At 37.9% G+C, this 72,089-nt stretch overlaps 2 protein-coding genes across 3 annotated transcripts; both read right to left on the bottom strand.

Annotated features, from left to right (window-relative positions):
- Positions 1 to 40,748: 40,748 nt before the first annotated feature.
- LOC143584354 (uncharacterized) lies at positions 40,749 to 43,987 on the bottom strand. Of its 2 annotated transcripts, none has more exons than XM_077066429.1 (7): positions 43,894 to 43,987; positions 42,393 to 42,859; positions 42,115 to 42,298; positions 41,803 to 42,027; positions 41,583 to 41,699; positions 41,267 to 41,500; positions 40,749 to 41,178 (listed from the first exon to the last, which is right to left on the bottom strand). In XM_077066429.1, the coding sequence occupies exons 1-7, from the start codon at positions 43,969 to 43,971 to the stop codon at positions 40,963 to 40,965; spliced, it is 1,521 nt and encodes a 506-aa protein (XP_076922544.1). In that variant the 5' UTR covers positions 43,972 to 43,987; the 3' UTR covers positions 40,749 to 40,962. The 2 variants fall into 2 exon arrangements, with proteins under 2 accessions (XP_076922544.1, XP_076922545.1); XM_077066430.1 differs by having other exon boundaries at positions 41,107 to 41,168.
- A 1,518-nt stretch (positions 43,988 to 45,505) lies between these two features.
- Positions 45,506 to 49,713, bottom strand: LOC143584355 (mediator of RNA polymerase II transcription subunit 25-like). Its single transcript, XM_077066431.1, has 15 exons — positions 49,613 to 49,713; positions 49,317 to 49,341; positions 48,684 to 48,747; positions 48,470 to 48,600; positions 48,200 to 48,385; positions 48,057 to 48,122; positions 47,779 to 47,989; positions 47,635 to 47,711; positions 47,051 to 47,566; positions 46,418 to 46,471; positions 46,277 to 46,305; positions 46,139 to 46,204; positions 45,961 to 46,045; positions 45,784 to 45,870; positions 45,506 to 45,685 (listed from the first exon to the last, which is right to left on the bottom strand). Exons 1-15 carry the CDS (start codon positions 49,711 to 49,713, stop codon positions 45,506 to 45,508), a joined length of 1,878 nt encoding a protein of 625 aa, XP_076922546.1.
- Between the last annotated feature and the right edge of the window lie 22,376 nt (positions 49,714 to 72,089).

The raw sequence follows: 72,089 nt of genomic DNA, 5'->3' as shown, positions 1-72,089 counted from the left end.
ATACTATCAACAACAATAAAGAAACATCAGAAGTAGTATGTGAGATCACCAAATGTAATGAAAAATGAAAACCATCAATCGAAGAACCACCAGCCTTAGAGTTAAAAGAACTTCCGAACCATCTCGAATACGCCTTTCTAGAAAAAGACATTCAACTCCTAGTAATTATTTCATCTCACCCTTCTAAAGAAGAGATAGACGAAATTCTTAAGGTTCGTAAAAACCATAAAAGGCTATCGCATGGAAGATCATGGATATCAAGGGCATCAGTCCTTCATTTTGTACTCACAAAATCCTCATTGAGAAGGAATACAAGCCTGTGGTCCAACATCAAAGACGACTCAATCCCAACATCCAAGATGTGGTGAAGAAGGAAGTAATCAAACTCCTTGATGCCGGATTAATCTACCCAATCTCAGATTCACCTTGGGTTAGCCCAATATAAGTAGTACCTAAGAAGGGAGGAATTACAGTTGTAATGAACGAAAAGGACGAGCTAATCCCAATGAGGACCATCACATGCTGACGAGTTTGCATTGACTACCAGAAGCTTAATGACGCCACAAGATAATATCATTTTCCACTTCCGTTAATCGATCAAATGCTCGAACGTTTATCAGGAAAAATGTTTTACTGTTTTCTTAATGGATTCTCTGGATATTTTCAAATCCCAATTGCTCATGAAGATCAGGAGAAAACCACCTTTACATGTCCGTATGGTACCTTCACCTACCGAAGAATGCCATTTGGACTACGTAATGCTCCAGCCACTTTCCAACGTTGCATGGTGGCCATCTTTCATGAAATGATCGAACACTCTATGGAAGTTTTCATGCATGACTTCTCAGTCTTTGGAGACTCCCTCGATCATTGCTTGAAAAACCTAGACAAAATGTTAGCTAGGTGTGAAGAAGTAAATTTAGTACTCAACTGGGAAAAATGCCACTTTATGGTCAAAGAAGGCATCGTTCTCGGTCATAAGATATCCCAAGCAGCACTAGAATTTGATAGGGCAAAAATCGAAACCATAACCAAACTTCCACCACCAACTTCAGTCAAAGCCATTAGAAGTTTTCTAGGTCACGCAGGATTCTATCGCCGTTTCATAAAAGACTTCTCCAAAATTGCTAGACCTATTACCAAACTTCTGGAAAAAGACGCATCGTTCGGCTTCTTTGAAGAGTGTGTTGAATCATTCAACATATTAAAAGACAAACTTGTCAACGCACCAATCATGACTACACCCGATTGGACCATTCCATTCAAGATATGTGCTATGCAAGTGACTTTGTAGTTGGAGCCGTACTCGGACAACGCAAAGAAAAACATGTTCACCCAATTTACTATGCTAGTAAAACTCTTAATGTTGCACAAGAAAATTACACAACAACAGAAAAAGAGTTATTAGCAGTAGTTTTTGCTTTTGAAAAATTTAGATTCTACCTAGTTCTTTCCAAAACCATAGTTTACCCCGACCATGCCACAATACGATACCTCTTCAACAAGCAAGATGCCAAAACCAGACTTATCTGCTGGATTCTATTACTACAAGAGTTTGACATAGAAGTCAAGGACAAGAAAGGAGCAGAGAATGTAGCCGCAGACTATTCTCGCGCTTAGAATGCCCAGCTTCAAAAGAACGTCATGAGGAAATTATCAATGATAATTTTCCACATGAAGTTCTCATGCATATCCAAGCAGTCATGCAGGAGGAGGATGAAAGTCCTTGGTTTGCCAATTTCGCGAACTATTTAGCATGTAGAATTCTAAAAAAATGACTAACTCTTCAACAACGGAAGAAATTCTTCTATGACCTTAAGTTTTATTTCTGGGAAGATCCATAATTATTTAGAATAGGTGCTGATCAGGTTGTACATAGGTGTGTATCAGGAAAAGAAGCCTTGGATATCCTCAAACACTGCCATGAAGGACCTACAGGAGGACACCACAGTATCGCCACCATGGTCAGGAAAGTGTTTGATGCAGGATTTTTATGGCCTACCATATATAAGGACACACATGCTTTGATCCAAGCATGCGATGCTTGTCAAAGAGCCAGAAACATCTCAGCCATAAATGAGATGGCTTAAAAGGGCATTCAAATTTGTGAAGTCTTTGATGTATGGGGGATAGATTTCATGGGCCCGTTTCCTAACTCATTCGGAAATAAGTACATCCTTGTAGCAGTCGACTACATGTCTAAATGGGTAGAAGCACAAGCTCTTCCCTCAAATGATACTCGAGTAGTTGTATGTTTTCTAAAAACGTTATTTTCACGTTTCGGTACTCCGAAAGCCCTAATTAGCGACAAAGGTACTCACTTCTACAGCGCTCTAATGGACAAAGTATTATCAAGATATGGATTTCACCCGATTGGCAACACCATATCACCCTCAGACTAGTGGGCAAGTAGAGGTCTCGAATCGAGGAACAAAAAGGATCCTCAAAAGAACTATAGGAATGAATCGCAAAAATTAGGCAGAAAAGTTAGATGCTGCTTTGTCGGCCCTTAGGACAACTTACAAAACCCCCATGGGAACAAATCCTTTCAAACTCGTTTATGGGAAAACATGTCATCAACCCGTAAAACTAAAGCACAAAGCTTACTAGGCTCTTAGAGCAGTGAACTTTGATCTAATGTCTGCCGGTAAAACCGGGAAGATCAAATTCACGAGCTCGAAGAACTAAGAGCACTGGCCTATGAAAATCGTGGTCTTACAAAGAAAAGACTAAACGTTTACACGACGCCCATTTGAAGGGAAACAAAAAGTTTCAAGTTGGCGATCGAGTACTGTTATATAACACACATTTACGTCTTTTCCTAGGAAAGCTGAAATCTCGTTGGACGGGTATGATAGTCGAATCAGTTTTTGACTATGGGACAGTCGAGATCTCAAATTCTAACGACCACAGGTTCAAAGTCAATGGACACCGATTAAAACCATACATTGATGGGCCATCCGAATATGTTTCAGAGGTATTAATCCTCCGCCAAAACAAATGAACATACAAGAAGAAGGGTCTGGCAAAGACATTAAACTAGGCCTTGTAAATATTTTTCTTTGTTTAGGATTATATATATATATATATATATATATATATATATATATATAGATAATGTCTAAAAACACGGGAGCGTGCTCATAGAAGCACGGTCCCGTGCCATAAAGTGCGGGCCGAAATATTCGCTGCAAATATCTCAGTTGGACTGGTTTGTAACAGAATTGTCAGACCAAAAACACGGGACCGTGCTTCTACAAACACGGGGTCGTGCCAGACAATTGCTTGGCAATAAATTGAACCTCTTGCCAATGTATTTCTTGCACCAAACCAAACCCAAACACTCTCCCCTGAGATCACAAAATGCCTGCTGATATGAACGGAGAAATTTCCGTTCTTCGTCAACCGAGGAACGAAACCCGACACGTTTCCAAAACCGAGCTTCTAATGAAATTTCAAGAACTCGTCAAGGAACTAACTGATGTGAATCTCCTTGCGGAGATGCGTCTCATCCAACTCACCGAATCCGTGGAGAGCATGAAAATGGAGCTTCGAGACATCAACGAACAACTTCAATTTCAAGTGCTTCGCTTCACGTACTTTCCTCCGCCCGGACCATTCGATTAAGGAGAACCTTTCGGTGGGATGTAGAGACATTAGTTTTTCTGTTTTCATGTGTAAACAAGTGCAGTAGACACAATGTTTTTGGACCCTCGGGCTTAACCCAAGTAAAATTTGTGTTTTTAGGAAAACCGGGCTTATCCCGTATTTGTTTTTAGGATTCTTAATATATTGAAAAGTAATTTAGGATAATTAAACTATTCAATTAACATGTTAAACATCATTTCAAAAATTCCGACTCTCGCGTTTTGCTGAAAAATCAAAGAAACATTTGTTCCCCTAGAATCTTCAGCATGATACGCGCTAACTTCGTACAATTCTCTAAATCAGAAACATTTATTCCCCTACCAGCAGGGGGCCGTGTTCCAAGAAGCACGGGGTCGTGCTCGACGTTACAGTCCATATATAATGCATGCAAAGCTCACTATTCCATTCATACCAAACAAAACTTTACTGAAATGGAAAACAAAAGGATGGAATGGAAACCAGTGAGAAGGAGAATGAATCACGATTCTTCCTCAAATCTTGAGGAAGAAATCATGAGGCTTCAAATCATTGTGAGAGACCAAGTCGAAAGTAACATCCAAGCCGAAGCTCGCTTAATTGAGTTGAGCAACAAAGTCGAACTACTTAGGTTCGATAATTTCCACATAGTCGAAAGTTATAACAAAGATGTGGACTTCAAGCTCAATTATCTTAACCGTGAGATCGCAAATCTTGATAAAAAGCTTTCCGAGCACTTGGAAGCTAAACGAGCCCCTCCGCACATTCAAGACTTGTTCGGGAATGGTGGTCGTTAGTAGTTCGGACTTTGTCTTGCTAGGGTTTACTCTTGCTTATGTTTTTAGTATTCGGGATTGTTATTTTATCTTTCCTTTTATGATGTTTAATTATGTTAATGTTTAATGAAGATTAGGACTTTTAATTTCTATCTTAACCTTAATCCTCAAAGAAAACCAGTTAAAAAAAATGAACCAGCTCGACAAATAAACAACAAAACAAAGAAAACCTGACTGCTACCAGCAGCACGGTACCGTGCTTCAAAAAGCACGGGGTCGTGCCCAGTCTACAGTACAGTTACCTTTTTTTTTAATAAAAGAACATTTCCACTCACTTAACCCTAAAACCAACATCATCTACAACCGAAAACCGACGCTTCTTTGCTTACTATTCGATTCTTTGCTTCAAATCTTCAACTTCCAACCAAAGGTATGTTAATTTAGTGAATCTATTGTTCAAATCCATCATTCTAGGTCTAAAATAAACCCTAAATCTCACCAATTGATGAAATCGGGTCTAAACCCAGAAAATAGATGGGTTAATTGTTTAAATCTAGGATATTGATTTGTTAGATAGATTTGCACTTAAGTTTTGTTGAGAAAAAACCATTCGGATTCGGATCTTAGATGATTTTTTTAACAAATTAAACCCGAATGATATATTAAACCGCTTAGAATCGCAAGTTCGAGTCTTCACTATGGTTGAATTAGGATTAAAAACATGGGTTGTGCTTTGAAAAACACGACCCGTGGTCAATTTCTGGTCAACAAAAGTCAGAATCAGAAACTGGTAAAAACTGCCGAGGACCCGCAACATGGGCCTGTGCTTCTAAACGGTATCGTGCTTTACCAAAGAATGGGGCCGTGCTTCAAGAAGCAAGACACCGTGGTTTTGCACTATGTTCCAGGTTTTCAGCTATTTTCGATAAAATTAAACTAATCTTAGTATAAAATGCAGATGGCTGAATACGATGATGACGAGCACGCTTTTTTGATCTTCCACGAAGACACCTAACGAGATGAACGGGCCCGACAATGAATGGGCTACCTTAAAAACCGCCTCCGAGAACCACATTTCTATGCTTGCAAAGATACGTTAAAGCAAGTAAAACAATGTGGGAGGTACAAGAAATTCGTGAAAGGGCCATGGTTGCGTGTTTTGAATCAAAAGGGTAAAGTAGTGACCGAACTGACCAATGAGTTTTTAGCCTCGTTCTCTTTCAAGATGAGGAATTTGTCTATGTGGGACGAAGATGCTGTTGAGTTTAGGTGTCACACCCCGGTTTAGGGCGCCTAGACGCGTGATCACAAGTTGGTACCTGCTTTGTAAATACATCAGAGTTGCGGTTTATTTTAATGGAAGACTTTGGTTGAATAAAATATAAATTTATTTGAAAACTTCTTAGATAATAAATACCTGGTGTTTTATTTATAAAGCTTGTTGAAATACCGTTTGCAATATTTTAATAATTAAAAACTGAGCCATCATTACCTTGCGAGCATCTAACTCCATAAATGTCTATCATTCCTTGCTACATGTACTAATCTGTTTTCCTGAAAAGTGGGGAAAAATACGTCAGCTATATGCCGGTGAACACGTATGACTCTAAAAAATATTTGAATGACATTACAATACAATTATAGTTTTCTGTACAATCAGCAGAAGTAAGTCTACTTCTGGGATCCCACTAACCTACACACACACAAGTGTTCCCCCGAGCCATGGTAGCCCCTGCAAGGAGAACTAGTTATAACCGTTAGACCGCGGGCACCTAGCCTTTTACTGATTAGGCTGAACATTTATGTTTGGATCCAGACACATGTGTACTTGGTCTGAGTTGCTTTTATTTTATATATTGTATTATAACGTTTTAGAGATCACATGATCTCATGAAATCATTGACTGACTCGTTAAGACAAACACCCGTTCATCTTTGCTGAGTATAAATATGTTTTGATTGATTGATTGAAAATGTTAACGTATTCACCTGTGATTGTCTGTTCTGAGTGATATGGTAATCTCGTTTGAAACCTTGATTGTGAATGAATGATTGATTGACTGACTGATTGCTTGACCTATAATAAAATAGGTATATAAATATCCGGATCGTCTCTTGATCCGGCTATAGACCTTTAGTCTAGTTTTTATAGCTTTAAACCTCGATTGATCATTTGTTTGAATAAATATTTAGACCTGTAGTCTTTCTGTTTATTTACTAATCATATGCTGAGTTTCTTCTTCATGAAGAAACATCTATAATCTGTTTCTTCTTCAAGAAGAAACATTCATTGCTTGCTACCTTTGTATGTAAAATAATATGTTTCTTAATCATGAAGAAACAACATATTAACTATATTCCTTGTATATAAAATGTTACGTTTCTTAATTGCGAAGAAACTATATATCCTTATGAATGTAAAATTTGTGTCTCTTAATTGCGAAGAAACATTACTATAATCCTTTGTATGTTTATAGCTTATAATTATGAACAATGTTTGGGATATACCCTTGACTATGGTCTAAGCCATATAATATAAAATAATGACTTAGGCAGAACCCCTACCTTACGAGGGTATTTGAAGTTCTATTACTAAGATTGATCGAGTAGCATTTCTACTCTCTATCGCGTTCTAGAGCTTAGACTTTCGGAACCTCAGAGCTTGGTACGCACTACGATACTCTGCAAGAAAAACGAGGCGACACATGGTGGTTGTCGTGTTGTGCACGTACTTCGAGATAGACTGCCAGGTTATTTTCGGGTGGCACACACTTTGAGGTATCGTCGGTGTATGGCACGGATTACGAGGTGACGATTGTCGGGTCGGCACGGAAATCGAGGTAGAGAGAGTAAATTCTAGAGAGAGAAAGTTTTTGTGTGAGAGATGAGGGAGCTGTGAGCCCCCCTTTTATAGGCTGAACTTGTAACCCATCGAGATACGCGATGGGTCTTGGTAAGCCCGTCGTGTATCGCGACGCCGTATATTCTCCTCCGCCATACGACGTGTTGACATGTGTTCGCTGACTCATCAAGGTCCATCGCAATACGCGATGACCTTGGTTCTATGCTCATCGCGTATCGCGATGGCTTCCTGAACTCAAATTTTTTACTTTTGATCCCTTGTCTTTTGGTAGCTTGTCACTTCTAGGCCTAACTCCCATTGTTCAAAAATACTAAAGCGGCTCTCAAGCGGCTCGCTGTGATGCAAGCGTGCAAAGTGCGCCATCAAAGCGCCACATTTTGCCCATCGCCCTTCGCCCGAGCCCGTGCGCGTCAGATGCTTCGCACCCTCCGCTAGGACCACTGGGTGCATGCTAGGCCTAAATGAATATTACCATGGAATTTTATCTCTTTATAAAGAGCTTCCAAATCTTTACCACTTTACATGTGGGATGGATTTTAACTTCCTTATTTATACCCATGTAGAAATCTTTCATTTTCTTATATCTTTCAATCTGGGATGGAATTTGCTTATTCCATATCCTTAGCATGAAATGACTTTATTTATGGGATATTTTTATTTCCTTATAGATTGATCTTATTTTCTTTATTTAAATTTTTCTTCATTATTTATTTTAAAGAATAATATTGATCCTTCAAATTTACTAAGTTGTCAAATTTGGACTAAAGTTTTGGGGATGTCACATCCTCCCCACCTTAGAATGAATCTCGTCCTCGAGATTCGTAGTGAATGATTCCTTGTTTATTGATTATAATCAGATTCTATATAATCTGTTTCTTGAGTTTAACTAGAGTTGTTTGAATGATTGAAATTCCTGATTTGTTGTTAACTCACATCTTTGGATGATGTATTCAGTTAATAGTTCAAAATGTCATAAGTAATTGTAAATTGCTAAACATAGTGACCAGTTGTGTTTAACTATTTACCTTACGTTGTGTATTCTAAACATTTTACTGATGTTAACTAGATTATATCTTGAATTCAATTTACCGAATCCTTTTAATTTATCCATCTCAATAAGTTTTCAAGATAACCATTCTTGAAACATGTAATCCTTTACTTATTATCTTGACGGATTCCTTACATTTATTTTCATTAATATACCCTTGAACTTTCAAAGGTCTGCTAAGTGATCTTCCTTTGAGAAGACAGACTTTTATGTCTAGTTAAATTCATTATTTTCTTTATTTCATCTTTCTATAGATGATGATTAAATAACAAAGGTTCCTGTATTTCGAAAACTTTCGAAACTATCTCTTTTCCTTGTATAAAGATAGTATATATATATGCTAATATTTTTCTCAATATACATTAGGGATTTGAATACCCTTTTTCTATTACAAAACTTATCGTTTAGACACAAGATTACAAACGGTTACAAGAGTTGACTATCTATTTCTTATTCTCTTATTTTCTTTTATACTTGATTTCCAGATGCTCCTTGTGTTCCTTCTTTCTTCCTATTGTTGTTGATCCTTTTATTGTGTTTTTGAACATTCACCTTTGAAATGTCTTTTTTTTTTCTCCACATTTAAAGCATGCAACTGCTTTCCTTCTACAGTCTTCTTCAGAGTGTCCGGTTTTATTACAGAATGTACATATGATTGATGTATTGTTCTTGTTCTGTTTACGACATTTTTCTTAATGTTGTTTACCACAGTTCTGGCAGATTGGTCTTTTGAATTTAAACGTTTTATCCTTGATAATTTCTTTATTTGTTTGACTTTTCCTTTTTCTTTCTTTCTCATACTATTGAGCAAATTTTTGGCCGATTCCATGGCCGAGGAGGTTGTTTGTGGCATATGGGTTCTTACTATATCTCCTATCTCTTTGGGTAACCTATATATGTATTGAATAAATTTGTTGTATTCTGAGTCATCTAGATGCAGAGTTGATTTGTAATATTCAAGGAACTTAGTATCATAATCCATGAGATTTGTAGCATCCATCTTGTGGTTTAGAAACTTGGTTTGAATATGATTGACTTTATGTATGGGGCAAAACTTTTGTAATACAAGTTCTTTAAAAACTTCTCAATTCATTTAATACAAGGTTTCTATGCCTTTTCTCATGACTAGAATGTTTCACTATCCTAGAGCTTTACTTTTGAATTTCAAAGATGTGTACTAAATCTTTTGAATCTCAGTACATTGACTAACGATGAAGATGGACTCGATCTCTTCAAGCCATCGTAAAGTTGATATAACACCTTGGTTTCCATAAAATTCCTTTGGTTCATAGGTTTTGAAATTCTTAAAACTGCAACCTTGAGTTACCGAATGGTTCTTGGAGTTCTTGTTATCCATGTTGGAACTATGAAGGTTTTCCTCATGATGAGAAGGATTTCGGTATGGATGAGTTCTAACAACATTAACTGAATGTTTAATTTTGTATATTTCTCCTTTCATGGTATCGATAAGAGGAATCATTGTGTCATGAATTATCTCTCGTACTTTGACTAAGTATTGTTCATGAATTTCATGGTCAGGTTCTGTCGTGTTCTTGCTGCTTATTCGGTTGGAAACTTCATCATTATTTGCTTGACTGTTTAAGTTTGTCATTCTATAAATGGAATTGCATCAATATGAAAGAAACTTAGATACTGATGATATACTATGTGAACTTAATGCTACAAGTACTAGAAATCTTTTGATTATGAAACGTTTGCTAAATTTGTCGTATTCTTAAGAGGAATTTCTTTCTAACTTTGCTTCTTCTTTTTCTTGGACTTCAACTAATTTTTCCTTGAAGTTATCCGTTTTGTGTTGGGCACAATCCATATGTTTTGCTTTTTGACTTGTGTACAGACAACCCATGAGAATTTCCAATTCTCTTTCTAGGTTTGTATATGTCTCTTTTGCTAAATATTTCTTTGGCATTAAATTGGAGTTACTTATCCTTCGAATTTTTTCCACCTGGACTTTTCTCTTAAGCTGATATTTTCTTCCAGACTTGCTGGGAGAATTACTCTTTTGCTTTCTATTCAATTATTAAGATCTTATTGTCTACTTCTTCCAGCGAATGATCAATTTCTTGATTTTGTTTTCCTTCTTAATGTTTTTACTTGTCTCCTCTTCTCTTTGTCCTTTCTTATTTTCCATTCCTTCTTTAAGCATTGCTTCTGTGAATTCTATGACATTGACTTCGTAATGAATTGAATTATCTTTAATGTCATACATTCTCTCTAAGGAATTTTGATCCATATTCTAGTATTCTCCTTGAGAGTGAGCGAAGTAAGGATTTTGAAATGCCGGATACTCGAAATATTGTTGTTCCTGATGATTATATTCTGAATTAGTCAGTACTCTTTTTCCTTTTGACAATATTGTTTTCTGGAATCAACTAGATCCTTCTCCATGCTCCTTTGGATTTATCTGAGCTAATGGGATGTTAGAGTCGAATGAATTAAAATCTTCTTCCATTGTCGTTTGGTATGAATCTTCATCGCTAGATATAGGAATTGGGGGTAGAGACGTTCCAATGCATCCCTTTCCTTTACCGGTTCGAGGTCGACGGGTATAACTATTGTGATCGGGCATCTGCGCGAGGTTTGATTAGGAGTAAGATTATGTTCCTATCTTATCCATACAGTCGTAATATTTGGAATATTCTGTGATTGAAGTTTAGATATTTTTCAGTTAAATATCTAATTTTGCTGTTACTAATAGTTCTGTAATAAGATTGATTGCCAGGAAGATACTTCGATTGGCCTTCATATGGCAATTTAGAAACTTGCTGATTGTTTTGGACTGATAAAGCTTTTATATTAACTGTATTTACTAGCAATATCTGATGGCTCAGATTCAAGTGTAGTGATTGAATGTCTAGCTACTTGGCGTATATGCCTAAAGTAGTTTGTACAATTATCTTTAGAAACATGTAAATTTGCTTATCCCTACTTTATTCAACAGGTAGTTAAAGCTTAGATAGTAATACATTAATACCTAATTTGTTGAAACCGATGGCTCTTATTTATAAGATTGATATCTATCTCTGATCAAAGCCTAGGTATGATTAAATACCTAATTCGCAAATATCGATGGCTCTGATACAAACCCGTCACACCCCGGTTTAGGGCCTAGACGTGAGACCATAAGTTGGTACCTGTTTGGTAAATACATCATAGTTGCGGTTTATTTTAGCGGAAGACTTTGGTTGAATAAAATATTAATATATTTGAAAACTTCTTGGATAATAAATACTCGGTGTTTGATTTATAAATCCTGTTGAAATACCGTTTTCAATATTTTAATAATTAAAAACTGAGCCATCATTAACTTGCGAGCATCTAACTCCATAAATGTTTATCATTCCTTGCTACCTGTACTAAACTGTTTTCCTAAAAAGTGGGGAAAAATACGTCAGCTATATGCTGGTGAACATGTATGACTCTATAAAATATTTGAATGACATTACAATACAATTATAGTTTTCTGTACACTCAACAAAAGTAAGTCTACTTCTGGGATTTGTACCACTACCCTACACACAAGTGTTCCCCCGAGCCATGGTAGCCCCTGCAAGGAGAACTAGTTATGACCATTAGCTCGCGGCCACCTTACCTTTTACTGATTAGGCTGAACAATTATGTTTGAATCTAGACACATGTGTACTTGGTCTGAGTTTCTTTTATTTTCTCTATTGTATTATAACGTTTTAGAGATCACATGATCTCATGAAATCATTGACTGACTCGTTAAGACAAACACCCGTTCATCTTTGCCGAGTATAAATATGTTTTGATTGATTGATTGAAAATGTTAACGTATTCACCTGTGATTGTCGGTTCTGAGTGATATGGTGATCTCGTTTGAAACCTTAACTGTGAATGAATGATTGATTGACTGACTGATTGATTGCTTGACCTATAATAAAATAGGTATATAAATATCTGGATCGTCTCTTGATCCGGCTATAGTCCTTTAGTCTAGTTTTGATAGCTTTAAACCTTGATTGATCATTTGTTTGAATAAATATTTAGACCTGTAGTCTTTCTGTTTATTTACTAATCATATGCTGAGTTTCTTCTTCATGAAGAAACATCTATAATCTGTTTCTTCTTCAAGTAGAAACATTCATTGATTGCTACCTTTGTATATAAAATATTATGTTTCTTAATCATGAAGAAACAACATATTAACTATATTCCTTATATATAAAATGTTACGTTTCTTAATCGCGAAGAAACTATATATCCTTATGAATGTAAAATTTGTGTTTGTTAATTGTGAAGAAACATTACTATAATCCTTTGTATGTTTATAGCTTATAATTATGATCAAGGATTGGGCTATACCCTTGACTATGGTCTAAGCCATATAAGATAAAATAATGACTTAGGCAGAACTCCTACCTTACGCGGGTATTCGAAGTTCTATTACTAAGATTGATCTAGTAGCACTTCCACTCTCTATCGCGTTCTAGAGCTTAGACTTTCGGAACCTCAGATCTTGGTACACACTACGAGGCTCGACACACAAAACGAGGCGACATATGGTGATTGTCGTGTTGTGCACGTACTTCGAGATAGACTGCCAGGTTATTTTAGGGTGGCATGCACTTCGAGGTATCGTCAGGGTATGGCATGGATTACGAGGTGACGATTGTCGGGTCGGAACGGAAATCGAGGTAGTGAGAGAGTAAATCTATAGAGAGAGAAAGTTTTGGTGTGAGAGATGAAGGAGCCGTGAGCCTCCCTTTTATAGGTTGAACTTGTAACCCATCGCGATACGCGATGGGTCTTGGTAAGCCCGTTGCGTATCGCGGCGCCGTATATTCTCCGCCGCCATACGACGTGTTGACACGTGTCCTCTGACTCGTCAAGGTCCATCGCGATACGCGATGACCTTGTAGTTGTGCTCATCGTGTATCGCGATGGCTTCTTGAACTCAAATTTTCACTTTTGATCCATTGTCTTTTGGTAGCTTGTCACTTCTAGGCCTAATTCCCATTGTCCAAAAATACTAAATCGGCTCGCGGCGATGCGAGCGTGAAAAGTGCACCATCAAAGCGCCACATTGCGCCCATCGCCCTGCGCTCGAGCCCGTACGCTGTGCGCGTCGGGTGCTTCGCACCCTCCGCTAGGACTACTGGGTGCATGCTAGGCATAAAAGAATATTACTATGGAATTTTATCTCTTTATAAAGAGCTTCCAAATCTTTACCACTTTCCGTGTGGGATGGAACTTAACTTCCTTATTTATACCCATGTAGAAATCTTCCATTTTCTTGCATCTTTCAATGTGGGATGGAATTTCGTTATTCTATATCCTTAGCATGAGATGACTTTATTTATGGGATATTTTTATTTCCTTATAGATTGATCTTATTTTCTTTATTTAAATTTTTCTTCATTATTTAATTTAAAGAAAAATTTTGATCCTTCAATTTTACTAAGTTGTCAAATTTGGACCAAAATTTTGGGGATGCTACATTAGGTGTGGGGGAGAGTGGTACACGACATCGGTTACCCAGCTGGGAATCGATCTGGGTATCTACACTAGTGATGAACTGACAATCCCATCTGGTACGACTCCATGACTACATTCGCAAATAAGGATGCTGACGAGTCAGTAGAAGCGGACGATACTAGGAAACAAGCATGGGAACAATTGAGCTTTGGGGATGAAGACTACTATGCCAGCAAAACAAAGAGCACCGCCTTACGTGAGCCACTCGTGAAATACATTCACCGAATGTTGAGCCACACATTCACAACATATGGTCAGAGTGAGAGAGTCGTGAACTTGAGGGATTTATGGGCCCTGTATTGCATCAAGAATGACATAGCTTGCAACATCACTTATCTGTTCTGTCAACCGTTCAGAACAAATGCAAATGTAAAGAGTACGAATACCCCGATCTTTGGTGGTCCATGAATCTACAAGCTTTAAAAAGATTAACGTGCAGACACATAGGGTACCTGAAGCCCAAAACCGATCGCACTCGACTTCGTATTCTGTATCAGCATGCAAATGGTCCAACAAATTAGCCGAAATCCGGAGTTATGGAGGTTTCAGGATGCCCTGAACCAGATTTGGGATCATGAGGACCCGAATGAGATGACGATACATGACATACCTGAGAGGATAGGAGGATCACCACCACGACAGACCCGCCGCCGCACTTACCACCAGCAGGGCGGCCCATAATCATCAGGAACCGGCCCCATCTCGTCATACCACAGCCAGTACTCGTTTGAGGGCCTATACGGGCTCATTGCTCAATTCCAGAGTCACACTACCACCTCTTTTGACATGTTATCAGGACATATTGCATACTCAAACACACAGAGCCGTAGATTATGCAGAAATGAAGCGAGAGATCAACTAGTTGAGTGATCGCATGGACAGGTAGTGAGGAACCTTCGACCCGGACATGGGTAACTGACGAGCAGCGACAATGGTATGTCTGGTATGGGCATGGGTTTGGGTGGAAGTTCGTTATTGACATTGTTATCATATTTGTTAAAACAATTTACATTCTGTCGTTTGTTTGTTTTGTTGGATACTTTATATGGCCGAGGGTGCCTAGAAATTTTAGTAGGTACTTATTTAGCCCGTCCAGGCAGGGTATGGATGATTCCGTACCAGATTTTCAATAGTATTATGCTTGGTTGTTTGTGGTTGTTTGCAGTTTTTATCATTCAGGTACAAAACAGGAAAACAGACGAAAAACAGGGGACGCTTTGTCGAAATTTTGTTAACCCTTCGGAAAGTACCTTTCCATTTTACCCACCAATACTTCATTTGAATTTGATTATAAATCTTTTATGAATCTTTTCAAATTAAGGACAATGTGAGATTCAAGTGTGGGGAGGCGAATTACTTGACCAATTGCTTGCTCAACTAATTTTAAAATTCTGTATTAAACAAAATTTTTGTAGCAAACAAACACTATTTTTCGTAATCAAACCAAAAGAAAGGCTAAGAATTCTTTTTTTGCAAATAACCAACTAAAAATCTATTATAACCAAAAAAGTGAAAAAGTAAAAAGAAGTTTTGTAATATTGAGAATAAATTTATGCAAAATATGGCGTTTTATACCCAATTTATCAGTTACTGTGAGATAAAACTCATGCCACATTACGTGTGATTTATAACTTGTTGTAGTTATTCATTTCAAGACCGCACGAAGCGTTTCTAAGGAAGAAGGTAACATTTACACCATTCCCTCATAACCATTCTCCAAATCGCAAAACCCAAAAATCCTAAACCAAAAACTTACCACTTTATCCCTCTAACCGGTAAAATACAACACTGGTCTTTTACCGACAGACCCTAAAGAACTAGAAATGCATTCTTTCGATTTCAATTACCTTGGTTGCATACATTTTGCAAAACCTAGGTTGCCTCCAGAACTTAGGGAGAGAATTTTTCTCTTTAACAATGAGGTGAGGAAAAATTGGCGTCAAGACGAACAAAGGAAACCATTTTGTGGAGTTTCCAAAAACGCAATGAAAAGAAGAGCAAAAAGATACGAACGATGCTTAGGATGTGGATGCTGGTCCCACGAAGGAAGATGTAGAAAAAGTCAAATGCAGTCTCAACATGAATATACCGAACTAATGAGGGTGGGGGCTATTAGGCTCAAAGCCGAAGGATCCATTAGGTTGGGAGTTATGTTCAGAGCAGGATTGAAGAAGAACTCATTCACATCCTCGACAAAACTGGTATTGACGATCTGACCTTAAAAGAGTCAATAGGTTTGTTAAAAAACAAAGAGACACAATCGGGAGAAAATAAGCTAACAATTAAAGTCATCTTAAGATTCCCGACAATCAACAGAAGTTGTATTTACCATCCTCATTAACCTAAACCCTTGAAGCACCACAAAATACCAAATCCCTACTCACACAAAACCAACCCATATTACCTTCTGATCTATGCAACCCTTCACAAAGGTGGGGATTTGAACTTGTTACAAGCTTATTTTTCACATGTCACATTATGGTTAAGAGTGTTCACATACATACATCACAGGTATGATCAGATTTAAAACCGAGTGTGAGTGAACATTGTGAGAACGTGACGTTTTGCATAAACAGAAGTTCATAAAAACAAATCACCTTTTTATATATCACTACATATACTCCTGTGATTTAACGTTGGTTATTTTGTTTCCATTTTCTTGGAACTCTTTTGGGGATGTTTAGGCTATGGTCCTGACTTGCTATTTTTAGAGAATATTTATAAGTAGCTTACTTGAGGACAAGGAAGGTTCAAGTGTGGGGATGTTTGATGTACATAAAATTATACATATTTTTAGCATAAAATAATATAGCTCAAAAGGCTACTTATCACAATAAAATGCAATTTCAGGTATACCCAAGCCTTAAACGAAGAAACAAGTGAAAAGACGAAAAAATGAAAGAAAACCCAAGAAAACCCTCAAACATGCCCCCGTGCTCCTAGAAACACGCCCCAATGCTTCTGAACACAAGAAACGACAAAAATCTACAAGAAAAGACAAATACTGGATATAGAGGCACGAGGTCGTGCTTTAGCAACCATGGGACCATGGTCACCTTTCAGAAGAGACACAATGAATTACCCCATGCCATAAAAAGCACGGGGTCGTGCCTCAGAAAGCACGACCCCATGGTGAGTAATCATGTACGATTTGACAGCATTTAATGCAATTGGATACCTGGACACGGGGGCGTGCTTCTAGAATCACAGGGCCATGCATGCTTCCTCAGACTGCTTATAAATAGAGGAGAATGTTGCATTAATCAAGTGTTCTTTAAGAAAATCTCTATACGGGTTTCTTTTTTTAAAAACACTCACATTACACTCATATTGAAGATCTTGTGAAGAGTTTGAAGGCTTGGAGGTTACCATTATCATCCATCATCATCAACATCATCATTATCCATCATCATCATTAAGAAGGGATATTCATCCACATTTGGTTAGATTGTTCTAGTTTAATCATGTGTTTGTTATCTCTTTTAATGTTCATAACAATGCTCATTATGAGCTAAAATTCATTTATCATCTAAAATCTATGAAGAAGCTTTGTTTTACTTGATGATTATGTGAAACATGTACATGGTCATTTTGCAATTATTCATTGATGAAGAAATGTTTTATCACTTTAACTCAATACATCAAGGTTGATGACTACAAATCATTCATGGTCACTCATGTTCTTGGAGACTTGAAATGGTATAATAAATACTTTAGTAACTTATTTGAGATAAAACATGGATCCTTATGTTGTACTTAGAAATGATGAGATATAGGTTATGATCTATTTCTCTAGTTTTGATAATTCTATAAATAACATTGTTAACACGATTGCTTAGGTTATTATGCTAGTTAAAGAAATCATATGTTAATGGAATGTGTAACTATAACCTAATCTAATCAACCAAGGGGAGGTTGCGTGAGTTAACTACAACCACTCGAAGTTGTTTGGAATGGTATTTGAGAAATCGAAGTCAATCCTAATCGTTCTACTTTACCGAACTGCTTGTCTACTTAAATTGACATTCTCTGGTAGCATGATATTAAGCATAGGATGGACTTGAATATACGCATGCTACTTTCTTTTATGTCATAGAATATATTCACTTAGAAATGAGGGACTATTCTATCATATATTATAATGACAAGTTTATCACATGTTTAATTGATAATCATCAAGGAAAAATGAAGTGGATTCTTGATCTTAGATGGTAACCTTCATATAATTGAATTGCTCATTTAGAATTTCTCTTCTTGTCACCTATACATTATTTATAAGTATTTATATTTTATAAAAAGTCTGAAAATCAACCCAAAATGATTAAAACTCTCTGATTACATTAAAACGAAGATTCATTATTGGAAACATTTGTGTCCACGGATCGATACTTGGTTCTCACCAATACTATTCTACAGATATGACAGGTATACTTGTGTATTTTGTGTGTGTTTAGTTTTAGTATAAATCACTTTTATAAATTTAAAACATGATCTTGTGCAAAGTTAAATCTCCAATCATCAATATATTTTACCACACCGCATGCACGCATCAGAGTTCCCGCAGAATAAAGAGGAAGAGTGTTTAATTGAACAACAAACTCCTAAACCACCGGAACAGGACTAGGTGTGGTCATTGTTCACGGATGGTGCACCAAGTGGCGAAGGTTCTGGAGCAGGTCTTCGGTTGGTTTACCCAGAGGGTCACGAGTTTACCTATGTTATCAAGTTATCTTTCAAGAGTACAAATAACAAAGCAGAATATGAAGCCTTCCTGGTAGGATTGCAGATTGTCAAGAAACTTGGTGTTCAAAATTTGGAATCGCGCGTTGATTCAATGTTAATTGCGGGACAGACTAACAGATCGTATGAAGCTAAAAATGAAGTTGTGGAATCATACTTGTCTCAGGAAAAAGAACTCATACTTCAGTTTGCATCTTGCAAAGTCATTCACATTAAAAGAAGTGAGAACAAATCTTCTGACGCATTGAGTAAGCTGTCTTCCACTAATTTTAAACACTTTTCAAAATACATCCACATTGAAGCTTTAGATCGCCCTTCAATCCCGCAACACCAGGAGATAGTCATACAGATGGGTGTCGAATCATGGATGACTCCATTTGTTGCATACCTATCATCTGGGACGCTCTCGGAAAGAAAGTCAGCGGCCCAGAAAACTCGACATAAGTCATTGAGCTATCAATTGCAAGATGGGGTACTTTATCGTAGATCATTCTTGTGAACACTCCTCAGATGCGTTGATGTAGAAGATGCCAATTATTTGATAAGAGAAGTTCACGAAGGAATATGTGGCTTACACGCAGGCCCCAGAATGGTGGTGGCTAATTGATGAACACGGGATATTAATGGCCTAGGATGCACGTTGACGCCGTGGCTGAGATTAGATTATGTGATTCATGCCAACGACACACACCTAATACCTTGAGGCCAAAAAATGAATTGGTGATGGTATCATCCACATGGCCGTTCTAGAAATGGGCAATGATATGATATCATGGGACCATTCTCAAAAGTCCCGAGACGCGTTAAATTTTTAATCGTGGCAATTGATTATTTTACCAAGTGGGTTGAAGCTAAGCTAGTTGCTTCAATCACAGTTGCAAGCGTGAAATAATTCTTATGGGAATTTATTATCTGCCGCTTTGGCCTTCCGCAAACATTGGTAAGTGATAATGCGACTTAAGTTACGGATGGCGGGTTGCAAGCATGGCTGAAAGAGTTGCAAATAAACCAAGTATTCGCGTTAGTGGATCACCCGTAGGCCAAGGGCCAAGTTGAGAGAGCAAACAGAAATATTAAAGACGGGATGAAGTCAAGACTTGGAACCAAGCAAACTGGGTGGGTTGATGAACTACCTCATGTGCTATGGGCCTTCTGAACCCAAAAGAAGGAAAGCAACTCAGAAACACCGTTCAGTTTGACATACGGTACTGAGTCCATGATTTCAGCGAAGATCGGAATTCTATCCCCAAGAATGTTATATGTCATCAACAATGAAGAAGAACTGCGGCTGAATCTTAATCTTCTTGAAGGGCGACGTGTAACTCATTCAAGAACATAATTATAACCGCTAGCTTCAAAAGTATTACGATTCAAGAGATCAAATTTGCAAGTTCCATGTGGGAGATTTTGTCTTCCGCGACAATGAGGTGTCGGGACAAGATCCTTTGGGCAAATTGTCTCCAACTTGGGAAGGACCATATCGAGTTAATGAAGTTTTAAATAAGGGTGCTTACAAGTTGGAAAAGCTGGATGGAACCGAGATTCCAAGAACATGGAATGTTGCCCAATTAAGAAAATTCTACATATGAAGGGTACACACATTGTTTTGACAAATTGACACTTCTATTTTTATTTTTGGCTTGCGTGCCATTGTTAATTGAAAATGATATGCGTATCACGTCATGCTAAATATTATCTTGTAAACGGGCTTTCGTGCCATTTCTTGTTAAGAAATTGTTTACTCACAATATGTTTTGCATCCAATTTACTATTATACCTGGCATGCGTGGGACAAGAGCCTTTGGGCAAATTGGCTCCAACTTGGGAAGGAGCATATCGAGTTAAAGTAGTTTTAAATAAGGGTGCTTACAAGTTGGAAAAGCTGGATGGAACCGAGATTCCAAAAACATGGAATGTTGCCCAGTTAAAAAAATGCTACATATGAAGGGTACACACATTGTTTTGATAGATTGACATTTCTATTTTTATTTTTGGCCTGCGTGCCATTGTTAGTTGAAAATGATATGCGTATCACGTCATGCTAAATATTTTCTTGTAAACGGGCTTGCATGCCATTTCTTGTTAAGAAATTGTTTACTCGCGATATGTTTTGCATACAAATTACTATTATACCTGGCATGCGCGCTAGAAGTGACCCACGTGTCATTAAACTTTTATACATGGCATGCGTACCAGAAGTGACCCGCGTGTCATTAAACTTATACATGGCCTGAGTGTCAGATGTGACCCACGAGTCATTAAACTTTTATACCTGACCTGCTTTCCAGAAGTGACCTGCGTGTCATTAAACTTTTATACCTGGCCTACGTGCCAGAAGTGACCCGTATGTCATTAAACTCATATACCTGAACTAATTATTAAAAGTGACTCGTGTATCATTAAACTTATACTTGGCTTATGGACCAAAAGAGACATGTGTGTCATCGTATGGATTAAGCAACACTTTATTGACATCTATGAAGGTCCTAAACAACACTTATATATATAGTAATAAAAAAAAGTGTAAAGGAAATTGCTTCATATATATGTCAAAAGAGGATTACAGGAGTTGCATGTACAAAAGACTCCTAAGTTATTAAAATATAAAATCCTATTCAACTTGGTCTTGAGTACGAGGTCCATCTTGGTCCTGGGCTTGAGAAGTTTTTGGAATTGGAGAGTAAGAGTAGTTGGTGGTTGGTCGTCTGATGCGTCGCCTAAATATTCCTTAAGCATTTGCACACCATTGGCGTCCGCGGCGAATTCAGAGATTACATCTTGGAGAGAAAATGTTAGATTGTCAAATTCTTTCATCCTCCGGTTGTATTCTCATCCTACATTGCGGTCATGTAGTAGATGTTCTTCAACTGGGCGTTGGGATTTCGTATACTCAATACCTTCCTCAAAACCGACCTTACGGCCAGTCTGAGAAGAAATGTTGAGTAATACAGCAAGACAATCACCCAACTCTTGCCCATCTTTGATATGGTCAATCACCTATCAAATGATAAAAATAATAGTAAATACCTTTAACAATAGTAAGAAAGAGAATTTTAAGGAGGAAGGTATCAAACCTGGGAAAGATCTTCAGACATCAACCATTGTTATTCCTCCTCGGACCGTTTGTCTTTCCTCTCCAATTCCTTGTACCCCTCCGCAAGCTTGACATTGTCGGCTTTCAGCTCTTCAGCTCGCTTTCCCATCTCCTCCGCGTGTTCCTTCAGCAACCTGGCCTCTTCTTCATATGATTGAATCTGATTACCTTGGCTGGTAACCTGACTCTCCAAGGCAGCATTGACCTCCAAGGATTTAGCCAGATCAGCTTCCTTGTGCTTGGTCTCATCACGGGCGGTAGAAAGAATGACATTTTGTTTCTTACATGCCTCTTCCCACGAACGAGCCGCGACGGCTTGACGATCCTTTTCTGTTCGAAGGACGATCTCATCGTCCTTTAGCTTCCACTTTATAGTGTTAGCTTACAAACGCTGGTCTTCAGCAACCTTCTTGGCCTCCTCCGCCTGCCTGGACATCTCGCCCCATTTCTCCCCCATGGAGAGCCATTCCCTACATATTTCTTGCTCGCTAACCACAGTGTTGGCCATGATAAAGTTGAAACTGCGGGCAAGATCATGGCGTGAGCAACCACGATGAAATGCACGTTCCGTTAGCGGAATTCCATGACTGAGAAACTCAGCACATACTTCCGCGTTGGTAAAACACGACCCTTGGACTAAGGTCCAGCATGGTGTGTGCAAGTGGTTGTCTTCGCCGGGATTGGCCATCCCATAATAATAGGCATCAGAAGGACGATGGAACCTTCTTATTATGAGATTGTTGGGAGTGGGATGTACCTCCACCACTTGATTGGTGCAGTGGTGAGTAATGTGAAAAATGAGGAGGTGAATGCGGAGGAGAATGCAGGGAGTTCTGCGAGGACTCTTTTGTCTTCGGACCCTCAATATCTTGTATTGGGTCCTTTCCCTTGGATCCGGGAATGTCATCAGAAATAATAACCGTTTGAGGAGGGGATGGAGGGTCTTGGATTCTTACACCTTGATCAGGTGTAACTGTTGTCTCTGCGGATAGTAAAGAATATGTCAAATTTAGAGATATAAAAGAGATAGTTGCTGAAGCTTTAGGATACAATAACTTACTTGGAGTTGATCGTAGGGCCACTTCTTTGACCCGGTACGCAAGACTGACCTTCTTTGACTTCTTAGGGCCCACTGACTGCTTCTATTTCACATTTTCCTCCTCAGTATCGGCGTGGCTGTCATCCGCCTCGCCCGATTTAGAGGAACGGTGCTTCCTCTTGCGTTCAAGATCTGCCAAAGCACGCATAACAGCCAACGTTTCAGGAGATTCATCAAAATGATGCTCTTCACGGGGTGATGATTCGTCACTTGAGGACAGTATCACAATCACCCCATTTGAAGTTATGGCATTCAAAGGACGCGGGTTAAAAGAAAACACACCTATCTAGAAGATCGCTTCTGACACCACGGGCTCAAAATGCAAAGTCTTGGGGAATAGAAAGTGGTCATGCGTCTTGTCAAGGAATTGTAGGGCTTTTCGATCGCGTGGACGCCTTTGCACAAACCCCACCATCTTGTCAAGTAAGGTGTTCAAAATTGGCCCCTCACCTAGGAAAATACAAAGATTAGTCAACAACGATGAATAAGTAAAAACAAAAAAAATAAATCGAACTTACTTTCGTTCGCATTTTGGAAAAAAGGTCCAACTCAGGATATGGCCATAAGCGACTCATACCAGCCCAAACGAGGGTTTTCTTAACAATCGCCCGCATGGGCGTGGGCGTTTGGATCAGCGTGTTGAATCAAGCCTGGGCCTCAAAAGTGGCAATCTTCATATAAGCACGCTTCTCGTTAGGAGGACGGTGAACCATTGTTATCGGAACCACGTCCTCCCGTATCCAGAAAAACTTGGTTCTCCATTCATAGGCACTGTGTGGAGACTCAGTTCCTATGACTCTCTTGGCCATGGTGGCACAGTTGAACCACCCACCACGACCGTGCATCTTGTAGAAGACATATAATTTATCCACTTTGGGCACGATGTTGTTCGCCCTACAAACGAATTCAAAATGACGAATTCGCATTAAACCAAAAGGATGGATCTGTGAAAGATGTCTCCCGTGGCTTGTTATGACGTTGCCCAGGAACTTGGTTATCGGAAACCGAAGATTCCCAGAGGTGAAGAACTCAACATACACGACCATTTTGCCGGCTTGAGGCTTATCAGCGGTAGATCCGGCAGCCGGGAACTCTAGTTCCCATTCCGGCACTATTCGATTAACGAGTTTCTCAAACTCTGATTGTTTCCAACTTATCTTGATCGATTCTACTTTTGGTGTGGACGAGTCCCTCTTGTCACCGGCCATTATTTCGGACGATAATGGAAAGCAGCGAGCAATGGTGAATAGTGGAGAATGATTTATGTCTTGAGAGAAATAAAGAAGTTGATGAAGATACAAAGTAGATAAAAGATTCACAAAGAACCCAAGAGTCCTATTTATACCTATCGCAGTTAATGCGATGGGAAGGTTACTGTTTGAACTCGGTGGTTAATCTTAACACACACAGATTACAGATCTTATATGTATATAAATAATTAACCTCAGGATCTAGTTCATTGTTACTCTTGATTATATGTTATATATGTATATATTAGTTGTATGTATGTGAATGATAATATTAATATGAAGATGAAGATTGAGAGAGAATTGGACAGCAATTCGTTAATGTAATCTTAAAACTTAAATTAACAGTGGACTGAAGCCACTATATATAGAAGACAGATCTAGTTCGTTAACATTCCATAACGAACTAGAGTCCACTTCGTTACATACACTTTAACGAAATAAACTTAACAAATCACCTCCTGATTCTTTAAACATCCTTAATGAAACAGGAGGGATAATAACTTAGATCTAGTTTGCTAAACATCCTTAGCGAACTAGACAATACTTTAACGAACTACAAAGATAACTTAATAGTTTATTACATAAATAAAACGGCAAATACATTAACGATAGATACAAAGACTCGAGACGCAAAACCATGCACTAACAGACACCCCCTCGTCTTGAGTTCTTTGACTTTACTTTATTTGAAACGCTTGGACTGCCAATCTCTACAACTATGAATCCCGTTCTCATAACATACAAGCACGACGCATTGGAACTGCATAGCCAGATCATAGTCTTCATTGCGCTCGATCAATATCTTATTATTGTGTAGCACGTCGTTGTCGGTCTCAGTTAAGTTAACAAGCCACATCGGATTGATGATCTTGATTAGCTCGGCCTTTAACCCTTTACCCAAGACAATGACGGCCTCTCCAGTACGATTGTCGTAGTACCAGCGGTTGAAAGATATATATATGTGTTGATTCATCGGCTTCACCGGCACACACTTCATAGTCTTCGGCGGCTTTGCTTTAAGAACCAGTTTTCTCCAGCCAGTCCTCGGGTCAATCTCATTAATACGCTTACGAATAGGATCCTGTGGCTTAAGAAACTTAAACCCATGGTTGACCTCGAATAACAGATGTTTATGAAACCAATATGCTAATCAATTTCCCCCGCGGTTGATAAATGGACGACATGCAAGGGTCCGAACGTCCCACCTTGGTAATGAGAGAACATCAGTTATCTTCTCATAATATTGGACCCATTTCTCCCATTTAACAATACACACTTTTAACTCAGAATCAAATAGCCAAAAGATAATATCACCTTGAACCTTTAACACAGTCTTGAATGACGTCATCTGATTGGCTTTAGCCCGAGCAACAGCTTCATCTTTCTGTTCCTGATCCATATACCGAAATGCCTCGATGATCTTACTAGCTTTCTTATATCTGAACCATCTTAGAATATCATCATCTGTTGTGTTTTCAAGCGAGTCAAATCTTGTATCAATGACCTTCTTTCCTTTAGACGTCTTCTCAAGATGATCTTCTGCTTCTTTGACAATTTCTTCATTAAATATAGGAGCACCCTGATCAACATTGGTATGTTGAAACAGATCAGGGTATTCCTCAACAGTCACATCCTCAACCTCAACCTCCTCATTCTCATAAATAAAACCCGTACTTATCTCAATATTTGGATCATTTACGATCTCATCATCATTAATTACCTCAATGTCCTCCTCGGCCTCTAACATGGTTAATTCGTCTTCATTCAGAACAAGCAAGATAGCAATCTTCTCTCGTGTCAGTGACTTCTCAACAAACTGCCCAACAGCTATCTCATCAGCATTAACCATGCTTCTAATCACCCCCTCGCCATAAATAAAAATAAATGTATTGGCCTCGATCATCTCAATCAGTTTGGCGGCCGAATAATCATGATAAATCATAACTTGTTTGCCTGAATCATCAACAGAACTCGTACCTGCACCAGAGGCTGGGTCATGAGTTTGTTTAGTCTCACCACCAGCACCAGACTCATCCGGATGCTCATCATCATTCTTGAGCTTTTTCAACGCATCATCTTTTCATGTAAGTTGAAAAATAAGCTCCTCTTGTTCTTTAATTTTCACTCCCTGAGACTCAACAATCTCACGAAGGGCCTTCGTTTCTTTTTGACAGAAAGAAACATAGCTGAGCAGCTTCCTCTTGTTCTCCATCATTCGTTCCTGATTCATACAATCCGCAGACATTTGATTTTCATACAAATGTAGGAGACTCAAAACCATGCTCATCTGCTGATCGTGAGGTGATGCAGCAAAAGAAGGAGGAACTGGCTGAATTGGACCCATAGGACGACAAAGCCTCATAAATGAAATATCTGGTGGAGGCATCATTGTTGGTGTAGGAGGAACAACCGAAGTAGCAGTCGTCGGCCTTGGTATAGTAGATAATACTGAGTGAGGAATCATACCAAGCTGTGGATCTGACATAAGCGTAGTCGTCAATGTAAGCTCTAGGGTGCTAGTAGTGAGCGGCACCGCCGGGCGTTGAGGAGTGGACGACCTTGGAGGTTGAACTCCAAACAAGATGCCAGCTCCAGCCGACACTCGACGCTTAGAAGAGCCTTCAGAGGCTATCTCTTTACCCTTCCTCTTGCGTTGAGCAGCAATTGTAGCTGCTAAAGCTGCTTCAACTGCAGCTTGTTGTTCAAGGATCGCAACATCACTATCACCAACATTACCACCATTACCACCATTACCACCTGCATCATCATCACCATCATTTTCCTCGTTCCCACCTGGTCCCTCCTCACGCTCTGAATCCGAATCATCATGGATCCAGCGATCATTGTCAGGACATACATAATCAGGATTTGCTGGATGACCAATCAATCTTTTAAATATGGGAGGAGGAGTTTGACGGTATAGTTTCATTCTTCTCATGGTGACTGCCTTCATGTTGTCCAGGATAAAATTATCGTTCATATCATTCAGGTCGAGCACCAAATCCCTGATAGCATCGTTAACAAACAGTTGAACGAAGCGAGGATACATCAAAAACTTCACGCGTCGTTTTCCGGGAATACAAATTTCTTTCAGATGATCGAAAATCATTTCAGAAAAATTGTAACGCTTGTTCAAAACAAGTGCAACAAATGCCGATTGTAGCATAATGCGGCATTCATCAAAACCAGCCTTTCGTCCACCAAGGCAGTGAATAAGAACATGAAGTAAATACTTGTATTGGGGACACAAGTATGCCTTGTTATACATAGACATAGTAAGCCTATTATCATAAAACAATCGTCCAAACAGTCCTCGGATCAGATCCTTGTGGTATTCGCTTGGATCATCAATGGTGTCATCGAATCGTAATACTCTTCGAACAGTTTCAACAGATACGACAACTGGTTTGTTGTCAACCTCAGTAGTAATATGGTCTTCAGCTTCCACATATTGAGCAGTGTTCCAGAATTGACGAACAATGCTTAACCGAATATCCGGATTGGCAGTAACAGCGTAATAGATACGAGAATGGCGTATAAATGCCATCATATCACCAAAGACATCCTCATCAGGAAAGTTTGTGTCAATGAATGCACAAACATTGTGTCGTGTATCAAATGGAAGAAAGGGGACAACCTGAGCTTGTTGATCTTGTGGTGCATCAACAGGCGGATCTTGAGCTACGTTATCAGCCATTTAACTGTATAAATAAACCCGAAGAATAGTTAGAATTATAAATAATAATACTTATATAATAATATCATAAATAAGTAAAAATGTTATAGTTTAATTTAATAATTTTAAATTAAAAAACCATGTCATTCGTTAAAGAATTAGTCTAATTCGTTACAAAGTTTATAACGTATCAGCTAATTCTCTATCAAGTAAATTATTAACGAATAAGAAATAGCGAATTACTATTGAAAGATGACGAATTAAGAACTAGTTCGTTATAATTAATCAACTAATTCGTTAGAATTTAACGAATACACATCTGATTCGTTAATTAAATGATTCGCTATTCTAGATCGTGTGATTTACTTAACGAATTGGACACGAATGAGTTCCAATTCGCTAAGTATAACGAATGGCCAAACAATGACTTAATCTTTAACTTTCTTGATCAAGGTCAAAATTGACAAGAACACTGAAAGTCAAAATTGCAAATCGGAAATCGATTACTCCATAATTATTGATGAGTAGCCAAACAAACGACGATAAAGGTCTCGGAAATCCACAGCGACCCAAATGGTACTGATTTGAGGTTTCACAACATGGAATAGATTAAGTAAGTTAGGGTTTGAACGAAGCGTCAAAACCCGATAATAAACATTAACAAATTATCCCATCATACAATAATTGAAACATGATCAAAGATCACTATGGATCTCGGAAGCCGAGTCCGATGATTATGGTAACAGATTCATGGTCCATTACAACTTATACATTAAAGTTCAAAGAAACCTCAAACATCCGATAACAGAACCTTATAATTAACCCATCAAACCCTTATAAGATTTGACGAAAATGATTACGTTGTGATCAGTATTACCTTACGAGCACTAATATATGAGCAAAACACAGAAAAATGAAAATCAAATATTCTGAAAATTTTGAGCAGAGTAACTTTGCAAGTAAGGAAGATGAAGGTGAATAGTGTGACGAACCACCTTCACATTTCCCTATATAGTCTAACATGAAACGCTTTCCAAGGTAACGAATCAGATGATCCGTTTGAATTTTTAACTAACGAATCACCTGATTCGTTAAATTTATTAAACACGTGTCATAACGAAGTAGGTTTAATTCGTGGCTAGTTCGTTAAATATTCATAACGAATTGGGTGTTTTTCGCTAAAGAGTGCGGAAGCGAATTAGAGTAACGAACTAGGATGTAGTTCGTTAGAATAACCTAATTCGTTATTCATAATTAACGAATTATGCTTTATTTAATTTTAAATAAATAAATATAAAAATATGAATTAAAATAAAATTAATAAATAAAAGAATTTATTAAATAACTCATTTAAATTAGAAGAATTACCGGATCCCATACCTCGATAATCAAATACCTAAAGCCGTTTCACGTTTTGAAACTGATAACTTAAAAATAAATAACAAATCTTAATGCAGGAGCTGCTCTTGATGCATCGATTAAGGTAAAATAAAATACTTAAATAATATGTAAACTGAAAATAAAATCTTTTTGATATTTTTGAAATTTTGTTAGAAAAAGAAATATATACCAGAAAATTATCCGAAAACTTAAAATGTAAAAACAGGAAAATCTTTTTGTGTTTTTGTATGATTTTTCAAATGCAGTACATATTTTTGGATTTTTGTCGAGTTTGAGCAGAGAATCATATTGAGCAAATTTCCCTTCCATCACAGCTTTATATTTTAGCGATATTGTGACTGGTGTTAAGTCGGTCATTGGTATTGTTGTCCACTTAAATCTAATAACAAACTTTCAAGTGATTTTGTGATATGATTAATGGTTCAATTAAAGCACAGAATATCAGAAACTATCAGCCTATAATCTCGATTCAAGCTTAATTTGATTTTTGCCATATCACCCTAACTTGACTTAAACCATTATATTGCTGATCAAAATTTGAATTTTATAAAGATTTATGAGAAATGCATTGAGTTTCCTTTACTATGAGTGAATATGCGCGAGTCCATCTGTCGGCTTACATACATTGTATCCCCTGGGGTCCGTTTCTTAATGGTATTGAGACGCGCGCAAGGGAGGAACAAAGTATGACTAACAACGGATTTTGATCAAGTCAATAATTTGGATTTATACGAAGTACAGCGGTGATCAAGTTTAATGACTTTGGGTTTGCTTTAAAAGAGAATGAAATATTCATGCATATGAATACCCAGATGATTAAGCCGCAAAAAGACTCACAGTGTCCAGAATCTCAATGCTTGTTATTTGCTTTATTTTATTTTTGGGTGATCAAACAAGTATAAGGCTTGAGTATGACAGGTTATTACATTTCTGCCATCCTTACCGAGACTTTGCTAGAGACTAACACCTCTTTCAATTTGGCATTTCTTTATGTTTATATCACATACTTTACCCTACTTGTTTGTCTTAAGACCTATCAATGCACCAATGCAATAAAGCACACAGTCTTTTAAGCTTATTTCTTGCTGGATTTGGGGTCAAAACAATTAATGTACTATCATTTTCTCTTTTTGCTTCAAAAACTCAAAATTTTGAGGAGCATAAAATGAAATAAAGATAAATTTAATCGCCCCAGTTAACTTAAGTCTATAGATAAATGGCTAACCTATCAAATCACAAGTGAATAATAGGACCAAAACATGCAAGCATGCTTCACAAACTTAACTAACCGACATAATTTTCAGTAAGAAAATAATCTAAAACGCATAACGAACACCCCAACTACTTGCCATTATCAGGTGAAAGGCTAACCCGATCATTTACAAGTAAATGTCAGGACCAAACATATACAAGTACATGTCCTTCAAATTTGGGTAATTGACATATTTTTCAGCGAACGTATGCAAAAATCTTTTTGGTTTTTCTCTATACATACATTAAAAACACAATCTTTTTGTCTTTTTCACTTTTCATATAAACAAAATAAACTTCACAATCTTTTTGAATTTTCGGATTTTTCTGTACAGACTGAAAAACACAATCTTTTTGACTTTTCAAAGTTTTCAAATGTTTTTGGATTTTCAAAATATTTTAAGATAAAACAGTAAAGAAAAGAAATCACAAAATATTTTTGATTTTTCAGGATTTTCTAATGTTTTTGGATTTTGAAATTTTTAATGTTTTTGGGTTTTATCTATACAAACGAAAAGCACAATATTTTTGTATTTTCTAAATTTTCACCCCCTAAAACCTAAAACCAAAATAAATTTTAAAATAAAAATTAACAGAAAATAAAGATAGTCATCCTTGTTTCAGGATATCAGCGAGAGTCTTCAATCCATTTAAACCAAGCAAATGAAAACGCGTTTTATCAAAGGCTTTGGTAAATAGATCGGCTTTCTGAAAATCAGTATGTACTTTCTCAAAGTCAATTAACTTCTTCTCAAAGCAATCCCGTATAAAATGATATCGAATTTCGATATGTTTAGTTTTAGAATGTTGTATGGGATTCTTTGTGATAGATATTGCAGCAGAGTTATCAATCAAAATAGGAGTAGTAAGAAACTTCAAACCGTAGTCGCGAAGATGTTGTTGTATCCACATAACCTGGGAACAGCAACTCGAGGCTGCAACATATTCAGCTTCGGTGGTTGAAGTGGAGACCGTTGTCTGCTTCTTACACTGCCAGGAAACAAGCCGGTTTCCTAAAATCTGACACCCTGCCGTGGTTGATTTGGAGTTGATCTTGCAAGCTCCATAGTCCAAGTCTGAAAAGGCAGTAAGCTCAAAGTTATCGTCCTTGGGGTACCACAACCCGATGTCTGGATTTCCCCTCAGATACTGAAGAATTCGCTTAACCGCAGCTAGGTGAGTCACTCGGGGACTTGCTTGAAACCTAGCACAAAGACAAACATCAAACATAATGTCGGGGCGAGAAGCCGTTAGATACATTAAAGAACCGATCATGGCACGATAAAGGGTAGGATCAACGGGATCCTTCAATTCATCCGGTGATAAATTATGACCCACGGGGAGAGTAGTTGAAGGAATTTTTCTGGAAAATATCTTGAATCGGCTCAAGACATCGTTCACATACTTAGTCCGATGAATGAAGATTCCTTTTGCAGACTAGTGAAATTGCAACCCTAAAAAGAAATTCATCTCTCCCATCGAGCTCATCTCGAACTTCGTTTGCATGGACTTCTCGAACTCCTTACATAACGTGTCGTTTGTAGACCCAAATATAATGTTGTCGACATAAATATGAACTAGGAGAAGATCATCACCAACAGTCTTATGAAATAAAGTGAAGTCGACAGTCCCTCTCTTGAAGCCATTATCAGTCAGATGGTCGGCGAGCGTGCCATACCAAGCTCTCGGGGCTTGACGTAGACCATACAGGGCCTTGTTTAATCGGTAAACTCGGTCCGGATAATCAGGATCTTCAAAGCCAGGAGGCTGTAAAACAAACACTTCCTCGTGTAGTTCACCATTGAGAAAAGCACTTTTAACATCCATTTGATAGACCTTGATATTCTTATAAGCAGCATATGCAAGAAAGATTCGACTCGACTCTAATCTTGCAACTGGAGCATATACTTCAGTGTAATCAATACCCTCTTGCAGATGAAAACCTTGCACCACTAAACCTGCCTTGTTTCTTACGATCACACCTCGATCTTCTTTCTTACACTTAAATACCCACTTAGTCGGAATAGCTTTCTTGACTCTAGCAGGTTTGTCGATTAAATCCCAAACACCCAAACGTGCAAATTGCTGTAATTCTTCTTGCATAGCTTCTACCCAAGAAGGATCTTCAAGTGCTTGACGAGCCGTTGTTGGTTCTACTTGAGATAGAAAGCAAGTGAATTTTGAAAGATTTACAATTCCTGATGAATGTAAATCAGCATATGCACACAATATGTTATTCTCACTTGACGAAGCAACTTAATGACGTGTTTGTACACCCACATCAAGTTCTCCAATGATATATTCCTGTGGATGATATCCATGAATCCGAAGAGTAGGTTTTTCTGGAACAACAACATTATCAAATAATTTAGTGTAATGTTCACCAAGTTCAGGTGATGAGTTCAATAACCGGATCAACAACTTGATTATCATCTATTGAAGAAGTAGATACATTATCAACCTGATTATCATCACATTGATCTTCAGTTGGAGCAGGAGTTGGAGCTTCAACATCATTAGAACTTGAAAATCTTGGAATGGCCAAATGATCTTCAAAGTATGCTCGAACCAAGTCTTCATCTATGTTCTCAGTTGATGGAGTAAATGAATTAAATAAGCCATCATAGTCAAACATCCAGTTGGGACCTTTCCCTTGAGGAGGAGTGGTGTACTTTTGACAGTCCACATGATATCATTCCTCAACACAACCAGAAGTGAAATTAAATACTCGTTTCCTTGGAGACACATATCCCAAGAAATACCCTTCGATAGCTTTTTCTTCAAATTTACCTGTATCCTTCTTCAACATTGTACAAGGACACCCAAAAGGTTCCAAATACTTTAAGTTAGGCTTTCAATTGTTTAAAAGCTCGTAACTTGTCTTCTTGAGTCGTTTAACAGTTAAAACCCGATTAAGCGTATAGCAAGCTGTATTCACCGCCTCATTCCAGAATTGGACGGGAAGCTTAGAATCAGCAAGCATAGTTCTTGCAGCTTCAATCAAAGTTCTATTCTTTTGTTCAGCAACACCGTTTTGTTGTGGTACATAGGGTGCACTGTATTCTCGATGAATTCCTTTTTGAATTCAAAAGAAATCCAATACGGTGTTCTTGAATTCAATACCATTATCACTTCGAATTCTCCTCACCTTTGTGTTTGTATAGTGATTCGATCTTAGTGATAAGGTTTTGGACCAAAACGGGCGTTTGATCTTTCGAGTTCATAAATAACACCCATGAATATCTTGAATAATCATCAGTGACAACAAGACAATACCAATCCCCAGAGATACTCGCACGATTCACCGGGCCAAAGAGATCCATATGAAGTCGTTCAAGAGGAGTATCAATGGAATTCAATAACTTACAAGGATGAGACTTTTTCTTCTGCTTGCCCTTCTTGCATGCAACGCAGTGATCGGATAACTTAAATTTCTTCAGCGAGACACCCTCAACTAAGTCATTAGCCATTAAATAATTCATCTTTCGAACATGAATGTGACCCATTCTACGATGCCATAGAATAGAGTCCTTCTCGGTTGCTTTGGAGACAAAACATGTTTCGATAGACGTTGATACTTTAGAACACATATTTAAGACGTAAATATCATTTGATCGTGGTGATCTCATGAAAACCATGTCCTCGAGTATCACATATCCCGGTTTCAAGATAAGACAATCTTTATCAGTAAATACCGTAGTGTACTTTTTATCGCAGATTTGCGACTCAATAAATTATGGTCCACCTTGTCACAGTAATTGACCTTTTCAAAAGTAATATGACCATTTGAAACTTCACCTTCTTGTGTGATCATGCCCCCATAATTCCCAGCAAACGCTACATAACCCCCTTGAATATTTCTCACATTGGTTAATAGGTTTAGATTTCCAGTGATATGACGAGAACATCTGTTATCCATTATCCAGTTTTCACCGTCTATGTTCTTGGATGTACCCTACACACAAAATAAAAGTGATTAGTTAAAAAAGGCAGCCCAGGCCTCAGTCTTGGGCACCTTTTGAGTTTCTCTTTGATCATTATCTTGAACAGATTTCAACTGTTGTTCAGCCACTTGAGTATAAGTTACCGGCTTCTTAGACTTTCGTCTTAGATAAGCAGCTTGAACAATGTTTGAATTTGTGTTCTTACACATTGGCTCAGCTGGAATGAATTTTGGTTTCACTTGACCATGGGTTTCATTCACATGAACTACCTTTCGAGGATTCATGTTTGAAAACATAATGTGTGTATCATCCTCACACGACATAGGTCGTTTTAAACTCTCCTTTATCACAGGAACCGGTTTTGAATGTTCCTTTACAAAAGAATGGAGATTCTGAGATTTCTGTTAACCACAATTTCTCACCACATGACCTTGTTGACCACACAAAAAGCAACTTCGCATGTCAACATGACCATGTTGAGGTTTGGCATAAACATATGCAATAGAATGTTGATAACTTACATTTTCAGTGAAACGTTTGGCCAAATCATCCGAAGTTACAGACTTCTTTTTCATATAAATGTCAAGGTTAGAACAATTGGAAAAACTTTTCAATGTATCTGTTCCAGTAGATTTTACAAACTGAACCCTTTTAGCATGTTTTAACAATTGTTTTGCTTTAATTAACGGGTCTGATGAGTTCGATGTTTTGGCACAAACATATTGACGTTCCAACTCTTTCAACTTGTCTGTTTCATTGTAAAAGACGCTCTCAATTAGTTCTGGTTCAATGATACTAATCGGGATATCTTTTTCAGTGAACAATGTGTTCATTCCCTTTAACTTAAAAACCCTAGCAGGAGATGGCTTAGAACTAGGAGGATTGATGAAACGCATCAAGTCCTCATCAGAAATTTTCGTTTTTTCTGACTTCTTTGCCTTCACAGGTTTGACTTTCACTTGTTCTTCCTTCTTCACATGAGGCTTGTTTGAACCATACACAGCTTCCTCAAATTCATGAGGTTCACAAAGAATGTGATTAGAACTTGGAATGTTCTTGTTTTTGTGTATTACCTCTGGTTTAAACCCATCCTCAATAATTACTTTGTCAACATTCTCAACAAAGACTTTGTTGCTTTTCACGTGAGGTTTTTGAGGTGCAAGTTGAGTTTTAACAGTTTTAGTTTTAACAGGTTTAGCATTTTCTGAAATCACAGGTTCTTTCCAATCACATCTTCTTCTCTTTTAGCAAAAGGATTTACTTTATAATCATTGTGAAAAGGTGGTGGAATTTCAACAAAACCTATACCTTTCTTTGAATCTTTTTGCTTTCCAGACACTTTGATTATTTCGTTTAGCAAAAAGGAAGAGTTTCGAAATTTACCCAACTTGTTCTTTAACTCAAGAACCTCATTCTCAAGCTCGGTTATCTTTGAACGATGTTTCAAGATTTCTTGAAACTTTTGGTCATTAATTGTCATTTTTACAGATAACTCAGCCTTGAGATCGTGGTTACTTGTCGACAATGCTTCAATCTTTTCTCGAGATATCATTTGAGATTCAAGATATTGTCGATAAGTATCCTTTAGTGAAGCAATTTCTCTCACTAGATTATCATTATGATTCTTTAAAGCCTCTAACTTAGGTTTGTTAGTCTCACATTCAACACAGGTTACTTTAACAGATGAAGTAGCAGAGATAGAATGACTAACCTCATTGATTTTAGCCATGCAAGCAAAAATAGGTGGAGACTTGTCACATGAGTCGTCAGATGCAAATTCAGAATCATTGTCAGAGGATACCTCACTTCCACTTGCATCTTGAAAGTCGTTAGTTAGCCCAAACATAGCCAAATTGGCTTGATTATCATTACAAAGCAGTCGTTGTGACCAATCATTTCCATCAGCTAACATTGCTTGTGACCCAGAAGTAGACAGTTTCTTTTCAGCATCATTACTTCATGGTGTAGAAGAACTTTGACTTTGACCACGAGGACCAGTATACTCCTTTTTCGGCTTGTCACATTCATTTGCAAAATGCCCGAACTCTTGACAATTGTAACATTTCACTTTTAACTTGTCAAATCCCAATTTATTGTTCAAGGTAGGAAGATCTTTACCAGTCCTTTGCATGAATCTCTTAACCTTACGAACAATCATAGCCATGTTCCACTTCAAGTCCATGATCTCTAAATCATCTGGATCAATCTGATCATAATCTTCATCAGTTAGATCACTTGAGGCTATCTTATTACTCACCAAATTTTCATATGAAGACATGAAGGCTGTCAGAAAAGCAAAATTTTGTTCAGCTTCCTTCATGTTTACACTAGGTGGTGGAGCAAATGGATTTGTAGTAGATGAATTTCCAGACCCAACAGAAACACCAGGTGATCCAGAATTACCAGCATTGTAAAAATATGCTCTTGGATCATTATAGATGGTTGTTTCATTTTCACTTGCATGTTGTGTAATAAATGCAGTGATTGGAGAAATAGTTGAACATAGAGGAATACTACCACCATAGAAAGCATGATCTTGACTTTCTTTGGAAGACTTCTGACATTTAAGATCATATTCTCTTGCTTCAATCTCTTGCAAGAATTCAGTTGCAGTCAAGTCTTCGATCGTGAAATAATTATTCTCTTTCAGAACCATTAAAAACGTATAATAAGAACTTGGTAGTGCATTCTTGATAGTGTCAATCTTGTCAACCTCAGAAGTTTCCAATTTCATTTTATCCATCTCAGCAATCAAGTGATTAAACCTAGTAGTCATCTCCTCAACTTTTCTCCTTTCAACAAGTTAAAGTTTTGAAATTGAAACTTAAGCATTACCTTCTTACTCTCAGCTGTATTCCCCATACTTCTCATACGAATATGTTGAAATAAGGAGGCACAGATCTCTATGCTACCCACTTGGTGAAAGATGTTTTCGGGTAAAGCCATAGTAAGAGTAGAATAAGTCTTTGTTTCAATCTCTAATGCTTTCTTTTCTTCTTGTGAATATTGAGAAATAGCTTTAGGAGTGTAACCAATAGTGTCATCTCCAATCATTGGAACAACATATACCTCATCTAAGCAATATGAGCAATCAGGGTGAACAGAACCCAAATGAGCACGGAAACGAGGTTCCCATTTAGCAAAATCGCTAAATTTCATCAACCTTAGACATTTCGAATGTGAACCTATTTCAGTATCAAGTTGTGACATTTGTTGCATTAACATATTCTGTGAAGCTAGTGCATACATACCAGCCATGTTTGTCAAATGATAAATCTCAAACTCTAAGGGATAAAATTGAAAGTAAGATAAACGAACTGTGAACAGTAAGAGTAACGAACTGTGAACAGTAATTAACGAATCACAACTTAACGAAGTTAAGATTGATCAAGTAATGAATCAGAATTAAATCAACGAATCAGATGGTCAACAAATCAGATGATCAATGAATCAGATGGTCAACGAATCAGATGATCAACGAATCAGATGGTCAATGAATCAGATGGTTAACAAATCAGATGATCAACGAATCAGATGGTCAACGAACGAATTAGCTAAACGAATCACTAAGGATAAGCTTAGCGAATCAGAAAATTATCTTTAACGAATCACTAAGAGAAAGGCTTAGCGAATTAGATGACGAATCAGCTACAGTTGATAACGAATCAACTTATAGCGAAATAGTTTGTTACAATGGTTGTAACAAACTTCTGACAACAAATGCCACGTGGCAAAAGTTGTTATGAAACAGTTAACGAGGTGAGACACGTGTCACACAAATCAGTGAACACGAATCAGAACTTGTATCGAATTGATTAACGAATCAATCAATACCCATAACGAATGAGCTTAATATATTAACGAATTAAGCTGAATGATTAACGGAGCAGACTTAAATGTTAACGAATCAAACTTAAAGGTTAACGAATTGATTTGAATCTTCAAATATTCAAACCTTCAAACGTATTTTTCCAGATTTATGGAAATCTCAAGAACACAACCCCAGAGAACAAATCCGTAATACTTAACCAACACTCAACCAAATCGCACACTTAACCTACCAAATTACTCGTAACCACATCACGAATACACTACAATTCATCTCGTAATCAATAAACAATCAATTCGTATCCGATTGGACCAAAACCAAATCTCTGTTTTTGGCTAACCAGATCTAATCCAGTAAACACTCCAATTCACACCAAAATTCAATTCAAGTACATAACAACTTCCCAATACCTTACCGTACTCAAATCTAATCCAAACCATCCATAATTCCTCCAATTAAACCTCAATTTGATCCAAAATCAAACTGAAACAAAACTTAACACAAAAAATATCAATTATGACTCTAATAACCTCAATTAACAATCAAATCAAGCGTAAACGAGAGCACCGAAAGCTCTGATACCACTTGTTTGGACTTGGTGGTTAATCTTAACACACACAGATTAGAGATCTGATATGTATATAAATAATTAACCTCAAGATCTAGTTCATTGTTACTCTTGATTATATGTTATATATGTATATATTAGTTGTATGTATGTGAATGATAATATTAATATGAAGATGAAGATTGAGAGAGAATTGGACAGCAATTCGTTAATGTAATCTCAAAACTTAAATTAACAGTAGACTGAAGCCACTATAAATAGAAGATGGATCTAGTTCGTTAACATTCCATAACGAACTAGAGTCCACTTCGTTACATACACTTTAACGAAATAAACTTAACGAATCACCCCCTGATTCGTTAAACATCCTTAACGAATCAGGAGGGATAATAACTTAGATCTAGTTCGCTAAACATCCTTAGCGAACTAGACCATACTTTAACGAACTACAAAGATAACTTAATAGTTTATTACATAAATAATACGGCAAATACATTAACGATAGATACAAAGACTCGAGACGTAAAACCGTGCACTAACATTGGAGAGAGAAAAGAAAAGGTCCAGTAGGAATACGCCACGTCATGCGGGAAAACCGAAAAGGCGAAAAAGGAGGTACAGTATGGTACAATTGACTGCCGGCACAGACGTCACATCAGCATACGGCGCCTGCAGGACTGTCACATTGTCCTTTTTCATGTTTATCTTCAAAAAGAAATATCTCCACAAAGCACACACAAAAAATTCAAAATCCCGATAAAATATCTTAAGTCCAAAATTTCACCCGCGTAAAACTTCACGCAGAAGTAACAATGGACTGGGAGAACTTATAAAGGTAGGGTAGTGAAAAGATCCAAATACCCATATAAGGAGGGTTGCAGGTCATCTAGGACTTCCTTAGAAGCCACCCGCAGAACATTTCCATCACCCGCATAACTTAAGCTAGAGGGAAATCAAAGGAAAACTCCAGAGGTTATCTGCGGGCCGATCAGGACTCCTTCTGAAGTCATCCGCAGGGTGTTTCCCTCATTTGCAAAGATGACTAGAGAGTGATGAGCAAATCAGTTGTAACCAACTTCCTTATAGAAGATTTACGCGAAGATTCATTCGTGGAAGGCACGTGATGTAGCAACCAATTAAAAAAGACAGCTGGTAAGGTTGTATAACCGTGCACATGGACAGTTGTCTCGTCCTATCATATGTGGACACGTGTCCAGTTTGTTACAAAGAGCATATTCTATAAGGGGACAGTTGTACCAATAATATTTCCCTTAACCACCGGGTATAAATACACTCTCCATCATCATGAGGCATTCATTCATACTTCACATATTACATCAATTACTAAAAGTACATTCTCTCTCTAGAACTATATTTATTCTCAAGCCGGAGGGTTATTACAGGAAGACCCTCATCTTGTCTTCCCGTAACGAGCTCACGGTGTTATGTTTTGCAGGTTTTCGTCACCAGACTCGTTTAGCTTTACTTATACCGTCATGTTAGTAGTTATCCGACTCGTATCCTATGGAACCATTGGTCTAGCCTATCTAGGTTAGATCCATGCTTCTTAAATGTTACTTTACTTAAACTTCAGAAATCATGTGTATAATTATGTCTATTAATAATTATTAACTATATCTGAGTTGTCAAAAACTTGGGAATATATTAATCAGTATTGGATATACACTTGTGATAAAAACCATAATGTTAAAATATTATAAATGTAGCTAAATGGCTACACCTTACCCTTTTTAAAAGTACGTACTACGTAGAAGCCAAGGGTGGTAAAGTAAAACCACCTGTTGGCTGGCTGCCTGAAAAGTGGCAAAAGATGATGTGATTGTGACGTTCATTTCTTCCTTTTTTTTCCTCTTAATAACACATTTATTCATGATCTGATCTCGTGCTTTTAATTCTCTACACGCTATACACCAAAACATTACTTTTCAATCAAAGTTAATAATGGGCTATACTACCCCGGCCCAATAAAAGAAAGCCCAAACAATTGTTCATAAGCAATGGTCCAAACAGTCATTTAAAAAGTACAGGCATAAGCAGAAAAAAGAAATATACACATCAATTATCAAAACATATGCTCAAGTGTTTAACTAATAAAATACGAAACGAAGCCTAAAAGAAAGAAAGAAAGAAAAAGGATAAATTACAAAATCTATAAATAAAAGAAAAAAACACCAGGGTAAACATAAACTAAAATTATTCATTAATTGATACAAAATCAACCTCAATTTTGCATAAAAGTTAGAAAAGGGGAGTCAACGATCATATAGAACTTGTTTCTCGTATGTGGTCAACAGGCCGATTTCGGTTCAAGACTTGTGTACCTCGAGAACTTCTGTGCTGGAGGCGTTCATGTAAAGTCTCTGACATCTGGTTAAAAAAATCCGGGTCCCACCTGTGTATCAACAACGGATCTTCTGCATAACATATGTATATTGATGTCACCGCACTTTCAACCACTACCATTGCTAATCCAACCTACAAAAACGTTGTTTATTTATGTTTAATGTTTTCATAAAACATATAATGCTTTACAAACGAAACACCATAGTTGGTTGTTGCTTACCAAGACCATGCCCAACAAAATCGATGTGGACCCCATCATGATCACTCGGTCAGCATGTTTGATTTTGGTCAAAATTACAGCACAAGTTCCAGTAATAAGTCCACCTAAAAGTGTTCCCATCAGTAAAACCGCACCGGAACAATCATATGCAATAAGTGCTTCAACACCAGTGGATTGGAATAATTCCCACGCATCTCTGGCGGAGTGATTAAAACTTTTCCCATAAACTGCAATCTAACAAATAAACATTTAAGAACTTAACAATTACTAAAAGATGCATGCTTTAATACATGAATATGGAATAATCTTTATGCACCTGCACATAGGCGTATTTGTTGAAGAAGCGAACTAGCGTTTCAACTAGGTGAAACACAAAATCCACACAGCATAAAAGACATTCATTGTTGCCAATCTTTGACCTAAATCCCCTAAGCTGGTCATATAACCAATCTAAACTTAGAATCATATTGCTTGTTAATGTTATTCAATATGAAAAGTGAATAATAATAATAATAATAATGTATATAACTATTTACCTCCCATCGTAGTGTTCTAATAGCAGCAGTGAAAAGTGAGCCGTAACAAATGCTTCCAAAAGAAGTAGTTACAGCATAGCGTAAAGAATGAAGCAGCGGGTCCCGTGGCATTGAAGCTGCCTCGGGACCGCCATGAATAAGCACAAGAAACACTGTACCGGACACTATAACATGAACAGTATTACAGAGAACCGCACCCGTCCAAAACAAACTCACGGAAAATACCTGCACGCAATATGCACATGTCGTCACATGAGACCAAGCATGTTTCAGTTAATGTTAAACCAAAAGTTTCCATTGTTGCCACCTCACCACAAGAAGCCACCATCGCCCACCATCACCAATACTTGAAGCCACCACACCGGCAGCACCAAAAGACCATAGAGCTAGCCATAGGCACATGACTACCATGAACACACATGCTATTCTCATAACATCTGGAAGCTTCCAAACCATCATTACAGCTCTTTGCAGCACCAGCATGGTAAATGGAAGTCTAAATAAAAGTCAAGCAGTAGTCAAAAGTCTAAAAGAATTAAAAATGTAAAAAGTATAAACTAAATGTTTTAAAGTTGGATATGACTTATAACCTGTCGATGACTGATATGATATACAAAAATTGCAAACCAGAACCGACAGCAAAAGTAACACCCCAGAAAACCAGTTTGTCCCAAAAGCACAAAACACTAAGAATTGCAAGATATGTAGTCAATACATGAACCGATATCTTCATCATTTGATTGGCCCGTGAACCGAGTAACAATAACCAAGCCCACCCGAGAAAAGTCCCGACTCCAGCTGCAATAGCATATAGTGGCCAGTAGTCTTCTGTTAAATCGACTTGGTTTCCAATAATTCTGTTTGTGTACTGATCTATGTTAAGCCTATCTTTCTTCCTAAATCTATTAAGCCCGAGTACCCCAAGTGCAAGACCTACTAAAATCAAATGCAAAAGAAAGATTCCTAGCCAGAACACGTCTTGCCAGTGGCGTGAACTTCCAATAACCGGTTCCATTGAATTAACACTATCTGCACTTAGGTGGCTTTGATCTGCACTCTGTAATTCAAATTCACATCTTAATTAAATAAGAACAGATTGGAAACAATATTGACTATAGTTTGTAACTTTTATCTAGTTATATATAGGGCTGTTAACGAATGCAACCAAACTGAACAAGGTCGTTTTCATGTTAGTTTGTAAAGCTTTTATCAGACAAGTGAACAGCTAACCAAACAAAATTTCTTGTTCATGTTCGTTCATTAAGGAAATGAACTTGTTCATGAACGATTCACTAACACAAACGAGCAAACACAAACAATGTTTTATTTGACTTAGCTAACTGAAAATGGTCGGTGTCAACGGTACGGTCTGCCTACCAAGTTTGAGTTGGTGTTTCTTTTAACATTCATATTCATAATTTAATTTTACATATAACTGAATCACATAATACTAATATATAGTTTTGTATTTCAGTTAATACTAATTTTGCTTATATATGATAAAGATTAGAAAAGTCACTAAAAACCTTTAATGAACAAACATTCACGAACACAAACAGCCATGAACGGGCACGGGCTCTGATCAAGTTCGTTCATGTAGTTAATCGAACGAATTTCCTCTGTTCATGTTAGTTAATCTACACATCAGCAACATTACTTAGATTTGTGTATCCATCAAACAATAAATGGTTTATTAGAAATCACTGCAATTAGATGGTAAAACACTGATTTTAGCATAATTATTCAGCCACATAGCATGATCGATTAAAAGAGACTGAAAAGCATCTAGCGAAGCCCTAGATTTAATCCTAAACCAATTAAGTTGACCGACTACTTGTTAACTTAGGTCCTTCCATAATTATTTACTGACATGTGAATACTGGTTCAAACAATTAATTGGTTGATTAATTACTACGAGTAGACGGTCAAATTATTATTTAGTAAGATATATTAACATAAGTAAATCATGTGGTGAATGATCAAAGTATCCATTACATGAATACTCATAGATATATATATTGATGAATGATGACATGTATTGTATGTAAGTAATAAACAGATTGAACGTAATATCTGGACATGAAGAAATACCTGTGGAGCGGTGGTCATGTTACCAGAGCCATCTTCGTCGGGAGAAGAAAAAGAAGGAAGACTTTGAATTTGATTCATCACTCACTGATCATACGCCGATCATTCAACCTTGGAATTGGAATTGGAATATATATAGACAACAAGTCAATGATAATAATAATAATAATAATACTAATTAGGGTTTTGGAATTTGGAAGGAAATGCCATGGAAATAACTACTCATATTCAACGACAGACAATTGAAGCAACTGAGTGAGTGTGTCAGAAAGGTATATAGATAGATTATAATAATAAGGCCTAATAATAATAATAATTAGAAGATAATGTTAAGTTGTTAAGCGCACTTGATTTGACGAAATCATTTGGGTTTGATCCCATAGACAAACTAAATTAAATATATGCATCTTATTATTATTTTTTATTTTCTTAACGTGAGAGAATGTGTGCTTATTTTTTAATTATTATCATATTATCAAATCAAAGAGAGAGAGAGGAGTTTCATGGTAGACTAAAGTTTGTATTTTTATTTTTAACTTTTTATATATCCAAGATAACGAGATGTTGTTTGTAAAGAAAGAGCACATGTGCAACGATTTTCCTTTTTTGAAAAGAAAATAAAAAGAAGAAGATGGATGATTCTATCACACGCTCACTAGTATCTATTTTCCATTAGTAAATTTATTTTTAAATAGATACATAATAGATATAGCGGGTCGTGCACAGTAACTCATCGACATCGAAGAACGATAATTTTGTTTTCAGTGGGATCGGTTTTGACATTCAAAAGGAGCGACGGCGCAGCTTGTTGCTCGCTTACCTGACTTTTTATTATAATTGGATCCTTTTATTTGAAATGACAAACACAACAAATCATTAAAGATACATACCCACACACTATATATTAAATTAATATATGGTTATTTGTATAGGCATATAACTGAAAGTCCAATTACAACCGAATTAACCAATTATAGAATCATTATGAAACCCTTGAGCTTATTTAAAAAAATATATGATAACAAATTAGAATTATGTTTAATGATAGAAAGGGCCCAAAATTCATAGCACCGATCCATTTACAAAAAATGTTCCCCAAAGGTTTCCCCAAATTTACAAAAAACACTACATTTTTCTCACCACCCTATAATTTACACTCATAACCACTCAAAACCTCACCCTATAATTTACATACTCTCCTCACATAAATTTAGGGGATGGGATGTGAATGCTTTAACAACACATATATATATAAATAGATTTGTACTAAAAGTATATTTTTTCGAACTTTCATTATAAAAAAATGTTCAAGTATGATTTTTGGTTGTTTTCAACAATTTAAAGGATTTGTAAATGCAAGGCTACCCTATAAATTGAAGCACATACAGACTGATGTAAGGTTCAGAGATTCAAAAGTTTTAAGCTACCTTAAACATGTCTTTAGTTATATGTTTAATTCCACCTAAACTTACTGAATGGTATGCGAAAAAGAAAAAGAAAAAGGTAACGGTAATGAGATTACAAGAAACCTCAAAACATGAGATATAAACTGCACACATGAACAACGGAGAAATCTCCCACTACATAAGTTTGCTGCTTCTAAAATGGCTCAAGGCTACTCCGGTTCTGGTTTCGGCTTTATGCCTGGTGAAGAAACTTGTCCCCGGACCACACCCGCGCCTGCGCCTGCTAACTGTGTTTGGGCTCCTGCACCCTGACTCGTCCCCGGCACAACCCTTTGTTGCTGTTGTGGTGCTTGCTGACTGGGTATATGCGGTTTAAACACCACTTTATCCTGAGACCACAGATTAGTTGAGAATAACGACGACATAAACAGAAAGATTGTTTTCTGCAGTGAATACAATATTCAGGATTACAAGATACACAACTTACCCCGGGAAAAAGCATTCCAATCAAGCGAAATGCTTTATCACTTATAGACAGCAGCAGCGTCTGTGATGGTAACCTTATAACTGTACACTGCGTGTTTATTACAAGTTAGTTACAACTATGTAAGCATTTAAATATATATATTATTTGCAAGCTTAGTTTGGTTTGCAGATGGCTTACAAGCTTCTTTTCTTGCATTTGCCCCAGAAATCCATGTTGATTCAGTGCTCGGAAAACAATTAACTCACACTTCCCAATTTGCTGTCTGTAAAAAAATATTATGTGATGTGTAAAAGTGATAAAAAATAGCGTTGTGGTCAAATAACTACATGGGCAGATAGATATATGAGGATCATACTTGGTCATGTGTTCTTGAGACACAAGCCTATCTATTATCAATGTTGATGGCCAATCGTCTGCAAGCCTGACATAGAGAAAAACACATGAGCGTATTAAAATGCAAATAAACATCAAATTTTGTAGGCCAGAAACTTACGACTCAGGAGATGACACGCTTCGATATGCCTAGCACAAAAAAACAAAAGACTTGAATTCAGTTTTTGAAGCTTGATAGTTGTATAAAATTTGAGGCTTGAATTCAGTTACAACATGACAAAATATAAGGCTTGAAAAATACCTCTAATTTGGTAATCATGACAACCTGGTCTTGTCGCTTACCACGCAGCTCTCCCTGTGCATCATGCAGAACATGAAGAAACAATTGTAGTGATATAAACAAGTATGAAAAGTTCAAATATGCTCAAAACTGTTTTTATCAAGATTCGTGCGAACAAATAGGATGTCAATGTGAAAAACACCCGCATGTTTTTATGTGATGCCAATTATCAACAGAATTAAAAGTGTAAAAATAATCCATGGAAACCAGATACAAAAATAATCATGGAAACCAGAATTACCTACAAAAATCTAACAGATCAATAGATATATAAACCTCAAAGACCTGTTCAACTTGCATGACATAACAAAATCTGCCCCACCCTACATTAGATTTAACATGATGTGTTTGTTCTATATATATAGCTTATGCTCACAAAAGTTCATGCATAATTTAAGTGGAAGTAACTTGCTTTGAAATAATTTTTTCTGGCTATCTGCTAAACTTCAAATACCAATGGATAAACAAACACATAACAAACTAATTAAGTCACACAACTAACTTTAGGTCTCCATAAGAATAATTCCCGGAATCAACTAAAACTTGGAATTCATTAAGGGGTTATATTAGATATAAAATTGCAACTTGAAATACCTCCCATATTTTCACATATTTTGACCGTGCTGATTGCGGTGCAGTTGATGTTTGTGGCAAAAGACTAGCATCAGTTCCCATGTTATTTACTCCAACAGATTGCATTCCTAGTACTTGCTGAGACATCCCAGGAGCAGCCATCATTGTTCCAGCATGTTGTGCCACCTGTGCAGTCCTTGATAATGGTGCTGCACCAGATCCAGATATCATATTGGACATACGAATAGCCATTGGGCTTCCACCGGTGGATGAAATCCCAGTGGCCATCCCTCCAGCACGGGCAGTAGGGCTCCCCAGACGTGCTTGCGAGATATTATTAAGAATACTCACATTCACAGGACCGGGAGAACGTACGGGTTGCTGTATATTACTAACAACAGGTTTCACATCTTGCAAATGATCATTGCTTGATATCGGTTCTTGAGAAGTTGATAATGGTGTAAAGGGTTTCATTGCTTGAGGGGATGCAATTGGAGAATCTGTGCCAGGCTCCTGCACAGTTAGATTAAAAAATAAACATCATATTAAAAAACCATATGCATGATTATTAAGAGTGTAAAAAATTAAGGCTTGAAGGTTATTACAGCTTTTACAGTTGCCAAAGGACTGGTTCCAATAGATACTGGTTTCAACGGAGACTCGTTCACTGCTAGACAGAAAACTGTTGGAATCAATCAAGAACCAATATGATCAAGTATGACACATTAACAAATAGAACATGAATTAACCTGGTAAAACAGAAGTTAGAGGTGGTTTTGCGACAGAAGAAACTGAAGTAACCTCCATATTTGAAGGGATCTGATTTGATGGTGAATCTATTATTTGTTGTGGACTTAAAGCAGCACAAGCCTCAACGAAATCTTCTGAGATGAGAATTAGATAATGTGGATTTTTAACAATATCAATAGTAGGAGCAGCTGTCGAAGGGTTCCTTTTCCCCTGTATGATCAATGAACACAATCAATATCTTGATAAAAATATTAAATAAACGTAAATAAACGATTACCGCATTGTAGATTGCTTTGAGTTTGGGTAGCTGCTTTGGGCATATAACTGACAAAGAAACACAAGACTGCAACAAAATATAACGTGTAGTATAAATACAAGCAGTAGACAATCACTAATAAACTGAAATTCCACTGTCAAAACCTGAGGAAATGATTTAGCAACTTTTTCAGCATCAGCTAAACGGCTTTCTGACTGCGTCTCACTCTTATTTTGTGGCCGATAAACAGGTGTAGGCAGTGGATATGGATTACTTGCCGCAACAAGGATGCAATGCCTTTGAAGAACGTCAGTTGGTGGAGTTTCAGTCCCCTTTGAAGAAGGACAGATCTGGTCATGATAAAACTTGGTATAAGAATACTAAAGAGTATAATGCAACTACAAAAAATAGTATAAGAATACAACAGTACACACCATTAGAACTTCAGCAAGCCCTTCAGCAATTGCAGCATCACTAAAACCACCACCATTGAATTGCATACATGATAACCACTCCATGAAATAGTCAAAATTTCTAGCCCAGCCGCTCCGTTGTACCAAACAGGCTACACATAATAACAAACAAATATCATTACAATATAAAGATACATACAAATGATCATAAAAGTTAATCTGGAAATACACGTACTACTGTAAGGTCCATGAGCATTGAACTGAACAAGAGCCAGTTCAAAAATAGAACTAGTTGCTTCCTGAATACAAGAAAAAAAAAATCAGTAGCAATAAGTATGGTCAACCAACTAAATAAAACATTCACAAAGGGGTGAGCAACAACAAAACCATTAACCGAAACTGAACCGAAAACTGGCGAAACCGAACCAGAATTAACTGAAAACAGATTAACCAAAACACAAATTAACCGACCATCGGTTATCAGTTAATTTTTGTACCCTCATTTAACCGAACCGAACCATTCATATTTTCATATATATCGAGCTTTTATACCTTCATTTCTTGTAAATCATATATTATACCTCCATTTAATGTATTTATACATCCAGTTCATGTATTTATACCTCCATTTCATGTATATATACATATACCTCTTTCATGTATATACATCTCCATTTCATTTTTCCTTAAAAACCGAATGGTTAATAAAATTGATTAACTGATGACTTCAGCTATGGTTACGGTATTGGCTAATAACCGAACCGTGCACACCCGTAGAGGATACAAACATTGAAGGAGTTTCTATAAATATATAAGCATTATTGTTATTTGCAGGGATGATTTAACAAGCAATACAAAAAATGCTCACCTCTTCTTCATTACCACAAAACTTCCTGCAAATTAATAGATGAAAAAGAATTAGGAGATAATATCAATACAAAAGGTAGCAGAAGAAGGTTGATTAAAAACAACATAAGCATGTAATTATTCAAGATGATATGCAACTCAACAATCAACAATATTTAGCTAGTGTAAAACTAAACCTAAGATGAATTGAAATCAGTAGTAATTACGATTGCAAATGAAATCGATTCCGATCTAACTAAAGTTGAAAACCTAGAAAGCCTTTGATTGAATCCGGTGCATATGTACGTGTATATATACCTAATAATTTTATCGAGATAATCGGAGAGAATCGTTGGCCAATGAGGAGCTAAAGCAGCGGTGCCTTCAACCACCAACACAAGCTGCTTCTTCTCCGCCATATATATATACACACAGAGAAATGAAATGATCGAGTGTACGTACTTCAAATCCGATGGTGAATTTGGTGTAGGACGAGGGTTTATTGTCATGCAATTGCAACGTGACAGACAGTAAACGATGATAATATACCAACTATAAAATACCATTTTAATTATATACACTACACTACACTACACTACACTCAAAGCTCAATTACAACTTGGAGGGCTTGGGTTTTCCGACTCTTGGGCCAGCCGTCACACATCATTCTATTCTACTCTATTCTATCTATTACAACAATTCGTTGCGATCCTTTTAAATACTTTTAGTTATATATTAAAATAATAATTATAAGTTAACTCACCGTGTATTGTTTTTTTCCTTATTCTAAATGTTTTTATTTTTCAAACGTGCATATCATAATATATGAGTCCATATATTTCGACGCTTTTCAATGCAGTACCGGCCATTTAAAAAACCAAATGCTTTGATCAACCGTTGCGTCGTTTCGTCTTTCTCCGGTAACCACCTTTTAACTTTAACCGTCATGAACAACCGTCGCCATCCCAAATCTATAAATACACCATCACATCCCTTCATAAAATCATAACAATGTTAGTGTTGGGTTTCAACGGTGGTTCCGAACGAAAACGGATAAACTATTTGACCCGTTTTAGTTAATAATTATTTCGTTTCGATAGATATTAATCAATATTAATATATATGTATAAACGAACTATAAAACGCAGCGGAATATATACAATTTAAACGAACCATAAACCGAAACCCAAAACCCGGATCCGATTACAACAATACGAGTACGAGTATACTAATAAATAATCAACCATAGGGGGTTTGTCGATATACCTCGGTTACAAGAACCGGGAAGACACCGAGGGGTTAACAAGAGATGCTAGACTTGACACAATCAAACACCAAGGGAGAATCCGGCAGTGGCGGCGGCAGGCGGCGGCAATGGCGGATTCCGACGGGCTGTGGTTGCGGCAAACGATGTTGAACAGCAAAGAACAGCTTCAAACAGCAACGACAAGCACCGGCAGCTTCAGTTCAGCAAAAAGGAGCTCGCCGGAAAACCAAATCTCGCCGGAGAAGATGAACCAGCTCGCCGGAAAAACGAACCAGGGTTTATTCAACAGTACCGGAGCTCAAAGGAGTTGCGGTGGTGCTTGTGTTGGTGGAATAATGATCGGTGGTGCTTGATATAGGTGTACGGCGACCGGAATGGGCTCGCCGGAAAACCGGGTTTAGCCGGAAATCGGCGCCGGAGTAAGAGTAGGCAGCTAGGGTTTGTGTTGTTAAGGTTTTTCCCAAATAATAACATCTTATTGTTTATATATAGTGTTAGTATTAGGGTTTAATCTAGATAAACCAATATGGGCTTAAGCCCAATTAACAAACAAAGCCTAGTCCAATATCCTGTCCACCTTATCAATTGTATCGGGCCTAATTAACCTTTAAATAGGCCTTTATCTCCTCACCCCCGGTGTAACTCAGTCCGGGTCACGTTCGGGTCGGTCGCGTTGACTTGACCCGAAACGTCCATAAAATCCAACAGTCTCCCACTTGGACGTATTTGGGTCAAGTGTCACAACGCTGACAGCCAGAGGCGTTCTAGCTACACATAGCTGTCCCCAACCGAATATGACATTTTAAATCCATAACCAAAGTATCTTAGAATACCTTATTGCAAGACAATGAATTTATAGTAATCGTTGTCATCTATCCTTTCTGTATAAGACATTAAATGAACTATGAGACATGGATCATATCATTCTCATATGGCGTTCAATTATTGTAATTCTCGATATAGAGTCAAACTGGTCCAATCAAACACACAGTTAGTTTGGGTGAGGCCTCACACTTTACCAGTTTGAATCAACGAGGGCGCCAATATGTCTAACTGTTACATTTTAATGTAAGAGTACAGAATCACATCATTACTACATACAACTCCCACTGAACTCTAGAACATTCCCAACCAATGCCTTTATGGCTGGCAGTTATGCAACAGCGGTTGACATGATCAAAGAATATCCCTCGGTAAACGAAAGTTCTAATATGTATCTCAGGTCTAAGGATACTAAATGAGCATACTATTATCAAAACAACTTATGATCAAGATCCATGAAGATGATTTGATGCGAGTTACATCCAACGTCATTCATAATGAGGTCTGTGAGTTTGGAAGTCAACTACTTGAGTCCAAAGTCAGAATAGTCTTAATTCAGAATCGCTCCCACGAGTCTGATCGACTACGGATAATTTAGAATACAATATTCACGGATTAAACGTATTAAAATGAACACAGTTGTATTATTCAACGTTTGCATTTAACCATTAAATCAAAAGTGAACATAAAAGTACAACTGATTAAACGTTCATACATCCAAATACTAAATCAAAATAAATCACTAGCAAGTCTAAGCCCGATAGCATCTCTATGCTGATCATGTTTGTCCTGAAACGGGTCAGCTAGATTTTGATCTGTGTCTACTTTGCTTTTCACGATGTCACCTCGTTCCAATATTTCCCAAATAAGATGGAACTTCCTTAGAATGTGCTTGGTTCTGTGATGAGACCTTGGCTCTTTGGCTTGAGCAATAGCACCTGTGTTATCACATAATATCTCGATTGGTTTGTGAATACTCGGAACCACATCGAGATCGGTGATGAACTTCTTCATCCAAGCAGCCTCCTTAGCAGCATCAGATGAGGCTATATATTCGGATTCGGTGGTAGAATCCGCCACGACACTCTGCTTGGAGCTCTTCCATTAAATAGCTCCTCCATTGAGAGTGAAAACGATACCCGACTGTGAGCGAGAATCATCCCGGTCAGTCTGGAAGCTAGCATCAGTGTAACACTTTACAGTGAGCTCCTCTTCCACTCCCCCAAACACCAAGAACATGTCTTTGGTCCTATTCAAGGTCCTTAGAATGTTCTTCACAGCAGTCCAATGGGCAATGCCAGGACTCTGTTGAAAACGACTGGTCATGCTCAAGGCATACGAGACGTCAGGTCTAGTGCACAACATAGCATACATGATAGAGCCAACCGCAGAAGCATATGGAATTGTTTGCATACGTTTAGATTCAATGTCCGTTGCCGGAGATTGCGATTTGCTCAACACGGTTCCCTTAGTCATTGGAATAACTCCTTTCTTGGAGTTTTCCATTGAGAAGCGTGTCATTACTTTGTCTATGTAAGTACTTTGACTAAGCCCTAGAATCCGCTTAGATCTATCTCTATAGATCTTTATTCCCAGAATATAAGCGGCTTCTCCAAGATCTTTCATTGCAAAACAAGATTCCAACCATTGCTTAGCATAGGAATGTCGTTTCCAATTATCAGTATATCATCCACATACAATATGAGGAATGATATAGTGCTCCTACTAGCCTTTCTGTAAACACAAGGTTCATCTTCGTTTTTGACAAAACCAAACTCTTTGATTTTCAAGTCAAAGTGAAGATTCCAGCTTTGAGATGCCTGCTTAAGTCCATAAATGGACTTGTTCAATTTGCAAACCTTATTAGGATATTTTGGATCAACAAAACCTTCAGGCTGAACCATATAGACATCTTCAGAAAGATGTCCATTGAGGAAAGCGGTTTTGACATACATTTGCCATATCTCATAATCATAGTATGCAGCAATGGCAAGCAATATCCTAATTGACTTAGTCATAGCAATGGGCGAAAAGGTTTCATCATAGTCAACACCTTGAGTTTGAGTAAAACCTTTCGCGACTAGCCGTGCCTTATAGGTTTGCACATTTCCATGCATGTCGGTTTTCTCTTGAAAATCCATTTGCTCCCTACTGCCTGACTATTGGGGGGTAGCTCAACCAAGTTCTAAACTTGGTTATCATGCATAGATTGCATCTCAGCGTTCATGGCATCTTGCCATTTCTTGGATTCCGGATCCAAGATAGCAGACTTGTAGTTAGTAGGCTCGTCCCCAGACCTGGCTACTAATAAGACTTCGGGACCATTTAGATGACATAAGTATCTAGAATTTGGTACGGGAGTCCTACTACTTCTGCAAACGCTTGTGTTCACGTCTGATGTATCAGCAATAACAACTTGTTGATCAGACTCTCCAACTTTCTCAGCGGTTGGTTGTGGTTCTTGAATTTCTTCAAGATCGACAATGTTACTTCTAGTTCCTTGACTAAGAAATTCTTTTTCAAGGAAGTAGCCTTTCCTCCTGAAAGAAATCGTATTTGTATCAGGATGAAAGAAGTAATAACCGCTCTTGTAATAGTATCCGACGAAAATAACCTTTTCGCCGCGGGGATCAAGCTTGTCATCAGACTCACTTGTGATATAAGCATCACATCCGCATACTCTAAGATAAGACAATTTGGGTTTCTTTCCCTTATTCCATATCTCATATGGTGTTTTGTCTATCTTCTTAGTTGGAGCTAGATTGACAATGCGGGCAGCGGTCATAAGGGCGTAACCCCAAAAGGAGTGAGGCAAGTTGGTTCTACACATCATCGATCGAACCATGTTTAGCAAAGTTTGATTTCTCCTCTCGCTCACGCCATTAAGTTGGGGTGTGCCAGGTGGAGTGAGCTGTGAAACAATTCCATGCTCTTTTAGATGAGTGATGAACTCGGTGCTGAGATACTCTCCACCTCGATCTGATCGAAGTATCTTAATGGTTTTTTCAAGTTGTTTTTCCACTTCGCTTTGAAACTCTTTGAACTTTTCAAAAGTTTCGTGTTTGTGTTTCATAAGATACACATAAGCGTATCGACTATAATCGTCGATAAAAGAAACGAAGTATCTTTCATGGTTTCTAGTCATGGTTCTGAAAGGTCCACATACATCAGTATGTATGAGTCCTAACAGATCACTTGCTCGTTCACTTTTATTAGTGAAGGTGTCTTTGGCGAGTTTGCCAGCTAAACAAGACTCACAAATGTCAAAAGAGTCCGGTCCTGTGGATTCAAGAATCCCTTCGGATTGGAGTCTTTTAACTCTTGCCTTGCTTATGTGGCCAAGTCGGCAATGCCATAGAAAAGTATCATTGACACTAGTCTTGATACGTTTTGAAAGATGATATACGTTATTGTTAGGTTGAACATCAATTTCATAAATACCATTTCGAGGTTTAGCCTCAAAATAAAATATATCATTTAAGTAAGCAGAAATAGCCATGCCATTAAGAACATACTTAAATCCTTGTTCAAATAACAACGAAACTGAAATGATGTTTCTGGTCAAGCTAGGAGCATACAAACAATTATTTAAAGGAAAAACTAGGCCAGATGGACAAGTAAAATGAAATACTCCAGTTGCCAGAACCGGTACTCTCTTCCCATCTCCAACGATGAGTTCCATGCTGCCTTTATTCAGTTTCCTCCACTTCTCAGGCTCCTGCAAGACATTAACGATGTGGTAACCACATCCGGTATCAAATACCCATGTGTTGCTAGAGACAGTGAAAAGTTCAATAACGTATATGGAAATACCTCTAGAAGAGCCTTCACCATTGGCTCTCTTCTTTTTGATCTCAGCAAGGTACTTGGGGCAGTTTCTCATCCAGTGCCCCATTTGGTTGCATTTGTAGCACTTGCGCTCCTCAAAGTGCGGCGGCTTTTTCTTGCAACTACCTTGTTAGTGTTGGTGGCAACATTGGCAGCAACAGTAACTTTCTTCTTGCCTTTTCCCTTAAAACCCCGATTCTTTGGTTTTGGCTTCTTGACACCAGCAGATCGAATCATCAGAACTTGATTGGTCCTAGAAGGAATGTTCATCTCAGCCGTCTTGAGCATGTTATGAAGCTCCGGCACTGTCTTCACTCAACCATTCATGTTGAAATTCGTTACGAACTGGTCGTATGAGTTGGGGAGAGAGTTGAGAATGAAATCTGATGCCATCTCATCGGGCATGGGATAATCAAGTTTCTTGAGCTGATCGATGTGCCCCTTCATTTTTAGAACATGAGCACTGACGGCAGACCCCTCTGCCATCTTGCAACTGATTAGTTGTTTCATGGTGTTGAAACGTTCTTGACGGGCTTGTTTCTGGAACATGCCCTTGAGTTGCTCAAGCATCTCATAGGCACCAAAGTCTTCCAAGCCTTTAGCAAGCTCAGAAGTCATGGTGGCTAGCATAATACAGGAGACCTCAGCCGAGTCATCCTTATGCTTGTCAAGAACTTTTCGTGCAGCGGCTGTGTTGTTTTCAGGCTCGGTTGGAATAGGTCCATCGAGAACATACATACGCTTTGCCATGGTAAGAACAAGTCTTAAGTTGCGGTGCCATTCGATGAAGTTGGTACCATTCAGTTTATCCTTCTCAAGGATAGTCTTAAGGGCGTAGGGTGAAATTTCGTTTGACGACATCTGATTAGTTAAGCAAAAGTAAATTTTATTAGTATTTTCGACGTTGTAGTCCTATTATTAATGACCCAATAACATTAATTAATTAGGAGTATGAGAATCCGGCTTCCAGTTATTAAAGGTAGCTGTAGCACACAACATTATAAATGGTTAGGCAGACCGACAACGATTGTCAATTGTGAATAGAGCACAACTCTCGGTTATGAGGCCTATAGAGACAACGATTGTCTGTATAGATACGTTTAGCCTCATATTTGCCCACTTTAAGTCTCCAGACAGCTTTAGCACGTAACAGGAGAGTAAAATAATAGTTGTCCTAGTACCGTGACGTGTGAAAGGGCCGGATGTGTCAACGAAGCGCTTTCACCTTGATGGGATAGGCTAGAAAACAAGTGCGGTGCTGTAGCTCCAAACACTCGAAATTTCGCAGTATGCCTCAAGTGTGACTTGTAGTAGGATTGGCATAAACTATTGGTTTTAAATTGGGATAAATTTTAAAATTACCAAATAGAGTAAAAGTCAAATTTTACTGTATTTATTATCGGGACGAATAGATGAACCCTTTCATCTCTCAGGACACTTAGTTTTAGGTAACCTATTAAAAACTAAGTTTGTCGCGATATGACTAACCAATTTTAAGTTAATAGAAAATAACTTATTAGTTTTGGAAATCAAAACGTTTTTAATTTGCAAAACATAATTGGTTAATAAAATGTTTATTTTCAAATTTATTTGGTATTAGGTCGGTGATATTATAATCCTATTATAAACAATCCAAGCAACCACAAATAGAAAATAACAAAAATATGTAAATCCTTATGGCCAAAAGGTGATCGGTCTCGCTAGAGCCAATTAGGGAGACCGATCGGGTCAAGGGGTTCACAACACAAACAACGACAAGGATGGACTTCTCCGTGCATCCCGTCGTCTTGTCCGAACTCCCACTAACCCAAAAGATCCTCGAGCTCGTCCTCGGTTATCTTCGCGTCTTCTTAATTACAAATTTATAAACTAACAATAATATGACCTATTACAAATTTGAACCATCTTTATGGCCAAAAGAAAACCGAAAATTAAATAACCTTTTTACAACTTTTGAACCAACCATATGTCCAAAACAAGCTCAAACACCAAACACAACCAAACAAACACATAGGTCGGGGCCGGATTTACATATTCAAAATAAACGAATTTCGGGTCGTTTTGACTTGGTCAAATAAAATAAACAAAACTTTGACCAACTCAAAATTACCCGAAAATAAATCTAGATCTACAAACTTTAAATGATTTAAAGTTTAAGATGTAGATCCGGTTTTAAACGAACCGGTATCGACTCGTACGTTGTAACCTCGGCTCTGAAAACACTGTTGGGTTTCAACGGTGGTTCGGAACAGAAACGGATAAACTATTTGACCCGTTTTAGTTAATAATTATTTTGTTTCGATAGATATTAATCAATATTAATATATATGTATAAACAAACTATAAAACGCAGCTGAATATATACGATTTAAACGAACCATAAACCGAAACTCAAAACCCGGATCCGATTACAACAATACGAGTACGAGTATACTAATAAATAATCAACCATAGGGGGTTTGTCGATATACCTCGGTTACAATAACCGGGAAGACACCGAGGGGTTAACAAGAGATGCTAGACTTGACACAATCAACACCAAGGGAGAATCCGGCAGTGGCGGCGGCAGGCGGCGGCAAAAGCGGATTCCGACGGGCTGTGGTTGCGGCAAACGATGTTGGACAGCAAAGAACAGCTTCAAACAGCAAAGACAAGCAGCGGCAGCTTCAGTTCAGCAAAAAGGAGCTCGCTAGAAAACCAAATCTCGCCGGAGAAGATGAACCAGCTCGCCGGAAAAACGAACCAGGGTCTATTCAACAGTACCGGAGCTCAAAGAAGTTGCGGTGGTGCTTGTGTTTATTTAACTTTAACCGTCATGAACAACCGTCGCCAACCCAAATCTATAAATACATCATCACATCCCTTCATAAAACCATAACAATGTTAAAAGTGTTGGGTTTCAACGGTGGTTCGGAACGAAAATGGATAAACTATTTGACCCGTTTTAGTTAATAATTATTTCGTTTCGATAGATATTAATCAATATTAATATATATGTATAAACGAACTATACAACGCAGTGGAATATATACGATTTAAACGAACCATAAACCGAAACCCAAAACCCGGATCCGATTACAACAATACGAGTACGAGTATACTAATAAATAATCAACCATTGGGGGTTTGTCGATATACCTCGGTTACAAGAACCGGGAAGACACCGAGGGGTTAACAAGAGATGCTAGACTTGACACAATCAAACACCAAGGGAGAATCCGGCAGTGGCGGCGGAAGGCGGCGGCAATGGCGGATTCCGACGGGCTGTGGTTGCGGCAAACGATGTTGGACAGCAAAGAACAGCTTCAAACAGCAACGACAAGCACCGGCAGCTTCAGTTCAGCAAAAAAGAGCTCGCCGGAAAACCAAATCTCGCCGGAGAAGATGAACCAGCTCGCCGGAAAAACGAACCAGGGTTTATTCAACAGTACCGGAGCTCAAAGGAGTTGCGGTGGTGCTTGTGTTGGTGGAATAATGATCGGTGGTGCTTGATATAGGTGTACGGCGACCGGAATGGGCTCGCCGGAAAACCGGGTTTAGCCGGAAATCGGCGCCGGAGTAGGAGTAGGCAGCTAGGGTTTGTGTTGTTAAGGTTTTTCCCAAATAATAACATCTTATTGTTTATATATAGTGTTAGTATTAGGGTTTAATCTAGATAAACCAATATGGGCTTAAGCCCAATTAACAAACAAAGCCTAGTCCAATATCCTGTCCACCTTATCAATTGTATCGGGCCTAATTAACCTTTAAATAGGCCTTTATCTCCTCACCTCCGGTGTAACTCAGTCCGGGTCACGTTCGGGTCGGTCACGTTGACTTGACCCGAAACGTCCATAAAATCCAACAAAAAGATGGCGATCACAAGTAACCATATGGTCATGTAATCATATTTGACACCGTCTCTGTTGCTAAAATAATCGTTAAACATCCTAACGCCCAGTGAGGGAAATCAAACAAATGCGGTGGCACGTGGATGGGCAACTGATGGTGTGTGGCCGGGTATGGCCGTATGGGACAGCCAAACAGTGGGAACGTTGGCCGCGTTGGGTAAGCACCGAAACTTTACCAGACACTGGGCCATAACGGGTCCCCGCCGTCGGAAGTTAATTCGCGGGTTTCGATCTATTGTCTAAAATCGATATTGATTGTTTGGCGTCATCTTTTAGGGATGAAAGACATGCAATTTTGTCGGGCTATTATTAATATGGTTTGTATTTTATTATTGGGCGTACATTGTAAACCGAGATCATAAGGATCTCGGTGGGCTTTTGGTTAGTGTCGGGCTTAAGTTTATTCACTATATAAACCATGTAACTAGGTTTACTTGGGGTCAAAAGTAAGAGCGAGAGACGAGAGAAGTATTGTTTTGGAACATTTGTGCTTAAGCACCAGACGTAATATACGTGTGTTTTGAAGCAACTTCTTTGTGTTCGTATTGTGTTTTATCTTTGTTTCTTTGAATCTACTCGTATTAGATTCCGCCTTATAACGATTTTAGGTGATATCACATTGAAAGATCCGTTCACAGGACTTACAACTGGTATCAGAGCCTATTGGCCTATTATAAACTCAATTGTAATATCACATATTCAAGAATTGTGATTTTGTTGATTGTTTTGGTGGCCGTAGTATTTGTTTTTCCGGTGATCTACTCGTCGGAGAAGGAAAGATGATTTTTGGATTGAAGATTGACTTAATTTTGGTTTAAATTCAAATCCCTTTGATTTCGGGATTTAATTTGTTACCAAACTTATCTGGTCAAATCTTCCTTGGGTTTCTTGGGAGTTCTCGGTCATTTTGGATCGATTTTGGGCAATCAAGATCGTTCTCAGGCAACTTATACTATTTTAGGCCATCACTTGGTCGTTCTCGATATCATTTAAGGGTATTCAGCCACATTTTGGTGTTCTCGGCGAATTTTGTTAGTTCTCGGTCAAATCCAAGAGTTCTCGGTGGATTTTGCTAGTTTTCGGTCAACTACAAGTGTTCTTTGTTGACTTTGGAGGTTCTCGGTCAACTCAAAGTGTTCTCTGTTGACCTTCTGAGCTCTCGGTCAAGTTTGATTGTTCTCAGTTGATTTTCAGAGTTCTCGGTTGACTTTCTGGGTTCTCGGTCAAAGATTACTGTTCTTGGCTGTGACTGTGCATCTGGGCCTGTTCTATTGGGCCTTAGGAAAACTGAACTTTTATTTGGACTTTTAAATTGGACCAGTACACTAATTGTTGACCTAAAATGGACCAAGTAACCAATAATTCATCAAATGTTGCACTACATCAAGAATTGGACTCCATCATAGGAACTGCTACTCGTGTACCTCGTTTATTGTCTCATGAGGGGCTTGCCGAGTGGAAGTTTAGATTTGAAAAATATGTGAAGATGAAAGATGCCAAGATTTGGAGGAGCATTGTTCGGGGTCCTCAAGCTATCACCTATCAACGAGAAAATTCTGAAGAAGTGGCTGTGAAGCCTTTTGAATTGTATGGCGATGCTGACTTTGAAAATATTGAAGAGGACGAAAAGGCTTTTGCTACTTTAATTATGGCACTTTCACCCAAAATTGCCTTGGGATTTAGAGAATTACAGTCTACAAAGGCATTGTGGGAAGCCCTTATTGAGGTGTATGAGGGCAATGAGGACATGAAAGAAGCCGACAAGATCTCTTACGATAAAAGTTCAATATGTTCAATCATGTTCTAGGGGAGTCTTTGGAAACACAACTGCAGAGATTTATATCTCTGGTGACTGAGATGAGATCTGCGAACATGAACTTGACCGTTGTTGAGAAAAATAATAAACTGGTTAATTCTCTGCCACAAAGTTGGGATATGAATGTTGATGTGATTAAAAAGACAAAGGATCTCACCATGTTAACTCTATCAGAAGTGATGACAATCATTAAAGCTTGTGACATGGATGACAAGCAGCGTGCAATAAATCATGCAAACTCCTACAATGCAGCCGGCTAAAGTGTTGCCTCTAACAATGCCCTCATCTCGCAACACAACTTTTCAATGTTTAAGTCTTCTCAGGGGCAGTACACTCCGCCTCAGCAGTCTCAGAATAATTTTTCTATGTTTAAGTCTACTCAGGGTCAATTCACTCAGGCACCACCACAACCAACTCCTGTGTTCTTTCCTCAACCTGTTCAACAATCTGCTTATGCTGCTAAGCCCCAGCCATCTGCTGCATCTTCCAGTCAGTCTCCCAATCAGATTCCCTCTATCTCAAAGGAGACTTAAGAAAACATCGCCTTGATGGCATGGTTCATGAATTGCTACAACGCCTTTCTTGCTGGAGATCTAGTTCAACCAATTGTTGCTGCTGAGTTGGATCAAATCCATCCTGATGATGTGAAGGAAATGGATATCTCTTGGCAAATAGCCATGGAAATGTTTCGTGCGAAGATATTTACAAAGAGAACAGGCAGAATCAACTGGAATTTGCCGGCTAACCATAATGTGGGATTTAACAAAGATACTCTGAGGTGCTACAACTGTCACGAGCCGGGCCATTTTTCTCGTGAGTGCCCTAACCCAACTAAGGAAGGAAACAGAGAAAGGGCACTAGTTCCAGTGGTAAATGCAAGAGGAGAAAATGCAGCAAGTGCAGGTGAATGTGAGCGGGATTTGGTAGCTCAAGAATTCTCTTGGAATGATCCGATGGCAGCTCTCAGCATCAATAATCAAACTGCAAACTCTACCAGAATTGAAGTTGCTGAAGAAGAGAATGTTGCTGAGGAACAAATTAAGGAACTTCAATTTACTTTCATGGCCTTTACACCTTCCAGCTCATCCGAGGTAAGTTTCGAATTATGTTCACAAGCTTGTATTTATAAAGTAGATTTATATAAATCTCACAATAGTAACTTGCTTAGAGATATGGAAGGAATAAAATCTGAAAATTTCACTCTTAAGAAAACCAAGAATGTTTTCAAAGAAAAAATTGAGGCACAGAAAATGGATTTTTCTAAACTTCAATATGATTTTAGCATAAAGTGTTGTCACCACTTAGATGCCAAAATGAAAATTGCTTATTTAACTGTTGAACTGGAAGCCTCTAAGTTAGAGATCGCTAAGTTAACAAATAAATTTGAAAACTCTGAACTCAATTTTAAGAAATCCGATGGCTCCAGTGTTGTTGTTAATTCTATGATTGAAAATCAATTATGGTGGAAAGAAAACTATGGCCAGGGTATAGGGTACAGTGTTGTACCTCCTCCATATAATGACAACTACACTGGACTTCCTCTTACTAAAGAGTAGGAAGAAAAGTTTAAAAATATGCAGTATGGTAAATCAGCTGAAAATGGCAAAAGTGCTCCTGGTTCGATAAATGCTACTGAATCAATCTCAAGGGTGAATGATACTAATGTGTTTGCTTCACATGCAGATGAAGTAATTGTTGAGGATTGGACTGATGAGGATGATGACTTATCTAATTTGAATAATAAAGACATTAACTCTAATGCTTCTTTAAATTTTCCTGTTTTTAATTCTATAACTTTTAATGTTTGCGTGGGCTCTGTTTTTAAGATCAAAGGAAATTGTGTGGTTGATTCGTCTAAAATTTTGAAATCTGTTGATGTGCTTTTGAATAATTTTGATAAAATAAGTGTTCTCATAAATATCCATCACCTAATTTTGTTAAAGAAGGAAGTTCAATTGTTCACGATTGTGATAAATCTAAAAATAAATATGATGTTAGGTACCAAGCAAGGCAAACTAGCTCACATAACAGATCAAGACCAGGAGTTGTCCGCAATAAATTTTATGCTAAACGTCAAACATGCTTTAACTGCGGCACCCCTGGTCATATTGCTAGAAATTGTCCACACCGTCCATATGTCCCATATTTTGGATATTATCAGAGGAATATGCCTTGAAATACCCCTCAAAATAAATCAAGGTATCATGAGGCAAATCCCTTTAACGGTGATTGGAAAAGAAACAAGGCTGATAGGTTAAGCTCTCATCAGACCAAGCCTAACATGTTACAGAAGCGTGATAGAAACTCTGCTTCGGTCTCAAGAACCAAGTTGGTTTCTGGACCGAAACAAGTTCGGAAGTCAAAATCAATTGTGTCTTTTGCTCGCAAACCAGAGACTAAGTCATCCATTCATACAAATAACAAAGCTTATAAAACAAGATATGAATGGCTTCCTAAATCTCTGGTGACCAAGCAATCATGTTCGATCTTAGATAACTGGGAAGACATGTCATTGAAACCTGTGACAAGCTTAGATAAATCAGTTTTACCCAGTATTACTATGGACTGGGTACCAAAAACTAACTAGTCTCACACATCGTGCAGGAACACCTATGGAGGAATATCATCAGATCTTGGTATGTTGATAGTGGCTATTCCAGGCACATGACATGAGACATCTCCCAACTACATGACATTCAAATCTTTAACGGTGGATATGTTTCCTTTGCGGGAGGAGAGAATGGGAAGATTACTCAGAAGGGTACTGTAAGTAATGGTGTTCTAAAATTTGAAAATGTTAATTTCATTTCAGAGTTGAAGCACAGTCTTCTCAGCGTCTCGCAGATCTGTGATAAAGGTTTTTCAACCCATTTTACAAACAAAGAGTGGTTATGTCACACCCCGACCAAAGGCGGCGGAACATGCCGGGATGCAACGGATTGCTCATAAGCGCATGACACTACTTAAAGTGACAATATTTAATAACTCATTTAATTTCACAACATCAAAATGTCACATAACAATATTCATAGATAATCATAACAAAATATAGCAAATAAATATATTGTTCAATTTGCTAATAACCTAACGGTCTTCGTTACGTTTTCTCGAAAATCCATAATCATCCTAACGTCAAACCTGTAACATTGCATAAAATAAAGTTTATCAACACAAAGGTTGGTGAGTAATTCATAGTTTTGGACAAATATGTATAAAATAAGAAAATGCCACAACTTGTATACGAAACAATAAACAATAGCAATAATTTGGATAAAAATGAGGTCGCTAACAAGAATACATTAGCGGCACCGTCTATAAGAGAATACCAAATAGATTCGGATTTCATGAGGTCGTTAATAAGAATACATTAATGACACCGTGCTATAATAGAATACCAGATAGTTCACGGATTTATGAATCAACCAACCAAAAGCGGTAAACACATAAGCATATACGCATGTAAGCATAGAACACCAAATCGAGCATTTATTTAAGTAAAGTATACAATAAAGTTTGTGGTTTAAGACTCAAGTATAAAGCATTTAGTTTGAATAAGTATGCAACATCCCCAAAACGAAAGATGGAAAACGGGGTATGAAAGTACTCACCTTTCAAGTATAAACTGGATCGGTAAAAGACGGTAAAACGGAAGGACGGAGTCTAACGAGCAAAGCCTAAATAAAAGTAAAAGCCTTGAATTAGAAAGGTTGTTTTAGGAAAGCTTTAAAATAAAAGATAAGAAATGTAAACAATTAAAGTTTAAGGTTTAAAATGTAACTATCTAAGAAATCTTAATAATAGCCCTTTAAAAATGTAAGTTTGCTCGAAACCGGGTTAAAGTATCTAACCCTAATATTTACTCAACCTATGTTAAGTAATAAGGTGGGTAAAAATGCAATAATGCAAGTCCCTTTATAATATGGATACTAAAACAGGTTTTAACGAGTGTTTGGGTTGTAGGTTCGGGTCTTGATAATCGGTCAAACCCAAAGTCAAATTTCTGAAATTATAAATGTTATGAGATAACTCAATAAAATCTAATAATACTTAACCAAGTATGTAGTTCTATTGTTTTAGAACTAATAACGTACGTTAAGCGAGTGTTCGGTTTTGTCGGTCCAACTTTGTTATAAGATCAAGTTGGATTCAACATTCCAAGTACTTTAATAAAATATTTAAAATCAGTTTGTAAAGTATTTTTAAATAAATATACAAGTCTTGATAGCTAAAAACACATTTGTGTGTCTTAAGCGAGTGATAATCGGTTTAGTTTGGTTTGGTTCAGTTTCAATATCACAATAAGTTCATAGATGGTTTCCACATGCCCAAATATCAAAGAACTTGTATAATAACTTATAAATGATGAAACTTAAGTTTTACAACCAAAAAGTTAACAATAAAGTCTTTAAACGAAAGTTCGGTTTCCGGTTCGGATCTAGTTTCGGGTTAAGATCGATGTTAGAATCTACAAACCCATAACCATAGAACTTATAATAATGATTTTAGAAACTTAAATCCAACATAAAGCATGTTTAAACAATTATTTAACAAAGCTAGTAAATAAAGTTCGGTTTACGGTTTGAAGCTATTTACGTTTAAACCGAGGCTAGTCTCTTCAAACCCATAACCATGGAACTTGATAAATAATCAAGATAAGTAAGTTAAGCATGATCAGTAAGCAATAATAAAGTTAGATTGTTAGGTGCGGAAAATATATAACAAAGACCACGAAAGTCCTCCATGTAGCCTTGCCTTACGAGGTCCGAAACTTAACCGACCGAGGCCGGAAAAGTGACCACCAAAAGTAACAAGGGGTGTATATTATATATATGTTGTGCCATATGCTTCAAGTATAAAGTAAGAATTAGTAAACTAATAAAAATGAAAAACTACATCAGTTTGACTTTGGAAGTCAAACTTGACAATAACATGAAAATAACCTTGAATGATCTTTGAATTTGAGTGAGGAAAAGAGTTTATGAGCAGAGATTTATGAGGGAAAGGGTTGGGTATTTATAGGAAGAGCTTAATTTGGTAACAAGTGATTTGGTGGGCAAAACTCGGATTTATTGGACGATAAACCAAACAAGGAGACAAAGGAGACAAGCTGGTCTGCACCAGGTCACAATACGTGACCACTAAAGGCTCCCCCGACGCGCGGCGTGGCATGGTGGGGCTGGTGATATTTTTTTAAAGTTTCTAAAATGACATTTTGGCCCCCGAAGTTCGTTTAAAGTGATTTTAACGCGTTTTAAAGCCCGGAAAGGATATTTTCAAGACCCAGCAAGTGTAAAGCAATATTGTAACATAAAAACCATCATTTTAATTATATCATAAGTTTTGGTTTACAAAATGGGCCACATAATAAACGAATATAAAACGAGTACAAATTTAGACCCGAATTTGACGAATGTCACAGTATCCACTACTTTAAGAAATTTCGTCCCAAAATTAAGACGAAGATGATGATGCAAACAAGTGTGGATACTTCTCTTTCATTGTGTCTTCTCGTTCCCAAGTGAATTCCGCGCCACGCCATGATTCCCATCGAACTTTGACTAACCGAATACGACTACGCTTGGTTTTCTTCTGATCCATGATCTCAACAGGTCGTTCAACCAAGATCATCGACTCGTTGACGTGTACTTCGTCGAATGGTATATGAAGATTACCCTCGGCTAAGCACTTTTTAAGGTTCGAAACATGAAAAGTCGGATGAACACCGGCAAGTTCTTGCGGTAGGTCGAGTCGATAAGCTACCTTCCCAACACGTTCAAGAATATTGAAAGGACCAACAAAACGAGGAGCTAGATTACCCTTCTTTCCGAAACGGACCACCCCCTTCCAAGGAGATACTTTTAGAAGGACAAGATCGTCAACCTTAAATTCGATCGGTTTTCGCCTTTTGTCGGCGTAACTCTTTTGACGAATTCTAGCGGCTAGAAGGTTCTTACGGGTTCGATCGATAGCGAAGGTGGCTTCTTAGACCATTTCAGGTCTCGTGATTTGAGCTTCACCGATTTCGTTCCAACTAATCGGGGGACGACATTTATGACAGTAAAGAGCTTCGAAAGGAGCCATCTCGATGCTAGAATGATAACTGTTGTTCTACGAGAACTCAACGAAAGGAATGTGAGAATCCTAATTCCCACCGAAATCAAGAACACACACTCATAGCATATCCTCGAGTGTTTGAATCATACGTTCGGATTAACCGTTTGTTTGAGGATGATAAGCGGTGCTAAGATCGAGATGTGTTCCCAAGGTTTCTTGAAGTGATCGCCAAAAATGAGAAGTAAAACGAACATCGCGATCGGAGATGATAGACAATGGCAAACCATATCGGCACACAATTTCCCGCACATAGATTTGAGCAAGCTGCTCGACAGAATACTTCTCGCAGATCGAATTGAAATGAGCTGACTTGGTTAAGCGATCGATAATCACCCAAATACTATCGTTTCCTTTTTGGGCGTTGGGTAGTTTGGTGATAAAGTCCATTGCAATGTTTTCCCATTTCTAAACGGGAATCGGTGGTTGCTCGAGTAGACCAAATGGTCTTTGATGTTCGGATTTGACTTTTGAGCAAGTAAAACATTTAGATACAAACAGCGCTACGTCCTTTTTCTTACCCGGCCACCAAAAGGTAGCACAAAGATCAAAATACATCTTATCCGCACTGGGATGAACAGAATACCGCGAATTGTGATCTTCGTCGAGTATACAAGCACGAAGATCATCGCGATTGGGAACCATAAACGATTGAGAAAGTACAAAAGACCATCGGGTTTGGTTTCGAGTTGAAATTCGGCTCCACATGACATTTCTTCGTACATGTTACCTTCTTCAACGGAGGTACGCTGAGCTCGAAAGATACGGATTTGCAGATAGGTTTGAACAACAAAGCTTAAAATCAGAACAGATTTAACATTAACCTTTCGACTTAGGGCGTCGGTGACAACATTTGCTTTACAAATCTCGCAATCATAGTCACTAAGTAATTCGGCCCATCGTCGTTGTCTCATGTTCAAATCTTTTTGGTCAAAAAAATGTTGAAGGCTTTTATGATCGGTAAATTCAACACATTTTATTCCGTAAAGGTAATGTCTCCAGATTTTGAGAGCGAAAATGACGACACCAAGTTCGAGATCATGAGTCGCATAATTCTTCTCGTTGACCTTAAGTTGCCTTGATGCGTAAGCGATGACTTGACCTCGTTGCATGAGAACACAGCTGAGACCTTGATGGGTTGCATCGCAAAATACAACAAAATCGTCGTTTTCCATCGGGAAGGGTTAGAACGAAAGCATTGCAAAGCATGTCCTTGAGAGTATGAAAGGCTTCCTCTTGCTTGGAACGCCAATCGAATGGTTTTCCTTTATGAGTGAGGGAGGTGAGGGGCAAAGAGAATTTGGAAAATTTTCGAATGAACGCCGATAATATCCGGCCAAACCGAGGAAGGATCGAATTTCTGTGGGAGTCGTCGGAGTTTTCCAATCCTTAACGGCCTCAATCATAGCGAGATCAACATGAATACCTTTTTCGTTTACGATATGTAACAAAAATTGAACTTCCTCTAGCCAAAATTCACATTATGAGAACTTGGCATAAAGTCGTTTGTTTCTAAGGAGCTCGAGAATGGAACGCAAATGATGCTCATGTTCGGATTTGGTCTTGGAAAAGATAAGGATGTCATCAATAAAGAAAATAACGAAGTTATCAAGAAATGGTTTGCAAACGCGGTTCATGAGATCCATAAACACCGCGGGTGCGTTGGTTAAGCCGAAGGGCATGACCAAAAATTCGAAATATCCATATCGAGTACGGAATGCGGTTTTTGGAATGTCTTCTTCGTGAACACGCAATTGATGATAACCCGATCGAAGATCGATTTTGAGAAAAAGTTGCGCCTTGAAGTTGGTCGAAAAGGTAGTTAATTTGTGGCAAAGGATAATGATTTTTAATAGTGAGTTTGTTAAGCTCTCGATAATCGATGCACATAGGAAACGAACCATCTTTCTTTTTCACGAAGAGGAAGGGAGCGCCCCAAGGAGAAGAGCTTGGACGAATGAAACCTTATCGGAAAGTTTCGGGTTAAGACCGAGGTTAGAATCTACAAACCCATAACCATAGAACTTATACTAATGATTTTTGAAACTTAACAATATAAAGCATGTTTAAACAATTATTTAACAAAGCTAGTAAACAAAGTTCGATTTACGGTTTGGAGCTATTTACGATTAAACCGAGGCTAGTCTCTTCAAACCCATAACCATGGAACTTGATAGATAAGAAAGATAAGTATAAGTTAAGCATGGTTAGTAAGCAATAATCAAGTTAGATTGTTAGGTGCGGAAAATATATAACAAAGACCACGGAAGTCCTCCATGTAGCCTTGCCTTACGAGGCCCGAAACTTAACCGAACGAGGCCGGAAAAGTGACCACCAAAGGTAACAAGGGGTGTATTTTATATATATCTTGTTCCATATGCTTCAAGTATAAATTAATAGTATTTAAACTAATAAAACAGAAAAACTACATCAGTTTGACTTTGGAAGTCAAACTTAACAATAACATGAAAATAACCTTGAATGATCTTTGAATTTGAGTGGGGGGGGGGAGTTTATGAGTAGGGATTTATGTGGGAAAGGGTTGGGTATTTATAGGAATAGCTTAATTTGGTTAAACAAGCGATTTGTTGGGCAAAACTCGGATTTATTGGACGATAAACCAAACAAGGAGACAAAGGAGACAAGCTGGTCTGCACCAGGTCATGCTAAGCGAACACAGGAGGCTCCTCCGTCGTGCGCCTCAGCTGGGTGGGGCTGGTGATATTTTTTAAAGTTTCAAAAATGAAATTTTAGCCCCTGAAGTTTGTTTTAAGTGATTTTAACTCGTTTTAAAGCCAGAAAATGATGTTTTCAAGACCCAACAAGTGTAAAACAATATTGTAGCATAAAAACCATCATTTTGATTATATCATAAGTTTCGAATTACAAAACGGGTCGGTTTACATAATAAACGAATATAAAATGAGTGCAAAAGGAATACAAATTTAGACCCGAATTTGACGAATGTCACAGTTTAATTTTAAAACCTGGTATTATCATACCAGAGGATTGGGTTCTTATTCGATCACAGAGAAAAGATAAGGCTTACGTGATCGACATGAACAAAAATGTTCCCGATGAAATCACCTGTTTATTTTCAAAAGTGTCAGAACATAATATCATGCTTTGGCATCGTCATCTTGGTCATGCAAACATTAAAAATCTAAACCGTCTTGCTAAAAATGACTTGGTGCGTGGTTTGCCTGTCAAGGATTTTGTAACAATTGAAAAGTGTGTGGCTTGTGCTTTGGGTAAACACAATCGTAAATCTCACAATCCAAAACTTGTTAATACCATTAAATTAGCTTTTCAATTGTTGCATATGGACCTGTTTGGTCCGGTTCATGTTTTGAGTCTTTCTCGCAGCTCTTATTGTCTAGTTATTACTGATGACTACTCATGTTCCACTTGGGTGTTTTTCTTGTCAAATAAGAGTAATACTGCAGAATTGATAAAACGTTTTGCGGTGCTTTTGGAGAATCAACTTAATATAAAGCTAAAGATTATTCACTATGACAACGGCACCGAATTCAAGAACTCAACACTGAATTACTTTTGTGCCAAAAAAGGGGTGCTTCAACAGTACAGCTCAGCTCGCACACCGCAAACAAAATGGAGTTGCTGAGAGAAGGAAAATAACTCTTATCGAGGCGGAAAGAACTATGTTGTGTGATTCAAAGCTACCTTTGTTCTATTGGGCTGAAGCTGTTAACACGGCCTGTTGTGTTCAAAATTGAGTGTCGATCAACAATCTCAGATGAAAACTCCTTATGAGATTGTTTATGGTCACAAGCCCACGGTTGCACACTTTCGAGCTTCTGGATGTCCATGTACTCTGCTGAATCTTGAAACGACTCCAAAATTTGGAGCCAAAGCTGATGATTGTTACTTTGTTGGATATGTTGGTCGTACCGCTTACAGAGTTTACAATAAGTCAACGAAGCAGATAGTGGAATCTTATGATGTGCATTGGCTAGAAGAAAATGAGACCGATGCTCGTGTCGCACCTGACTGGTTATTTGATTAAAATGAACTGTTTAGGCCATTTAATGTGTTTCCATTTGTTGATACAAAAACTTCAGGTGTTGGTGCTACAAATTCTTTTGATGATGAAGACGGCATTCCTACTAACTCTCATACGTCTCCAGTTCTGAATCTTGATCCGTCGAAATCATTGGACACTATTCAACTATTGTCTGCAAGTCAAGAGGAAAGTGTTACTGAGAATGTGTCTTCACCAGAGCCTGCAGCCGATGTATCACCAGTTGAGGGGGGGGGGGAGAGTGTTATGCATCAAATCTTTGGAAGCATTCTATTTCCAGATGTCATACCAAATGAATACATTTCCAATACCTTGTACTCACGTAGTATGTCGACATCTGGATGGAAGAACCCTCTTTCTGAAATACTTGAAGATCCAACAAATTTTCCCTCTACCAGCTCTGTTCCCGGTCATTCAATTCCGACAAGAATTCAACAAGATCATCCAATTAACAATGTCATAGGTCCTCTTGAAACAGGCGTGTCAACCAGAAGTCAGACATGACACATCAACAACTGTTTATTTTCTTATTTAATCTCTTAGATTGAGCCTAAGTCAGTTGAAATGGCGCTACAAGATCCAAGCTGGGTGGACGCCATGCATGAGGAATTGAATCAGTTTGAAAACTCAAGGTTTGGAGATTGGTTGAACTGCCCGTTAGAAAGAAAGCGTTAGATACAAGATGGGTTTTCCGTAACAAGAAAGATGATACCTGTGTTATTGTTCGAAACAAAGCGTGACTCGGAGTTCGTGGTTTTTGTCAGGTTGAAGGTTTAGACTACACTGAAGTGTATGCTCCTATAGCTCGCCTTGAGGCCATTCGAATTTTTCTGGCATATGCTTCTTACATGGGATTCACGGTTTACCAGATGGATGTCAAGACAACGTTCTTGTATGGAGAAGTCAAGGAGGAGATATATGTGGATTAGCCACCAGGTTTTGTTAATTCAAAGCATCCAACTCATGCTTACAAGCTAGACAAAGCCCTTTTCGGTCTTCATGAAGCGCCTCAGGCATGG

Source organism: Bidens hawaiensis, unplaced genomic scaffold, assembly GCF_021521415.1.
Source record: "Bidens hawaiensis isolate Kalapana, Puna unplaced genomic scaffold, B.hawaiensis_p1.1 tig00033108_1, whole genome shotgun sequence".
Classification (NCBI taxonomy): Eukaryota; Viridiplantae; Streptophyta; class Magnoliopsida; order Asterales; family Asteraceae; genus Bidens; species Bidens hawaiensis.
This window is presented reverse-complemented; position numbering and strand designations above follow the sequence as displayed.

Excerpts from the sequence above, each read along its gene's own strand:
- LOC143584354 (XM_077066429.1), bottom strand. The coding sequence starts at position 43,971 with ATGAATCAAATTCAAAGTCTTCCTTCTTTTTCTTCTCCCGACGAAGAT. Across the intron at positions 42,299-42,392 it reads ATCATATCAGTCATCGACAG|ACTTCCATTTACCATGCTGG; the intron begins GTTATAAGTCAT and ends ACTTTTATTTAG. Across the intron at positions 41,179-41,266 it reads TTTTGTTGGGCATGGTCTTG|GTTGGATTAGCAATGGTAGT; the intron begins GTAAGCAACAAC and ends ACGTTTTTGTAG.
- LOC143584355 (XM_077066431.1), bottom strand. The coding sequence starts at position 49,713 with ATGGCGGAGAAGAAGCAGCTTGTGTTGGTGGTTGAAGGCACCGCTGCT. Across the intron at positions 49,342-49,612 it reads TATCTCGATAAAATTATTAG|GAAGTTTTGTGGTAATGAAG; the intron begins GTATATATACAC and ends ATTAATTTGCAG. Across the intron at positions 48,123-48,199 it reads TTGCTAAATCATTTCCTCAG|TCTTGTGTTTCTTTGTCAGT; the intron begins GTTTTGACAGTG and ends ATTTTGTTGCAG.